The following is a 72,089-nucleotide window of genomic DNA, read 5'->3' on the forward strand; positions in this document are numbered from 1 at the left end:
CAAAATATACTTTTTGTAACCATTACCTAACCTCTTCAGGAAATCAACATTATTTTAAATGAAATAACACTTGTTGAATGCCTTCTGTGTATCTTTCATGCACTACAATAAAATTTCATAACACTCTTTTTGACCTGTTTGACAGAGGAAGGAAATGAAACCCAGAGAGATGAAATGACTACCCAAGCGTATAGGGGTAATAGTGGTAGAACTGAGATTTTAAACTAACCTTGCTTTTCCTAAGTTCATTTTTTACTTTACTATACCACATTTAGCTGTAAGGAAAAATAAAAGAGAGAAATAGCATCAGCACTGGAAACTGAAAAGAAGAGAAAAATAGATTAGGTTCCAGAAGGCAAAATGCTAGCCAGAACTTCCATTTGGCAAAGCCCCTGTGGAAAACAAGCAAAAGGAGCAGCACTAAAAAAAAAAAAAAAAAAACCAACAGCAGGAATCCAGGTGGGAAAGGGAGGCAAATGTGGAACAGAACATGTACCACCCTCAAGAATTCAGTGTGAGCCTTTAAGAGTGAGGCTTACAGGAGTAGGGAGAAAGAATTCTGTGTGAAATTGTATTTACAGAGAATGTGGTTTGTGAACTAGACTCCAAGGATTGGATAATTTTAGTAGGTGAAGAAAGGAGGAGAGGAAATTTGAGATGGGTCCCAGGAATCTACATTTTTAACAAACTCTTCCCAGTACTTCTAGATGATGCTAAAATTTGAGAACTGTTTAGTCAGATACTTGGCAAGTATATCACGGTAATAAATAACTACATCTAATTTAATGGAAGAAAGATTATTAAAAGGGAAAGCTCATTAATTTTAGCTGTAAGATCAAATATTAACAATTTCAGAGGTGTACCTACTTGATATGGTTTGACTGTATCCCTGCCCAAATCTCATCTTGAATTGTTCCCATAATCCCCACATGTCATGGGAGGGACCCAGAGGGAGGTAATTGAATCATGGAGACGGTTACCCCCATGCTGTTATTCTCATGGCAGTGAAGTTCTCACGAAATCTGATAGTATTATAAGGGGCTTTTCCCCCTTTTTCTGGGCATTTCTCCTTGCTGCCACCATGTGAAGAAGAACGTGTTTGCTTCCCGTTCCGCCATGATTGTAAGTTTTTTGAGGCCGCCCCAGTCATGCTGAACTATGAGTTGATTAAACCTCTTTTCTGTATAAATTACCCATTCTCAGGTATGTCTTTATTAGCAGCATGAGAACAGACTAATACTCTTATATACAAAAAAAGTACACTTTAGGTAGAACTGGGATTTTGATATAAGTACTTTCAACTGGCACTGATGTCAGCAAGATGGCAGAATAGGAGTTTCCGTTTATCCCCTCACGAAAACATCAATTTGGAAAACCATTCAAGGTCAGGTGTGGTGGCTCACGCCTGTAATCCCAGCACTTCAGGAGGCTGAGGCAGGAGATAACTTGAGGTCAGGAGTTTCAGACCAGCCTGGCCAACATGGTGAAACCCCATCTCCACTAAAAATACAAAACTTAGCCAGGCATGGTGGTGCCTACCTGTAATCCCAGCTACTCTGGAGGCTGAAGCAGGAGAATCACTTGAAACTGGGAGGTGGAATTTGCAGTGAGCTGAGATTGTGCCACTGCACTCCAACCTAAGTGACAGAGCAAGACTCCATCTCAAAAAAAAAAAAAAAGAAAGAAAAAGAAAAACCATTCAAAATACATACACCTACTATGTACTCACAAAAATTAAAAATTAAAAAAGAAAAACCATCCATGCACAAAAATATCTTCAAAAGAGCTAAGAAATACAGGAGAGAGTTTATAGCACTTGGATGGAGCAGAGAAATAAGGAAAGATGTATTGACGAGGATAGAAAAAACTGTTTCACATTACCCATGTCACCCCTCCCACAAACCCACACAGCACAGCTTGGAGAAAGTCCCCCTTCTTTTAGGGGAAAAAGAGTAAAGTGAGCGCTTGATTTTGCCACAGATCCCTTCACTAGGACTACCCCAATGCTATGATTTCAAATAAAAGCATAAGATTACACTACAAGGAACTAAGCCCAAAGATAGCAGAAGAAAGGAAGTAAAGATCACAACAGAAATAAATGAAATAGAGACTAGAAAAACAATACAAAAGAACAATGAAACTAAGTTTTTTTTTTAAAGATAAACAAAATTGACCAATATATGAACAATTATATGCCAGCAACTTGGTTAACCTAAAAGAAATGCATATATTCTTACAAACATACAACCTGCCAAGACTGAATCATGAAGGAATAGAAAATGTAAACAGACTAATATTAAGTGAGGAGATTAAATAAGTAATCAAAAACCTCCCAGCAAAGAAAAGTCCAGGACCCAGTGGTTTCACTGGTGAATTCTACCGAACATTTAAAAATGAATTAACACCAATATTTCTCAAACTGCTCCAAAAATTGGAGAAGGAGGAACATTTCTAAACTCATTTTATAAGGCCAGCATTATGTTGATACCAAGGGCAAACAAGAACACTATAAGAAAAATGAAATATTACAGGCCAATATTCCTGATAACAGAAATGCAAAAATCCTCAAGAAAATGCTAACAAATTGATTTCAATCACACATATACCATGATCAAGTGGGATTTATCCCTGGGATGCAAAGATAGTTCTCCATAAGCATTTATTACATTTGCCAATAAATGTGATAAAATTTTAATGAAATGAAGGAGCAATTTATATGATCATCTCAACAGAGGCAGAAAAAGCAGGTTTTTGAAAATAAAATCTAACATCATTTCATGATAAGAAACACTTAAAAATTAGGTATAGAAGGAACGTACCTCAACATAATAAAGGCCATATATGACAAGCCCACAGATAACATCATGCATAATGGTGAAAACCTACAAGCTTCTTCTCTAAGATCAGAAACAAGATATGGATGCCCACTCTCACCACATCTGTCCAATATAGCACTGGAAGTCCTTGACAGAGCAATAAGTCAGGAGACAGAAATAAAAGTCATTTAACTAAGAAAAGAAAAAGTAGAACTGTCTCTGTTTGCAGATGACATGTGTTAAAGCAAAATAGCCCGAAGCCGTTAGCCTAGAATTGTTTCTGTACCTGGCACCTTTATACAAGCAATCCAAAATTTAACTTAGAGGCATTCCTTGTAACTGACTAATTTTGAATCAAGTTTCAGCCAATAAATAGCCAAGTAGCTGATTGGTTATATAATTTAGAGTCTCCAGTTAAACCATATCCAAGTAAGATATATACCTAGCTATGGTCAATCAAATGGTTTCTTTGTTTTCATGTTCAACCAATAAAAGCTCACTGCTTACACTTCAAGAGCAAGGCCCATGACCTCCTTTCAGTTTTGGTGCTTCCCATTTCATGAACTGTTCTTTGCCAAATAAATATTATTAAATTTTGTTATGTCTCAAGTTTTTCTTTTTTTTATTTTTTGAGATGGTCACTCTGTTGCCCAGGCTGGAGTGCAATGGTACAATCTTGGCTCACTGCAACCTCCTGAGTAGCTGGGAATACACACATGCATCACCATGCCCAGCTAATTTTTGTACTTTTACTAGAGATGAGGGAGGTTTCATCAGGTTGCCCAGACTGGTCTCTAACTCTTGACCTCAAGTGATCCACCTGCCTCAACTTCCCAAAGTACTGGGATTACAGGCATGAGACAGCACACCTGGCCTCAAGTTTTTCTTTTAATGCATAATTTTACATATAGAAAACCCTAAAGACTGTATGAAAACTATTAGAACTAATAAATGAATTCAGTAAAGTTAAAGTTAGGCGAAATTTCTGTACACTGAAAACCATAAAACACCAATAAAAGAAATTGAAGAACACATAAACAAATGGAAAGATATCTTGCGGTTATGAACGAAAAGAATTAATATTTTTTAAATGTCTATATGACCCAAAGTGATCTACAGATTCAATGCAATCCCTATCAAAATTTTAATGACATCTTTCACAGAAATGGAAAATGAGATTGGGCACTTATTGATTGAAGGCTGTAAGGTAACACCTGAAACTGTACAATTTCTAGACAAAAACATAGGAGAAAAGCTTCTTGACCTTGATCTAGGCCATGATTTTTTGGATATGACCCAAAATCACAGGCAACAAAAGCAAAAATAAACAAATGGGATTGCACCAAACTAAAAAGCTCTTCACAGCAAAAGAAACAGTCAACAGACTGAAGAGACGCCTATGGAATAGGAGAAAGTATTTGCAAACTGTTCATATAATCAGAGGTTCATATCCAAAATGATATAAGGAACTCAAACAATAGCAAGAAAACAAATAACCTCATTTTTTAAATGAGTTAAAGGATCTAACAGACATTTCTCAAAAGAAGACATACAAATGGCTAACAGGCATATTTTTTAAAAATGCTCAATGTTACTAGTCAAGGAAGTGCAAATTAAAACCCCAATGAGATATCATCTCATACTTGTTAGAATACCTATTGTAAAAAAGACAAGCGATAAGTATTGACAAAGATGTGGAGAAAAAGGGACTGTTGCACACTGTGAGTGGAAAGGTAAATTGGCACAGCCATTATATAAAACAAAATGAAAGTTTCCCCAAAATTAAAAAAGGGGCTGGGTGTGGTGGCTCAAACTTGTAATCCTAGCACTTTGGAAGGCTGAGGCAGGAAGATTATTTGAGGTCAAGGGTTTGATACCAGCCTGGGCAACATGGCAACACCCTATCTTTAAAAAAAAAAAAAAATTAGGCCGGAAGTGGTGGCTCATGCCTATAATCCCAACACTTTGGGAGGCCGAGGCGGGCAGATCACCTGAGGTCAGGAGTTCGAGACCAGCCTGGCCAACATGATGAAACCTCATCTCTACTAAAAATACAAAAATCAGCTGGGGATAGTGGTGCACACCTGTAATCCCAACCACTCGGGAGGCTGAGACAGAATTACTTGAACCCAGGAGGCAGAGGTTGTAGTGAGCTGAGATTGTGCCACTGCATTCCAGCCTGGGGGACAGAGTGAGACTCCCTCTCAAAATAATAATAATAATAATTTTTAAATAACATTAAAATAAAACGACCGTATAACCTAGCAGTTCTACCTCTGGGTACACATCCACAGGAAATGAAATCAGTATGTTGAAGAGATATCTATACTCCCATATTCATCATAGCATTATTCACAGTAGCCAAGATGTAGGATCAATATAAGTGTCTTTCAATTGATAAATGAAGAAATAAGATGTGTGTGTGTGTATTGTGTATATATAATGTGTATATACAACCTATACATGTTATTATATATAAAATATTATTATAATGTAATATAATAATAAAATATTCATCCCTACAAAAGAAGGAAATTCTGTCATTCACAACAACATAGATGAGCCTGGAGGACACTATGCTAAGTGAAATACACCAGGCACAGGAAGGTAAATATGGTATGATCTCACTCATATGTGGAATCTAAAAATGTCGAACTCCTAGAAGCAGAGAGTGCAATGATGATTGGCAGGGACTAGGAAGATCTTGGTCAAAAGGCACAAAGTTTCAATATGCAAGATGGATAAGTCCTGGGGATTTAATGTGCAGTACTGTGACTGTATTTAATATTACTATATTGTACACTCAAAATTTAGTAGGGTCTTAAATGTTCTCACCTCAAAAAAAAAAAGAAAAAATAACTCTGAGGTGGCAGACACATTAATTTAGCTTGACAGTGGTAATCATTCCACAATGTAAGTGTATATTAAAACACCAAGTTGTGAACCTTAAATATATACAATTTTTTTCGTCATTTGTGCCTCAATAAATATTTTTTTAAAGTACTCTCAACTGCTATTAACAAACATTTAATAATGTTTGTTATTCTACAAAGACTGTATTAAGAGACTGACAAAAATGAATTAGACATTTTGTCTGTTATTAACTATGTCTCCATCTAATAAAGGAACAAGACAGGTATGTCACATTTGGTTTGCAGGGTAATAAGCGCTAAAGATGTTTATGCAAGGTATCTTGTGGAACAATGGAACTGGTGAACAGCTCTGCTTAGTTAGTAAAGGGGAAGGGACAGGATGTAGAAGACAGATACAGGTTATGCCTTTAATGATGAGAAGGTATTTACCAAGCATGTAAAAGGCAAGAATAAACTTCAAACCAACAGAGGGACTTAAAAAATAGGATAATTTTTAGAAAACAAAAACCAACTGTCTTAGTCCTTTTGGACTGCTATAACAAAATACCATAAACTGGGTGGCTTATAAACAAACAAACAAAAATATATTTCTCCCAGTTCTGGAGGCTAGAAAATCTGAGATCCAGGTTCTAGCAGATTCAGTGTCCAGTGAGTGTTCTCTTCCTCATAGATGGCACCTTCTTGCTGTGTCACATGGTCGAAGGCGCTAGCTAGCTCTCTTTGGTCTCTTCTATAAGAGCATAATCCCAATCATGTGGGCTCCACTATCATGATCTAATCACTTCTCAAGGGTCCTGCCTCTTAATTCTATCACCTTGGGGGTTAGGAATTCAACATATTAATTTTGGGCAGACACAAATATTCAAACCATAGCACCAACTTAAACCAACAGAAGGCAAGGAAAGAAAAACAAGTATCAAACAAATGAAATAAATAGAAAATGCAAAGTAAAACAGTAGATTTGAAAGCAAACATATTAGCAATTACATTAAATGTAAATGTACTAAATACTCCAGGTAAGAGTCAAATATCGAGAGCCTCGATTTAAATTATACTATGTGTTGTTTATAAGAGACATCCAAAATATAAGAACAAAAGAGTGGGGAAAATATCTCATTCTAATAGTAACTGAAATAATGTAATAACTTTGTTAAAAGCAAGATAAGTACATTATTGAGGATAAAGAGGATTCCCTTATAACAAAAAATGTTTTAACGTGCTGAAGATTAACATTCTAAATATAAATGTGTTTACCAATAAACACATTACCAATGGCTTTAAAAGAGTAAATACGGCATAATTCTATTTATGTAGAGTTTTAATACAGACAAGATTATATTTTTAGACATACATACTTAGGTTGTAAAACTGTATTTTTAAAAGTAAAAGAGGTATTATTACCCCCCCCCCCCCCCCACACACACACACACACTATAACAACGGTTAGTTCTAGGAGCAAGGAATGGTGATATAGTTAGTAAGGAATAGTCTGGAGTCTTCGACAGGGCCAGTAACACTCTTATCTTTTGGATATGTTTCCATAGATGTTCCCTTTTTATTGTTAATTACACTGTGCACTTATGCTTTGTGCACTTTTCTGTCATTTTTATATTTCACGATTTTTAAGTTTTAAAAAATTAAAGACAGGGAATTCTTCAGTAAGTGTCTGCATACATGCATAACAGCTTAAGAAGGAAAGCTTGTGTTGGAGAAGTAGATCTGGGTGTTGTCTTTTGCAGCAGGTAGCAGCAGAAGCCATGGGAATAAGTAAGACTGTGCATGGAGAACACACTGAGAGGAAGTGAGCTCTCCTGACAGAAGGTTTAGGAACATAAGCAGAAGCAGAAGAGGTGCAATTGCTAAGAAGGAGCAACTCAGAGGGTGCAGAAGAGCAAACTGAATTTTAATGTTTCAGAAACCAAAGGAGTAGAATGTTTCCAGAGGAGAAAATAATCAATATTGACAAATTCACCAGGGAGGTGAAGATAAGAAATGACAAGTAATTATGGACATGGCAATTAAAATGTCAATTAACTTAGTACAAATAGTTTTAGTTTCTATCAAAACCATAATATAGAAATCAATTTATTTTCAGATATTATTGACAGACTTTCACTATCATAAAGAGTCATGAGTTTTATCACATGAGTCATTTTACCTTGGATATAATTAACTGATTATAGTGATTGACATTTTGAAAAACCCAGCCCTTAACTACTTGAGATCCTGGTAAATAAAGTGTTAGTATCCAGCCGTTTAACCACATAATGTGAAAGAGATTGCCAGTTTCCTCTCAATATTCACTGTCCCCAAAGTACTCCAATTGTTTAGTTAGTTTGTCACCCAACCAAAAGAAAACATTTCCTAGCCTCCACAGAAGTCGGGAGAAGTTGAATGACTAAATTCTGGCCACTGATATGTGGAGCAAAGATTGCTAACAATATGACTACATATATTATTGCTAATTATAAGATTATATTGATAGATCAGCCTCCTAAAAATTTTGCTTTGTTCCTATTCCTTCCTTTCCTTTTTATTGACTGAAAGTGGCAACTGGCAACAGCAGCAGTAAGTTACCTTGTAACCATCATGTTGCTAGAACCACCTTACTAGCTTAGGTGTTTGGATTGCTTCATGGAGCAGAGTCCTACCTAGGTGGCACTGTATTTTGAGCTCTTTTTATTAAGCATATTAACCAGTTTCCTAAATATTACATCAAAGTAACCATGTTGTGTGGCATTTCCAGCAAATTGCCTTAAAAGTGAGAGGACTCCTTTTAATCTTCACCCCCTTTCCTCTTTCCTGGAATATGGTTTTTGTAAGCAGAGCCCCACCAATGCAGGTAGAATGCCCCAGGAAGTGACCCTGGGAATTGAAGCCATATTTGGCAGAACAACAAGACAGAAGGAACTTCAGCCTTTGATTCCATGGAACCAGCATGCCTGCCCTGACCAACTTACCTCTGGAATCATTTTTCCTTTTTAAGCCACTACTCGCCATGTTTTGTTACTTTTGACCTAACCTAATCATTACTGTGACATATATGGTATATGAAAATGAATGGAAAGATGGACAAAATGACATAACATTGCTTCCCATGGCTGAGACACACAACAAAACTAATGTTATTAGATCCATTTAATAAGAAAATGAGACATAAGAACAAACATTTGTTAAGATTTCATATTTATCATTTAAACAGAGACTATAATCTTCACAGTAACCCTACAGGGTAGGCAACATCATCGCTATTTTAAAGAAATTGAGACCTAGCAAGGGAGAGCAAGTTGCTTGGAATCACTCAGTGTGTAAATAACAGAATTTGAACTCACAGTTCTCATGAACAAAATCCGTGCTCCATTCTGTGCCTTACCTTATTTCCACAATGAAAAAAGAGGAACAGAAAGCAAATTAACTAGAACAAAAATTGCTTTTGCACAGATACAAATAACTCTGATTCAATCAGAATAAAAGGTTTCCTGACTCACTGTAGACTCACAGGGTCTTGTTTTACTTTTATAACCTCAAGTTACCACACTTTTAAGAAATAAATTATTTTGTAAGTTTATAAAATAGAACCGAATTGTGTAGTTCCCAGAAGAATCTCTTAGAGCAGTCTGTTCCCTGAATCAAGGTGAAAAACAGACCCTGTTATGTGTAACGTATGCTTCTTATTTTCATCCTGTAACAAGTGCTTTTTTCAAATGTTGAAGGTTGGGACTAAAACACAACCACCTGGGCCACTAAAATAGCCCTGCTGCCACTGTTTCTGTTATTTCAGATTCTACTTGGAATTTCTCATTTTTCAGTATTCTTGAAAGATCCTAAATGCTAACTGCTTTTATTACTTAGAAAGGAAAAGACTTGGGAGTGTTCTGTATAAGTTTCACAACTTGTCTGAATATTAAAACAGGGCAATAAATTTATTAATGGCAATAAATTGCATCCTAATCTTTGCAGTGAAGTCATGTAAATTAGCACATGACTGCTTGTGTAATAAAAAGTCATGGCTTTAAATGAGGACTTGGACTTTAAAGACATCTAATAAACTATGCCTATTTTCATTGTCATTTAAATCTGTCCTCCATCATTGTTTTATTCATTCAACACACTTAGAATGAGAAGCAGTACCGTGTAATGGTCAGGAGCACAGACGACATTTCAAATCCTGGCTCCTCTTTCAGTTGGCTCTTTGACCTTGGTCAAATCACTTAGTCTTTCTGACCCTCCATTTTCTCATTTGTAAATCAAGATAATAGTAGTATACTTCCAAGAGCTACTGTGAGCACAAAATGAGTTGATGTGAGGATTACATGTATGCACAGTAAATATATAATAAATATTTGTGAAAAATACATACCTGCATACATATATGCATACAATATACCAAGCTTTAAAGAGTTGGGATATAGCAATGATCTAAAACACACATATTTTGTTCCCATGTAGCATATATTCCAGGCAGACAGAGGCAGACAATAAACAAATAATTAGATAATAGCTCATGTGTGATAAATGTTCTTAGGAAGAATAAAGGAGATAAAAGTAGACAGAGAATGATGGTAGGACACTATTTTTTACAGAATGGTTCAGAAAGGATGCTGTAGAATACAATATTTATGTAAAGATAAGAAAAACATGCGGAAGCCAGCCATGCTGATGAAGAATTGGGCTTCTAGGTAACGGAAAACAAATACAGAGGTCCCAAGGTAGGGGCATGCTTGAAGCATTTGAAGAAGGGCAATAAAGCCAAAGGATCTGGAGAAAAGTAAGCACAATGAAGAATGGGAGGAGAGAAAGAGACAGGAATAGCAGGGTCTTACGGTCATAAAAGGCTTTGTAGCCAATGATAAAGGATTGGCTTTTACCCAAATTCGACTGAAAGGTCTAGCAGGGTTTACAGCCATACCACCCTGAACGTGCCAATCTTATCTGAAAGATCTTGCAGGACTTTGAGCAGAGGATGGATATTATTTAATACAGATTTGTAAAAGTTCCCTCCAGCTGCTCTGTAGGAAATAAATCATAACAGAGGGACAAAGATTGCTAAAAGGAGACCAAAGTGGTATATGCTGTAATATCCAGGTAGATAGACCCTAGAGAAATACTTGCATATATGTACAAAAAGGTATGAACTTAGCTGTTCATTCTGGTATTGTAACAAGGAAAATTTAGAAACAACCCAGTTATCTGTCTATGAGGAAGTAGTTAAATACATTGTGATATACAAAATGTCATATATTATCTATTAATAGCATATTAATAAATCAAATACCATGCCTTCAATAAGGATATTAATTAGGATATTATATAATAAGGATATTAATTAATATTAATTATCTATTTATTAATAGATAATAAATGTCACTTATTATCTGTTAATAGCATATTAATAAATCAAATACCATGCCACCTTCAAGGCAGTGGAGGTGATAAAAAAAAATTGGTGTAATTCTGGATATATTTCCAAAATGTAGCCCACAGAATTTGCCATTGGAGTGGTTGTGGGAAGTCAGATAAATAAAGGAGTAAAGATGACTCCAGGGTTTTCTGTCCTGAGCCAGCAAGGATGTAGTTGCTCTACTGAGTTTGTGAACACTAGGGGAGAAGCAGAGGATTCCTGGGGGAGGGGGAGAGGATGTGGTTCAAGAATTCAGCCTTGGACATGTTAAATTTGACATCAGAGAGTATGGATATAGGAGACGGAAGTTCAGAAGAGCAATCTGGGCAAGAGGTGAATGTTTGAGACCCATGATGTATTCATGGTATTGAAGGCCATGGGTTTGGATAAGATGAACCAGTGCAGTGGTTCTCAAACCCAGCTGTGCACTAGATTTTTGATCAACTAAGTCAGAATCACAGGAGTAGGACCTAGCCATTATATACTTCAAAATCCTTTGGGTTGAGAATCAATGACTTTAGGAAACAGCATAAAAAGAAAAGAAATGGAAAAAATTGAAGAGAAAATGCCCCAAATAGAAAATACTATGGGTTGGAGGGGCACAGTGGCTCAGGCCTGTAATCCCAGCACTTTGGAAGTCCGATGGGGGTGGATTACTCGAGGTCAGGAGTTCAAGACCAGATTGGCCAACGTGATGAAACCCTGTCTCTACTAAAAATACAAAAATTAGCCTGGCATGGTGGCACATGCCTGTAATTCCAGCTACCAGGGAGGCTGAAGCAGAAGAATAGCCTGAAACCAGGAGGCAGAGGTTGCAGTGAGCCAAGATCACATCACTGCAGTCCAGCCTGGGCAACAGAGTAAGTGAGACTTAGTCTCCAAAACACAAAAAAAAAGAAAAAGGAAAATACAATAGGTCAACAAATTTGGACAGTAAATTGTCAATACTAAAGTTGAAGATGCACATACTTTTGGCTCAATAATTTACTTTTAGGTTTATAACCTTAGAGAAATGCTTGCATATATGCACAAAAAGATACAAACTTGGCTCTTCGCTATGGTATTGTAATGGGAAAATTTAGGTACGGTCCAAATATCTGTCTATAAGGAAGTAGCTGAATAAATTGTGGTAACTTAAATACTATACATTATATATTAATAGCATGTAAATGCAATATAATACCATATAGCAATTAAAAATGAATGAATTTGATCTATATATGTCAACATAGATTGATATTGAAATCATAGAATGAAGAAATCTAGCTAAAAAGAAAACATAGATATATTTAATATATTATATAGCTTATATATAAAATATGTAGATTTTTATATATTTAATATATATTTAATTATATTTATATAATTTATATAATTGTATTTACTATATAAATATATTAAATATATAATATTTAATACAGATTTTAAATCTATATATTTTCTGTATTTATAGACATTTTATATTTTACAAATAAAATATATCTTTACATAGGGATATGGCCACTCGGAATTTTTTTCATTTGCTTTACTTGGGTTTTTCAGTTTAGTTTTTTTAGTCAGATTTACTGAGATATAATTTACAAACAGTAAAATTCACATCTTTAATTGTATAGTACAATGAGGTTTAAGAAATGTGTACAGTCATGTAACCATCACCATAAACAAATGTAATAGTTTGATCACTCCAAAAGTTTTCCTCGGGCTTCTGTGTAGTGAATCCCCTTACCCAACTCCACCCTTGAAAACCACTGATCTGATTATTTCTCTATTGTTTTTTTTTTTCCAGCATGTTATATAAATGGAATTATATAGTAGGCAAGATTTTGTGTTTACTTCCTTTTTTAATTTTTATTTCAGTAGCTTTTGGGGTACACATGGTTTTTTTACATGGATGAATTATATGGTGGTGAATTATGAGGTTTTAGTGCACCTGTCACCTGAGTAGTGTATATTGTACCTAATGTGTAGCTTTTTTATTCCTACCCCCACCACTCTCACCCTTCTGAATCCACAAAGTCCATTATATCACTCTATGCCTTTGCATACTCATAGCTTATTTCCCACTTATAAGTGAGAACATACAGTTTTTGGTTTTTCCACTCCTGTGTTACTTCACTTAGGATAATGGCCTCGTGCTTCATCGAAGTTGCTGCAAAAGACATTATCTCATTCCTTTTTATGGTTTGTATTTACTTCTTTTACCTAGTAAATGTCTTTGAGATATATCTGTATTGTCTCAATAATTTATTTCTTTTTATTACTGAGTAGTGTCCACTAAATGCTTGTAGCATAATTTGTTTATCTACTCACCAGTTAATGGACATTTGTGTTCTTTCAAATTTGGGGCCCTTATGAATAAAGCTGCTGTAAACATTCAAGTACCAGTTTCTCTGTGGACATATGTTTTCATTTCTGTTGGGTAAATATTAACTTTATACCAAATAATTTTTTTTTTTTTTTTTTTTTTTTTTTTTTTTTTGCAAAGGATCTGTCTTGTTCCACAGAATTCTTTGGGAATGAAGTAGTCTGACTTCTGACCTGGCAAGCATAGGGCCCAAAAGGAATCTCTGGATACATTATGAAAATAGATTTTAAATACCAAATCGGCATTGTCTTTGGGCTAAATATACAATATCCATGACATATACCTACTACTATTTTCAAGTGTAACTATTTTTTTTTTTTTTTTTTTTTTTTTTTTGAGACCAAGTCTCGCTCTGTCGCCCAGGCTGGAGTGCAGTGGCGCGATCTCCTGTTCATGCCATTCTCCTGCCTCAGCCTCCCAAGTAGCTGGGCCTACAGGCACCCACCACCATGCCCGGCTAATTCTTTTTTTTTTTTTTTTTTTTGTATTTTTAGTAGAGGCGGGGTTTCACTGTGTTAGCCAGGGTGGTCTCAATCTCCTGACCTCGTGATCCGCCCGCCTCAGCCTCCCAAAGTGCTGGGATTACAGGCGTGAGCCACCACGCCCGGCCTCAAGTATAACTATTATACTGAACTAAAAGATACAAATTTATTTCAAAGCATTAATACATTCAGGGCAAATTTGCCATTATGTGTTTCCAAATCAATGGATATGAAAAGCATAACCACTATCATATTCAAGTCTACGAATCTTTTTTACTTTATTAATATTAAAAAAGATAGGGAATAATGCCTAGAGCAGAAATGGGTTGCTTCAGAATCACCCAAGGTACTGGTTCTCAGCCTCCACCCCGACCTACTGAATCAGAATCTAATATAAAACAATTATAATAATAGCTACCTTCTATTGAGCACTTACTACTTCTAGCAAGGTGCTAATTGCTTTACATAATGCCCTTCATTCCATCCCCACAACAACCCAGTGAGTCAGGTGCTATTATTACTCCTGTGATTCAGGTGAGAACACTGATCCCCCTTGACTCAACGTTAAGTAATTTATCCATGGTTGCACAGTTTGTAAAAATCCTTATTTTTATTCATCTATCTCTGCCTTTAAAAAAAAAATCAGTAGTAAAACCTTTACAATGATACAAGACTGTGAGTAGAGCTGAGGAAATTACTTTTTAATCCTTAGATAAGGAATCAATTATGAGTAAAAAAAAATGAGTGAAAAATATCAGCTAAATAATGGAAATGAAAACGAAGAGCAAAATCTTCTTCCAATCTTTGTTTCCAAAGTAAACTGAAAAGTGAGATTAGGAGGATGCAGCTGACATTGGGTCCACAAGCAAAAAGAAGCTATGCAACTGTGTCCAGTGTAAGAGACCACCAATCAATGGGAAACGTGTTTCAACCTGACAACATCGCAGCGGTTATTTCTGTATTCTAACTTATGGAGGTTCCAGGAAAAGGGAGTTGAGAAAGATGGAAGAAGGAGAAGTTGGTCAGGGAAGGGGAAGCAAGAGAGATGAGCTCTCAGGCACCATCTGTTCAGATTCCAGTCCAAAAGATCCTTGGGCATTGATGGAAGAGTCTGCTGCAGCCCCAAGGACTAAGTAAACCAAATTGCCCACAGTACCAAGGCAATCACCTTCTATTCTTTGATAAGCTTACTTCCACCCCCAAACCTGATCTTGCTTAACCAAATCCACTTATTCCAATCACTCATAGTTGCATAAGGAAAGAAGACTCACATTAGACTTTGCTTAATGTAGTTCCTTTGTTATGAGTCATGGCACTAATTAAAACTTAACTAAGAATTTTTAAAATATGAATTCATGTAGTGTGAAGCAAGCCATTTCAAGTGTTATTCTCAGGGATAGTTAATCATTTGCATGTGAAGTCTACAGATGAAACAAATGACTTGAGTCATTTACAGGGAGTAATTCCAACAACAGTGCCTCATCATGATCAAAGTGATACCTGTTTTTAATCGTTAGTATCCCTTGGTAAGGCACTTAAGCATTCTCAATCCTCAGTTTTCTCATCTTAAAAATTAGTCCAGTTAATCTCTAAATAATTCTTTAATTTAAAAATTTATGAAATAACCAAAATATGAACAGTGGTCTTTAGGAACTGGGACAATCGAAAAACATATTTTATATTTTCTACAATTTTAAACTTTTTCTAGTGGACAAATATTACTCTTATAACAGGAAAATCTACCTTTATTTGAATCCATGGTAGTAATTCCATGGCCAGAAAAATATCCCTCAGTCCGGGAATGCATCTTGACATCATTGACTTTTCCTAAAGTTTTGAAAATTCTAAATGTATTTATATGAAAGAAAAAAAAAACTACAAAAACAAAATACTTGGTGCTGGCCTGATACTTCATTTTTTAGTCTATTTCATTGAGGCTTATTTTATCATTAGGATTCTTTGTCCATTTCCAAAGCCTCTTCCTCAGTACAAAAGCCCTCCGTGGACACAGCCTGTGTGACCTATCTGGTTACACTCTCGGCCCTAATCGTCATGCATGTAGGATTGTAGATTTTCAGAAGGTCACATATTACATACAGACAATTCATTGATCTTAAACTTAAGAACTAAAAGCAGTAGGAGTTTTGAGGATAGATTAGCCTGGGTAAAATTCTGATTTTGCCACTTTCTTGCTGTGTGACTTGGATAATCCACTGATTATCTTCATTTAGCTTCCAATTAGCTTCATTTCCACATGCGTAAAATGAGAATGATAATACTGACCTCATAAACTGTTATAAGGAATAAAATGAGATAAAACATATAAAATATTTATACAATGCCTGGGACATACACAATCAGTATTCCCACTACACAATTCTTATGAAATCTTTCAACCTCCCATCAGAAAATAGAAGAGCTAGCTTGGGTTGCACCTATATGATGCCAAACACAGAGGAAAATGAATAAAGTGATATAATTGTCAAAGTTTCTGAACATTTGTGTTACACAGAAAGGATTATTCAATTCTGTTGAGTTGAGACAGGAGGTATTGAGTGTTTTATCTTCTGCAGTAGCAAATGGGATTTATTGACTCCTCTGAGATAATATAAAATCCAAAAATATTTAAGAAATGATAGAATAAACTTAGCTTAACATGTATTTACATAACTTTGGGAAACTGATATACATGCACCTTTCTGCATGTTCTCCATTCACACAGTATACTTAAAAACTATTTTTCTCCTATCCTGCAAGTCAAATAGAGATATTAAAAATATAAATTTTAAATGATAAACATGAGATAATTTTTTAATACTACTGAATTCCTCAGAGATAGGGCACAATACGCCTAAAAGTGCACATGCTATGAACAATATTGATAACTACTGGGAGACTTTAGCTAACACTTAGCAGCTGGTGCGCTGCAAAAATACTCTCACTCTTTAAAAATCTGTTTTTTTCTCTCCAGCAAGAAGAGGAATGCTCATGCACCCAACAGAGGTGGGTTCCAAACCTTTGACTTTCCCCTTCCCCAGTCTTTGACAAATTCTCACTCTCAGCCCTAAGGGAGTGTGTTTGGGCTTGAGAGTTGGGACAGGCTCTGGAGTTGTTGGTAGAGATAAAGAGCGTTGAAACGAAGGCAAGTGAGATAAGAAGGAAAAGATAAACGAAGAAAAAAAATATATCATAGGACAGGTGAAGAAATACCCTCCACGTATCATTTTAAGTTAATTTAAAAAAGGAAAAGGAGAACCCAAAAATTGGTTCTGAGCTGCTTAGTATGATGCAAATTAATCTCATTCATGCCCCCTAATTCACTGGGCACTTCCAAGATTCTCCTGAAAAATTCAATATTTTTATAAGTGTTTATGAATAAGGGGCCTATTAATTTTAAATTTGACAGCATGTAGGAAGAGAAGACTCTGGATAGCAGAATTTAAAATAGAAAGAATCAAAAGCCTAGGTCAGAGTTGTATCCTTCAAGTTTAGACAAAGTTAGCATCCAGCTTTATTTACATTTCAAAGAATACTTGGGACACTTTTTATGATGAATTTACAGGGGTCCCCAACCCCCTGGGCCACAGACTGGTACCAGAGTCTGTGGCCCATTAGCAACCATGCGGCACAGCAAGAGGTGAGTAAGCATTACCTGCTGAATTCCACCTCCTGTCAGGTCAGCAGCAGGCATTAGGTTCTCATAGGAGCACGAACCCTATTGTGAACTGCGTATGCGAGAGATCTAAGTTGCATGCTCCTTATGAGAATCTGATGCCTGACGATCTGAAGTGGAGCTGAAGTGCTGATGTTAGCACTGGGGAGCAGCTGCAAACACAGATCAACATTAGCAGCAAGGTTTGACTGCACAGAGACCATAATAAATCAACTGCTTTCAGGCTCATATCAAAACCCTATCAGTGAGTGGCAAGTGACAAATTAAGCTGCATCTGGTGGCAGGCTTTATAGTGACCAGTGAATTGATGTACTTCAATTGTACAGTTGCATCTAATGGCAGGCTTTAGGTCAGAATCAGACACATTTTAGTCCGCTCATGGCTCGCCCATTGTTTTATGTACCACTTCCATTCGTGCCTCTTTCCCACACTGCACACTTGTCTCAGTCACAGTTTTGGTAAGCCCACAAGCTAACCCTAGCCACAGTGAGTAAAAAACAAACATCACTGGAGAGCTTCTTGGAAAAGGGGGTAAGACCCAATGATGAGACAGCAGAAGACTCTAAGACTGCCAACAAAAAGAAAGTAGCATTTAAAAGAAAATACCAAGACTTAAATTATGGGTTCATTCCAACAGTTGATTCACATTCTGCAACCTGGCTTTGTATATGTGGTGACTGGCTACCCAATGAAGCCATGAAACCCTCGAAACTTCTTCACCACATGGATACCAAGCACCCTGCATTAAAAGACAAAACCTTTGAGTTTTTCAAAAGAAAAATAATGTGAACATGAAGAACAGTAGCAATTATTGAAGGCCACCACTTCATCAAATGTGTCTGCGCTGAGAGCATCAAGATTCTCTCAGTGGCTAACGGCATTGCTAAAGCTGAGAAACCCTTTACTATTGGTGAAGAGTTGATTCTGCCTGCTGCTAAGGACGTTTGTCATTAACTTTTAGGAGAGGCTGCAGTTAAAAAGGTGGCACGTGTTCCTCTTTGGGCGAGCACCATATCTAGATGAATTGATGAAATAGCAGAGGACACTGAGACACCACAGTTAGGATTATTGAGTCACTGTGGTATGCAATCCAAGTTGAGGAGTCTGTCAATGTTGACAACAAGGCAACAATGCTTGTTTTTGTGTGATATATTTTTTTCAGGAGCATGTGCATGAAGATATTGTCATGCGCATCCGTGTAAAGAGACCACCAAGCAGGCTTTGTGTGAGCATTAAAGCTTTTTAATCACCCAGGTGCAGGTGGGCTGAGTCCGAAAAGAGTCAGCAAAGGGAGACAGGGGTGGGGCCATTTTATGGGATTTGGGTAGGTAGTGGAAAATTACAGTCAAAGGGGTTTGTGTTGCTGCTTGGCTGCCTCTTCTCTATTATTGTACACCTTGAAGGCGAGGTTAAGTCCTGTTGTGGGGTTTGAGGGTCAGAATCTAATTTTCAGAGTTTTATTTAATGTCAGGAGCAGATTGGGTAATAAAATACATATTGAGAATAAGATGGCCTTCTGACCTTTTGCCGTCTATGGCTGTAAAGCGTCTCAGGGTTGCTGCCAAACAAGCCATGAACTGGGCTGGGTTTTTATATTTGATGAAAAAGAGCCTAAACACTAACTGATTTGGGAGAGGTCAGATAAAGAAAAAGGAGCATTAACCTTGACTATGCCTTTAGCTCCAGCCACCTCTTTAAGAAGAAATTGTTGGGCAGGTCGGGGAGGGCTAGTTGCGGAATGAAACTGTAAGCTGGTCTGGGTGTAAGGAGGGGAGGTGATGAAGGATTATAGGGTGGGGAAGCAGAGGCTGTGGAAGAATTGGAGCCTGATTCAGACTGCCGGAGAGTGACCTGAGGAGGAGCAGTCTGGGGAGGAGGGGAAGAGGTCAAATGGGTTGGTAGAAAAGGAAGATTGAAAAGACTCAGTGACGCTTTGTGGTTGGGACTGAGGGGACAGGCGAGAGGGAAGGAAGGAGGATTATGGACAAGTCACATTGGGAACAGAGACTAGGGAGAGATCGATGTGTAAAAGAATGCCTAGATGTCAGACATCTCAGAGCAGTTGCCCATTTTATGACAAGAATTATCTAGATCTTGTAGGATGGAGAAATTGAAAGTGCCATTTTCTGACTCTTTGGAACAATTGTCAAGTTTGTGTTGGGGTCAAGTGGCATTGCAGAAGAAAACAAGGCATTTAGGTTTTAGGTCAGGTGTGAGTTGACACAGGCTAAGGGAGAAGAAGGAGGAATGGAGGGTGGAAGGTTGCCCATAGTAAAGGAAGCAAGCCCAGAGAAAAGAGAGGAAAGAGACACAGAGGAGGGGAGTGGTGAGCAACCCTGGGCTGCAATGTGGGTGAGTAGCCAAAATATGCATCCCCACAATTGACTTTCCACCAGGGGAATGTGGGTGAATGACCAAGGCAGGCATCCCTGCGGTGATCAGACACCAATGGAGTGTGGGTGAATAATCAGGCAGGTGTCCCCGCAGTTATTAAACACCAAGGGAAGACTGTCTTCCCGAGTCCGTGACCGGCGAAGAGTTTTGGGTCCACGGATAAAATGGGTCTCCTTGTCTCTACGAGAGAGGAAAAAGAACTGGGATTGGAAGGACAGGGAGATTGAAGGGTAGCAAGAGAGGCTGGAGAAGAGAGTGAAAAGAGCCCACTTACCCAATTTGAAATTGGTGAGATATTCCTTGGGCTGGTTTGTCTGAGGACCAGAGATCATAGGTGGATCTTTCTCATGGAGCAAAGAGTAGGAGGACAGGGGACTGATCTCCCAAGGGAGGTCCCCCAGTCCGAGTCATGGCACCAAATGTCACGCACATCCATGTGAAGAGACCACCAAACAGGCTTTGTGTGAGCAATAGAGTTTTTTAATCACCTGGGTGCAGGCAGGGGCTGAGTCTGAAAAGAGAGTCAGCAAAGGGAGATAGGAGTGGGGCCTTTTTATAGGATTTGGGTAGGTAGTGGAAAATTACAGTCAAAGGGGATTGTTCTCTGGTGGGCAGGTGCGGGGGTCACAAGGTGCTCAGTGCAGGAGCTTCTGAGCCAGGAGAAGGAATTTCACGAGGTAATGTCATCAGTTAAGGCAGGAACTTCTTTTGTGATTCTTCAGTTGCTTCAGGCCATCTGGATCTATACATGCTAGCTTGGGCTCAGAGGCCTGATAGATATGTTGTGTTAACTTTTGTTGCCATCCAACACCACAGCTGCAGAACTATTCAAGTCTTTATATGATTACATATCAGGAAAACTGAATTGGTCATTTTGCATTGATATATGCACGGACGAAGTGGCTGCCATGACTGGATGGCTTTTTAGTTTCACTACCTGGACCAAAGAGGTCGCTTCTAAATGTGAGTCTACGCACTGCATCTTCCCATAGAGAAATTATGGCTAGCCAAAAAATGTCATCTGAACTTAACCATGCTTTGCAGGATGTGATTAAAATTATCCACCACATTAAAGTACATGTCCTTAACTCACATCTGTTCATGCAGCTCTGTGAGGAGATGGATGCAGAGCACAAGCATCTTTTCTTATATACAGAAGTGAGATGGCTTTCTAAAGGTAGATCACTGAACAGAGTTTCTCAGTTATGAGAGCCACTCCAGAGATTTCTTTTAGAAAAACGATCTCCACTGGTAGCACATTTCAGTGACACAGAATGGATCACAAAACTTGCTTACTTGTGTGACACACTAAACCTGCTTAATAAACCCAATCTGCCAGTTCAGGGGAGAACAACCACTGTGTTCAAGTCAGCAGATAAAGGGGCTACATTCAAAGCTAAATTGGAATTATGGGGGCAACGAGTGAACATTGGGATTTTTGACATATTTCAAACATTAGCAGAGATTTTGAAAGAGACTGAGTCAGGGCCTTCTTTCTCCCACCTGGTTCATGATCTCCTATCTCAGCTTTTAAAAGAGTTTGAGCATTACTTCCTAACCACAAAAGACCCCCGAAATGAAAAGGAATGGATCTGCAATCCATTTGTGAATAAGCCAGGTGAACCGACTTTGTCTGTGCTAGAAGACGTTCAACTGCTTGAGATCGCAAATGACTGTGGCCTTAGAAGTATGTTTGAGACTTTAAATCTCCATACGTTCTGGATTAAAGTCAAGATGGAATATCTTGGAATTGCCACAAAATCACTGAAAAGCCTGCTTCCATTTCCAACCACCTATCTTTGTGAAGCAGGGTTTTTTGAGTGACAGCAACCAAAATGAGATTCCAGAGTAGATGGTACATAGCAACACATTTTGGATGTTACTGTCTCCTGACAGTGTCCCATATGCCACCCCCAGATGGGACTATCTAGTTGCAGGACTATAAGCTTAAGGCTCCCATTGATTCTACCTTATGGTGAGTTGTATAATTATTTCATTATACATTACAATGTAATAATCATAGAAATAAAGCTCACAATAAACATAATGCCCTTGAATCATCCCTAAGCCATCCCCCTACCTCATTCATGGAAAAGTTGTCTTCAACGAAACTGGTCCCTGGTGCCAAAAAGGTTGGAGACTGCTGACTTTCTCAAGTCCTTTTAACCACCATCAAATTATCCAGTTGTTGCTAGCAGGGTGTAGGATTTTTTTAAAGTTCCTTTTATTTATTTGATCCAAGCACTACAGTTCTCATCACCTCACTTTTTACAAAGGATGAGGTGCTAGAATCCTATAGTATCTTGGAAGGTAGAGCAGATATTGGATGGGAAATGCTATAATCTACATTTGTGATTAATGGTATCATTAGTCCCAGTCTGCCAATGGAGACCAGCCCAAGTCTTTAACATTAGAGTTAACAGCCTGTAACCTGGGTACTCACTCAGTAAATAACTGCAATAAAACATAAAGGGTAGAAAGAAGAAGAAAAGTATTGATTATAATTGTAAAAGATAAAGAGGCAGACATCTAATCAAATATAGATTACAAACCAAGGAAAAGATCAAATTTAGGGGAAAGGAGGAACATGATCCTCTCTGGACTGAAAGATGAGAATAGCCTCAGATGTGTCAATGTGGGAGCTCACAATGGGTCACTGGGTCACTGTAAATCTGGGTTAACAGAACAGGCCAGATCTTTAGATCCTGGAGCAATGAAAACTTCATGGTTCCCCGCTCCACCCACCTTCAAAAATACCGTATCATATACTACATGAAGAAAAAACCCACGATAATCCAATTTTCCACATAAATATTGTTTTTAATATTTTTCTTATTTTATGATGCTTGTTTTGACATAACTTAGCTTGCCTAATAGACACCTCTTCTATAAGGAGGAGTTGGTCATATGCCCACAGTCAGGAAGCACTGTTAGACCCTCTGATTCTGAGGAAATTGAATACCATATTTTCTCACCGAAAGTGGGAATCTAATTAGAAATCGAAGATGAATTTAAGATTTCAGCACAATTTCTGTGGCACTCACTCCCAAGGCTACTGGACCTTTTTGTTCACTTTTCAAATTGAAAATGAAAGCATGAGATGGTCATGGGGATCTCTTCCTGATAGTTTTACACGGTCATGAATCTAAGAGTACATTTACAAAGGGTCATGGAAGGAGAGGCAAAGAACAAGATATAGAGGAGAAACAAAAAGGGGTTCTAAATATGCTTACCCATACCCTTACCCTCAAGATAGCATTTTGGCCATAAGCTCACAGTTCTCATCCTAGGGCACTCTCTGCCCCTTCACTCTTTCAGAGTTCTTGCCCCGGGGCATAGGCATCCACACCTGAAGTTTATTGCAAATGAGAGTTTTAGTCATCCAGACACATCTTCTAGATCAAATCTGTGGGGCAGAGAATGAGAAAAGTCCCATATTGGAAGTCTGAATTCATATCCCTATAGAATCATTGTTATGCCCCTGGGCTGAGTTTTCTATTATCTCATTGTGTTAAGGATTAAATAAGCATTTGAGAACATAATTTCTATTCAGGAGATTAGTTCCAAAGGAAGCTGTATTCTGAGTTCCAAAATAGTGAAGCTAAGTCACAAAGAAAATTTAAAAATTCTCTTTCAGTGAATATAAACAGCACAATTTTAAATTTGAATAATATATAGGAGAGGAAGGAACCTTAAAATTTTAATATGGCCCTGCCAGCGTTAGGGTGGCAGCAATGTAAATGCAAAGAAGGTGATGATGAGTCATCATAGAGGTAAATGAACACCCCAAGACAGCCAGAGTGTAGGAGGAGAAGGCAGAGGACGACTCAAAGATGACTACAACATTTAGTGTTTGGTGACTATTACCAGAAAGGGAACAGGTAAGTCAGGAGGAAAGGTGTGAGCATATTTTGGGCCACAGTAGATTTAAAAATATCTGGATAGAAAAGTTCAATAGGTGGTCGGACAGGAACTTGGGAGAGAAACCAGACCTTCAGGGTCATCTATGTAAATGTGTGAGTTAAACCTGTATGAGAATGGAAATGTCTAATAAAGAAAATAGAACATTACTAGAAAGGAAGCAATGTTATGCTCCTTAAATGTCATATAATTTTTTCTTATTTTCATCCACACAGGATTAAAGCCTTGCTACTTCTCATTATGTGTGTGGGAGAGGACCGAAGGTAGATAATTCAGTGAAGATGTGTGAATGGGAGGCAGAAAAGACAGCACAAGTGTAGAAAAACATTTCTTTTATCATTTGCCCAGTGACTTGTATGAGAACCTGGATTCTTCCTGAATACAATTATGCGCAGTCTGTTACTGAAAGGAAATTTGCTTCCAGGATCCTTGGAAAATAGGTTAACATGTTTCTGAAGATGTCTCATTCCTGTGTGTGGGCAGAATGTGAGAGGATAACAGAGTGGTCCCAAGGACACTGTGGGAAGAACAGGTAGGCTGAAAGCTATGATTCAGAAGACAACTAAGTCATCAGTCAACTATGGCAGGAAGATGTCACCAAAAAGCCACAGAGGAAGACATAAGTGGACCAGAGTCACCTTCAGTTGGGGAAAAACCCAGGGGGGGAGGAAAAATATGGGGAAAATGTATGGGGGTGTTACAATAGCCATGTTACCTGTTTCACAACTTTGTTGTATCATTTTATGTGAAAACATTCTAGAAAGAAGTTTGAGGAGACTGCTTTAGGGGTTGTTAATCTGATGACCACATGAAGCCTGTCCTAATTTATTTTTAAATGTCTATGTGATGCAGAATAAGTGAAACATTCTATGAGAATAAAAGTAAGTTGATGTTGGAATCTTAGAGAGTTTGATTCCAATTATAGGTCTAATGAAGCTGAGCTGAGTGAAAGTATTCTATCCTTAACTCCCAGTACACCCTGGCCACTTCCTGAAAAAGAGATGAACCGAATAAAAAAATATGAGAAGTATTCATATTTTTATATTCTTTATCTATGATTCTGCTACCCAGGTTCAGTACCAACAGAAAGGCTAAAGTCCTTCTCTACCATTTGGGAATGAATCTGGATCCAATGAGCCCAAGCACTAATCTTCCCATTTGCCTCCCTCTACTCCCTCCCCACACCCATCAACCAATTATGTTTCTTCTCTCCATCTTTCTATAATCAGGCAATCCAGAAAATTAATCCAGAAATTCAGTTGACAGAAAATAGTGGGGAATAAGTAGTGACAGCATACTTTCTGGGAAGCAAAGCTCCATGAAACTAATGTCATTGTGAATATAAAAGAAATACCCTAGTTGACGGAGATCATGGAAATTACACTCTTTCCATCATATTATATATCAAAATATCAAAGAAGCAGATAATACAAGTAGAAGAATACCAAAACAATGGTTGAAAAAAAAATTACACCAAGATTTATTCAAATCTCTCCTCCAACCCCAACCTCCACTGAAATGCTTTTTTCTGAGCCTAATTTGTATGTTAGGAAATTCATTTTTATACGTATAAATCTAACTTTTTCTCCCTTCCAAATGAATAACAAACCACCACCTGTTGAATAATCCAATTTCCTATTAAATGGGATGCCTCCTTTTTCATTTACTTTATTTCACATATATGTTGATCAGGTTCTGAATTCTTCACTCTGTTTTCTGTTTTGCTTTCATTCGACAAACATTAATTGATTTCCTACAATGTGCCTCGTGCTGTTTCAGGTGCCTGGATACATCAGTGAATAAAAAGATCCCTGTCCTCATTCAAGCTTATATTATAGCAGGGCAAGACAAATAATACACAATAAGCATAATAGCTAAGTAATTTACCTGATATGTTAGAAAGTGATCATTGTTATGAAATGAAAAGAAAAAAGATAATGAGAGCAATGGAATGTTGGAGGTGCTGGGGGCTGGGGAAATTGCCATCTGAAATTGAATGGTGAGCCTAGGCCTTATTAGCAAAGACTCGAAGGAGCTGAAAGAATTAACAAAGAAAATACCTGAAAAAAATAGTATTCCAGGAAGAAAACATCAAGAGCAAATTTCTTAATTCTGAGTTATGCATGGTGAGTTTAAGGAATAGCAAGGAGGCCAGAGTAGTTGAAGTTGAGTGACAGGGTAAAGAAAAAGAAAGAAAGGTAATGATAGGTAAAGCAGTTTATGTGGGGTATTGTAGGACATTAAGAGGATTTTGGCTTTATTCTGATGAAACGGGCAATTGCTACAGTGTTTTAAGCTGTAGGAATATATAATCAGACTTACTTTTTCAATGTATCACTGTGGCTAATTATCTGAAAATAATTTTGTATGAGTACCAGGAGATAAGTAGGGAGACCTATTAGAAAAAAATTGAAGTAATCAGGAAAGAGATGTGGTGGTACCTAGCAATCAGCAATGTAGGCAGTGAGAAGTAATTCAGATCCCAGGTGTATTTTGAAAGTAGGGCTACCAGGCTGTCTTAATGGATTGGATGTGGGGTATGAATAAGGAACCATCTGAAATGACTCAAGGTTTCTTGGATTGAGCAACTGGGATGAGCTGATAATCTGTAATTGCTCAGCTGCAATGGAAAAGGCTACTTATACAGCAGGTTTGTGTGTGTGTGTGTTGGGGTGTGTGTGTGTGTGTACATGAGAGAGAGAGAGAGAGAGAGAGAGAGAAAGCAGGAGTTTGTTTAGGACATGTTGAGTTTGAGATGTCTATAAGACATTCAACTGGAATAATTAGCTGACAGTTGAATATATGAGTTGGAGTTGGAGAAAGGAATCTGAGCCAGAGATATAAATGTGGGGGTCGCTGGCAAATAAATATTTAAAGCCATGTGTGAACATAAGATCCCCACAGTATATAACGTAGATACAGTTGAGAAGAGGAATAAGGGCTCAACTGCGGAGCATTCGTACACTAAAAGTATGGGGAAAGGAAAACCCTGCAAAGGAGTGAGTGGCTAGCAGAGCAAAAGAAAATTCTGGAAACCATGTGAAGAAAACTTACCAAAGCAGTAGGAGTGATCATATGGCAAATACTGATGACAGAGTCAAGTAAGATGAAAACAAAGATTGACCACCAAGGTTAGCATCATGAAGTTACCAGTGATCTTGAAGAGAGCAGTTTCCATGCAGTGATGTCAAATACCTGTTGGCATGGTTTTAAGAGAAAAGGGAAGGAATTTGGAGACAATGAGTACAGACAATCCTTTTAAGGAGGTATGTTGCAAAGGGAAGCAAAAAAATTGAATGGTATTTGTTGAGGGAAGTAGAGTCAAGATACTTTTGTGTAAGGTAATTGGAATGATCCAGTAGAAAGTGAAAAAAATGATAATGAAGGAAAAAGAGGAAAGAATTGCTAGAATGCTCTTTGAGTAGACAAGTAGAAATAGCAAATAATGAACAAGTAGAGAAATTGGCTTTGGATAGGAATATGGTTAGTTCATCTGAGGTAACAGGTAGGAAGGCAGAGGGAGGTACCAGTACTTTTAAGTAAGTAGATGTTTTGATGGGCATCTGTACAAGTTTTCTTCTGATTGCTTCCATTTCCTCAGTCAGGAAGAAAGCATGGTCATCAGCTGAGCATAAGAGACATGTTGGAGTTTCAGCAAAATGGAAAAAGTCTGAAATAATCATCCTGAAGGCAAGAGACAGATGGACTAAGGACATAGAGAAGGCTTACCTGACAGCATTAAGGGCCTACTTGAGATTCGTGATCATGAATTTCAAATGAGATCAAGAAACTTGGTTGAGTGTTTTCCTCTAGTCTCCACTTTAGGTGATCAGGTACAGGTTCAGAATAATAGAGAGCTGGACTTTACTAAAAAGTAGTAATAGTTTTGCCAAAAGAATGGTAAAAAGTGAGAGAAAGGCAAAAGAATTAAGGGTGTTTGAAAAGAGAGAAACGGTGAAAAAATAGTGTGACCAATGGAGATGAGAGTTCCAGAGGGGTCAAAATATTGCTGGGATTAGGAAGCTGGAAAGAGTGAGGTGGGAGAAGAGAAGAGATGGTGTTTAGAGTGAGAGACATGAAATTCCGGTTATACACAAGATGCAGTTATTGGTGATGATAAAAGTCATGAGGATTCATACAAGGAGCATCACTGACTGAAGGAGAAGACATCAAAGAACGGAGTAACCAGTTCTTTGTTATTGAAATCATCAACAACTAGTGACAAGAGTTGTGCTAGATTAAATTATACGATTTGAAGTTTAAAGTATAAAGAAATAAGGAGTGTTAACAATGATGAGTCATATAATTTGATTACATGAGACTCAAAATCACTAAGTTTAAAAATTTTTTAATGGTTTTTAACAGATAAATAATAATTACACATATTCACCTAGGTTGATTCCATATCTTGCCTATTGTGAAGAGGGCTGCAATGAAAATGGGAATACAGATGTCTCTTCAATACACTAATTTCCTTTCCTGTGGATAGATTCTCAGGAGTGGGATTGCTGGATCATATGGTAGTTCTAGTTGTATTCGTTTAAAGAAACTCCATACTGTTCCCCATAGTGGTTGTACTACTTTACATTCCCACCAACAGTGTATAAGAATTCTCCTTTCTTCACATTCTCACTAGCATAAAATCAGCAAGTTTTTAAAAGGAAAAGAGGGAGAATGAAAGAAGCCACAGTGAGCAAAGAGGACAAGACCTCTCCAATTCCCAAGCTCAGTGGGAGGAAAAAATAGCCACTACTTCAGATGACTGGGCAATGTCATCAGGGAAGAGTCATATTTTCACTAGAGCTAGGAGAAAGAATCATTTAAAAACTAGGTTGCGGACACAGGAGATTTTACTGATAATGGGCCATAAATTACACTGTGGATGCTGTAGAAGAGTTGCCAGAGTAGAGGAGATGGTGGAGAAGGATACAAGGAGTCTAAGAGTAATTAGAATGAGGAGGATAAGAGATGAGCTGGAAGTCTGTGGTGTTTCATGGTACATAACTATGTATAAAGAGCATAATGAGCTTAATTCTTCATTTGTCCATTCCACCTCATATCCACATTTGCCTTCCACCTGTCAGTTCTCCATTACAGAAAGTGTGATCTTATAAAAATGCAAATCTGACCACATCATTCTGCTGCTTAAACCCCTTCAACGGCTTCTATTGATCTTTAGTATAAAGACCAACATCCTTGGTATAATTCACAAAAACCTGCATAGTCTGGCTACCTCTCCAGCTCAATACATGCATTTGCTTTGTACATCTGGTCATGTTGGCCTTTTTAATGTTTCCAAAGCACCAAACTTTCCCCTCTCACAGCCTTTCTACTTCCTTCTGCCTAAAATACCTTCCTCCCCACACAACCCCCAGGTTTTGTCTACTTAACTCCCACTTGTCTTTCAGATCTCAACTCAAACTATCCCCAAATAGGTCAGGTTCTCTTGTTGACCAGATCACAGAACCCTATTTTCATATACTTACACTGGCTTGTAATTATGTGTCTGTGACTATGACTCATGTATCTCAATCTCACCTAGTTTACTGAATTTACTGAACGGTAAGCTCCATGAAGACAAAAAACACATCTGTTGTTTTTACCATTATATGTCCAGAAACTCACTGAGTACCCGACACTTGGTATCGGGTAATAAACATTACTTGGTAATAATATTTATTAAATGACCTGATCCACAGGATATTGTCCTCATCACCACAATCAGATAAATATCCTTATTGTTTTTTTTTTTTTTTTCATCAATAGAGGTTTTATTACTTGACTCAAGTAAGGAGGCCATGGAGAGTATTCTCTAAAGCAGTGTCTCTCTGATGGAAAGTGACAGGAGGGTTTTCTGAGGCCATGGAGAAGGGAGAGGGTGCATCATGACATGTAGAGGAGGGAGTTTCAGTGGCACACATGCGCTGAGCCATTCTGCCAGCCTAAGCTCCCATGAGATGGTCATGAGCTATAGCTCCTCCTTGAGTGGAGATTTTAGCATGATCATGTCAGAGGCCTTTGAACCAGCGCAACTCCCATCTTGAATAGGGGCTGAGTAAACTGAGGCTGAGACCTACTGGGCTGTATTTCCGGGAGGTTAAGTATTTTAAGTTATAGGAGGTCAGCACAGATACAAGTCACAGAGACCTTGCTGATAAAACAGGTTGTGGTTAAAGAAGCCGGCCAAATCCTACCAAAACCAAGATGGTTTTGACAAGTGACATCTGATTGATGCAAGTGACATCTGGTTGTCCTCAATGCAGATTATACACTAATTATAATACATTAGCATGCTAAAGGACACTCCCAGGATCACCATGACACTTTACAGATGCCATGGCAATGTCAGGAAGTTACCCTATATGGTCTAAAAAGGTGAGGAACCCTCAATTCTGGGAATTGTACCCCTTCCCTGGAAAACTCATGAATAATCCTCCCCTTGTTTACCATATAATCAAGAAATAACTAAGTATCCAGGCTGGACATGGTGGCTCACATCTGTAATCCTAGAACTTTGGGAGGTTGAGGCAGGTGGATCACTTGAGGCCAGGATTTCAAGACCAGCCTAGGCAACATGGCAAAACGCCATCTCCACTAAGACTACAAAAATGTAGCTGGGCATGGTGGCACACTTGTAGTCCCAGCTCTTGGGAGGCTGAGGCAGGAGGATCGCTTGAAGTCAGGAGGTGGAGGTTGCAGTGAGCTGAGATCGTGCCACTGCACTCCAGCCTAGGTGACAGAGTGAGATTATGTCTAAAAAAAAAAAAAAAAAAAAAAAAAGCCAGGGCCATGGCTCGTGCCTGTAATCCCAGCACTTTGAGAGGCTGAGGCAGGTGGATCACTTGAGGTCCGGCGTTTGAGACCAGCCTAGCCAACATTGTGAAACTCCATTTCTACTAAAAATACAAAAATTTAGCTGGGTGTGGTGGTGCATGCCTGTAATCCCAGCTACTCGGGAGGCTGAGGCTGGTGAATTGCTTGAACCCAGGAGGCGGAGTTAGTAGTGAGCCAAGATCATGCCACTGCACTCCAGCCTGGGTGACAGAGTGAGACTCCATCTCAAACAAACAAACAAACAAAGAGCTGGTTTAAAGAAAGAAGGTCACCACATTCTACCCGGGATTTGGGGAAGAACAGGCTGCCCAGCAGGAGGCTGTAAACCAGACTGATTGCTCAAGTTGATGGAATTCCTATAATCCCCGGAGACTCTACCTGTCTGCCTACAGAGATTTGAACTCCCTCAGATAAGCAGCTGGTGCACCCACAGTTCACAAGGAAAACTAGCATTCAGAAGGCAAAACACATTCCCAAGCTTGGAAGTCAGACTCTGACTGCTGAAATGGAGCCCCACAGTGGATCCAGCCCCATTGCCAAGGCAGGGACACGTAAGAATTTAATTCTGGGAAGTCAACATACGCACCTGTCCCTCACAGTGTGGAAATACCCCCTCCTTCAAGACTTCAAGACTTTCATTTTCACCTGAAAAAGTCTCTCACCCACAGAGTCAATTTAAGGTTCTTACATATGAACACTGTCAAATTCATAAACCCTTTCTCCAGGAGGCAATCCAAACAAGTCTTTGTCTAAGTACAAACTTCACAGACTTTATATATATACACATATATATAGACACACATATATATGTGTATATGTGTGTGTGTGTGTGTGTGTGTGTGTGTGTGTGTGTGTGTGTATATATATATATATTTTTTTTTTTTTAGAAACAGGGTCCTGCTCTGTTGCCCAGCCTGGAGTGGCAGGATCATAGCTCACTGTAGTCTTGAATTCCCAGGCCCAAGCGATCCTCTGGCCCCAGTTTCCCGAGCAGCTGGGACCACAAGCACCCACCACCACACCACACCTAGCTAATTTGTTTGCATTCCTTCATAGACATGGGGTCTTGCCATGTTGCCCAGACTGGACTCAAACTCCCGGGCTCAAGTGATCCTCCCACCTCAGCCTCCCAAAGTGCTGGGATTACAGGCGTGAGCCACCATTCCCAGGTCACAGATTTTCTTAAGGAATATGAAGACTGTGCTTCACGGTGCTGCATGTTATATATTCTGTAAAAAGACATGTAAAACATGTATCTAGGCCGGGCATGGTGGCTCATGTCTGCAATCCCAGCATCTCTGGAGGCGGAGGCGGGAAGACCACTCAAGGCCAGGAGTCTGAGACCAGCCCGACCAACATGGTGAAACTCCATCTCTACTAAAAATGTAAACATTAGCTGGGCATGGGCATGGTGGTGCACACCTGTAATCCCAATCACCTGGGAGGCTGTGGAAAGAGAATCACCTGAACTCAGGAGGCAGAGGTTTCAATGAGCCAAGTTCACGCCACTGCACTCCAGCCTGGCACTGCACTCCAGCCTGGGGGACAAAGCAAGATTCCGTCTCAAAAATAATAATAAAAAAAATAGAGTTAATTGTTAAAATTGAAAATGTTCCTGTATTTTCCAAACTACTAACATTTCCATCCAGTGTGCATTCTTTAATTTATGTCATCCATCTCCACGATACCCAGCCTTCTTATGTTGCCCAGGCTGGTCTCAAACTCCTGGGCTCAGGTGATCCCCCTGCCTCCAAAAGCACTGTCTGCCTCCAAAAGCACTGTCTGCGCCCAGCTAAATGAGTTTTTTCATGTTGTCGAAAGCGATTTAAAAAAGTAAAGACTTTATCACATTGTTTAGAGTCAAAGGGTTTTTCTCTAGTGTGAGTCATTTCATGTCTCCTTGGGGAATTGCCACATCCGAAGACCATATCGCACCTTTTACAGTCATATGGCTTTTCTCCACTATGAGTTTGTTCATGTCTTCGAAAACAACTGGGATAATTGAAGGTTTTACCACATTTATTACATTCACAAGGTCTCTCTCCAGTGTGAGCTCTTTCATGTGCTTGAAGGGACGTGGGACATCTAAGACTTGGTCATATTTTTGATGTTTGTAGAGTTTTCCTCCACTGTTAGACCTTTAATGTCTGCAAAGGGAACTGAAACGACTGAGTATCTTCCCACCTTCCTGACATTGGTGGGATTTCTCCAGCGTGTGAGTTCTGATTTCATGTGTCCGAATGAAGTTGTACCACATTGCTTACATTTGTGAGGTTTTTCTCCAGTGTAACATGAGTTTGAAATAAACTGGGATGATCAAAAGGTTTTCCACCGTACTTACATTCATGGCGTTTTTCTCCAGTGTGCATTTGTCCATGTTTTCGAAAGAAAATGGAAATAGTAAAGGCTTTCATGATTTCCCTACATTTGTAGGACCTCTCTCCAGTATGAATTCTTTCATGAATTTGAAATAAATTAGGAGAATTAAGGGCTTTCCTGCACACCCTGCATTCATAAGGTCTCTTTCGAATTGGTGTTACTGTGCGCCTTGGACCACTACTGGGGGAAATGGAGGCTTTCCCACATTGTTTCTGTTTACGGGGCTTCTCTCCCCATTCCCCATCACACTCGTATAGTTTCTGTCTGGCGTGAGTTGTCATGTGCCTGTCCAGGAGTGAATGAGGAAGGAAGACTTTCCCACACACGCAGCATTTGAGTGGTTTTACCCCAGTATGACTTTTCTTTTTCAGGTGACAATCAGGAATCTGGCTGAAGGGTTCACCACGTTGACTCCCTTCTTTATGTCCACAGAATCTCTCACCCAGACTTTGACAGAGGCCAGGTTCCTAAGGGTTTCCAGCATCACATCTCTGTAGAGATTCTTCTGGGAAGGACTCAGCAAAGTCCACTCCCCCTGGGTGAAGTTCATAGTCACATCCTCAAAGGCCACTGAGTCCATTTCCAGCTTCTGGGTGTCCTGGGTCCTCCCTGGGGCTGGAGCAGCTACAGCAGGTTCCACGTGATAGAAGCTGTGGTATCGGGACACCAGGGCCTCCCCAAGGAACTGAAACCCGGACCCAAGTGGGGCCCACGCCTAAATATCCTTATTCTTATCCCATCTATATCACTGCTCCTCCTTCTTATTGATAGGAAAATTGGATGGTAGAAAATCATTAGAAATAAGATTTCAGCTTTCCTTAGACACCAATATTTGTTAGTATCAGAAACTATTACAAATGAATAACAAAAATATTAACACACCAACAGAAAAATAAGCTAAGTATACCACAGATACTTCATTAAAAAAGAAATATAATTGGCCACTAAAAACACAAAAGATTAAATCCAATAGTAATCAAGGAACATGAAAACACAAAGAATACTACTACTGTTGTGATAACAACTACATTTTATTCTTCTATTTTTCTTGAAATTTGTATTTTTAAAAAATAATTGTTAACCACTAGTAAAACTTGAAAGTTTTTACACTGTAGAAATGAACAGAGAAGAAATTTCAGTGTCTAGTAATGCTGGCCCAGTAGCCAACTAAATCTCAATTTAATTTTCAGAATGTAGTCTCATTTCCTTAATTCCCAAGTTCAGGAAGCACTTTACTACCCCCCAAACGCTGATAAAACTTCAAAGTAGCAGGGATCTTTCCAAGATGGTGGATTGGAGGTTTTGTTAGCACATTTCACTTTCTTAGAAAGAGCAAAACAGTGTGTAGAGAGAGATTCACAGTGTGAATTTTTATTCAGAAAGGAACATAGGAGCACAACAGAAAAAAATGAAAGAAACTTCAAATACTTTGAAAGCAGCCCATGCCATTTCTGATCCTAATTCATAGGGAGCCTTGCAGAAATTTGCCAGGTAACTTAAGCGGTGGTCACAGGTTGGGAGAGAATCCCAACTGGGATCGCCAATCTAAAGTGAGGACAAACCCTCATGGACAGAACTGAGAGTCAAGTGGTAATAGGCTCTTGCTGCAGGTGCAGGAGCTGGGGAAATCCTCACTTCGCAGGCCCAGACCAGCCAAGGTGTTGCCTGGGAGCCAGTTTCTGTCCAGAGCAGAGAGTCTTGCAGCCTGGGGCAGTTTTACAAACTGAGCACAAACTGCTTGGGACTCAGATGACTTTTTCAGCTTCCTGCCAGCAATGGGCTGTTGGCGGGAGACCCACCAGGTCAAGGCCTGAAAGCTACCGGAGTCCCACTACTGCCTGCTGGGCTGTGAAGCCTGGGCTCCACTCTCTCTTCATGCAGCCTCTTTTGTGCAGCAGAGGTGATTCCACGCCTCCCTTGGAACACTGCCCCAGCAAACAGGAAACTGCCCTCACACCTCCGTTGGGGCTGCTACTGTGCTCACCATTGGGAAACGTGAACACAGACTCACCTGACCCAGCTTTGCCCGCCTACCCACCTTGGTGGCAGAACATGGGACAGGGACCTCTAGGAGTTCCATGGCCCTCGTGATATGCTGGGACTTCTGAGTACTTCTGGCTAACAAAGGTCAAGCATAAATCCCATGGCCACTGTCACAGCTGTCTCTCTCCTACAAGTGCCACCTACTAGCCAGGAGGTCAACCTGCACAGCTCATTATAACATCTACTGACACAATCACACAAAGCTCAGGAAGAGGAAATCCTTTGTGGAAACTCAGCTACCACCATTGCCCACACCATCCTGGCTACTCAGGAGGCCTTGAGTTCATTCACCTACTTAGTACGTTACTACTATAGCTGGCATTTGAGAAAGCCACCACGCTAAGGCCATTTGTAACAAATGAAATCTCACAGAACCTACACCACTCTCTGACTACCCCAATCAGAGCTGTTGTCTGCACCTGCCATTGATGGACCTAAGAGCAAATGAGCCTAGTGTAGCTTCACCCAGTTTTGCCTAGCTCTGAGAGCAGAGCCCAGGCCATTGTGGAGTCCCACAGTGTGGTCCACGGCCTGAGGCATCAAGAGAGAGCCTTCAGGTGAAAAAAGATCAAACACACACCCTACTGCTACCACTGCAGCTGACTCTTACCTGCCAGTGCCACCTACTGGCCTGGAGGTCAAACTGCACAATACAATACAAAAATCGGCTGACAAGCACGGTGCTTGGGAATGTTGGAAATGAGATAAGTTTCTCAAGACCCTCACCTTCCCATCTCTGCAGGTGGCCAAGACTCTGCTTACCTGTCCAGTACACTGTTACTACAACTAGCATTTCAGAAAACCACCACATTGAGGCTATCTATAAGCAAGGAACTCATACAGAGTATTTGCCACCTGACAGCACCCACAAGCAAAAGAAACTCTCATCAGAGTGAACAGGCAACCTACAGAATGGAAGAAAATTTTTACAATCTACCCATCGGACAAAGGTCTAATATCCAGAATCAACAAGGAACTCAAACAAATTTACAAGAAAAAAACAAACAAACCCCTCAAAAAGTGGGCAAAGGATATGAACAGACACTTCACAAAAGAAGACATTTATGCAGCCAACAAACATATGAAAAAAAACTCAACATCACTAATCGTTAGAGAAATGGAAATCAAAACCACAATGAGATACCACCTCATGCCAGTCAGAATGGCAATTATTAAAAAGTCAAGAAACAATAGATGCTGGTGAGGCTGTAGAGAAATAGAAATGTTTTTACACTGTTGGTGGGAATGTAAATTAGTTCAACCATTGTGGAAGACATTGTGGAGATTCCTCAAGGATGTGGAACCAGAAATATCATTTGACCCAGCAATTCCATTACTGGGTAAATACCCAAAGGAATATAAATCATTCTACTATAAAGACACATGCACACGTATGTTTATTGCAGTGCTCTTTACAATAACGAAGACATGGAACCAACTCAAATCCCATCAGTGATAAACTGGATAAAGAAAATGTGGTGCCGGGCATGGTGGCTCACGCCTGTAAACCCAGCACTTTGGGAGGCCGAGGCAGGCGAATCATGAGGTCAGGAGATGGAGACCATCCTGGATAACATGGTGAAACCCCGTCTCTACTAAAAGTATTTTTTTAAAAATTAGCCAGGTGTGGTGGCGACCCTCTGTTGTCCCAGCTACTTGGGAGGCTGGGGCAGGAGAATGGAGTGAACCCAGGAGGCAGAGCTTGCAGTGAGCCTAGATTGCGCCACTGCACTCTAGCCTGGGTGACACAGCAAGACTCTGTCTTAAAAAAAAAAATTGTGGTACATATACACCATGGAATACTATGCAACCATATAAAGGAATGAGATCATGTCCTTTGCAGGGACATGGATGAACCTGGAAACCATCAGCCTCGGTAAACTAACACAGGAACAGAAAACCAAACACCACATGTTCTCACTCATAAGTGGGAGCTGAACAATGAGAACACATGGACACAGGGAGGGGAATAGCACACACTGGTGCCGGTAGAGGGTTGCGGGGGAAGGGGAGGGAGAGCACTAGGACAAATAGCTATGCATGCAGGGCTTAAAACCTAGATGACGGGCTGATAGGTACAGCAAACCACCATGGCACACATATACCTATGTAATAAACCTGCACGTTCTGCACTTGTATCCTGGAACTTAAAGTAAAATAAATTAATAATAACAATAATAATAAGAGCCATCTACATCACACACACAGCCAACATCATACTGAATGGGGAAAAGCGAAAAGCAGTCCTCCTAAGCACTGGCACAAAACAAAGATGCCCACTTTCACCACTTCTATTCAACATAGTACTGGAAGTTCTAGCCAGAGGAATCAGACAAGAGAAAGAAAGAAAAGACATCCAAACTGGAAAAGAAGTTGAATTATTTCTTTGCTGACAATATAATCTTGAACCTAGAAAACCCTAAAGACTCTTCCAAAAGAATCCTAGGTTTGATAAATGAATCCAGAAAAGTTTCAGGATAAAAAAAATCAACACAGAAAAATAAGTAGCTTTTCTATACAACAATAATGATCAAACTAAGAAACAAATCAATAACTCAATTCCATTTACAATAGCTATAAAAAATCCATTTAACTAAGGGGGTGGAAGATCTACACAAGAACTATAAAACATTGAATTTATAGCTTCATTGTGATTCCTATCAAAATACCATTGTCATTATTCACAGAGTTAGAAAAAACAATCCTAAAGTTCATATTAAAAAAGAGCCCAAATAGCCAAAGCACTCTTAAGCAAAAAGAACAAAGTTGGAGACATCATAGTACTTGACTTCAAATTATACTACAAGGCTACAGTAACCAAAAGAAGCATGTTATTGATATAAAAATAGACGCATAGATCTATACAACAGAATAGAGAACCCATAAATAAAGCCACATACCTACACAAAACTGATCTTCAACAAAATCAACACAAACTTAAAATGAGGGAAGGATACCCTATTCAATAAATAGTTCTGAGAAAACTGGTAGCCATATGCGGAAGAATGAAACTAGATCCCTATCTCTCACTATACACAAAAATTAACTTAAGATGGAATAAAGACTTAAATCTACTACCTGAAACTATAAAAATTCTAGAAGAAAACCTAGAAAACTTCTTTTGGACATTGACTTAGGTCAATGTAACAAAAACAAAAATAGACAAAAGAGACTTTATTAAACTAAAAAGCTGCTGCATAGCAGAAAATAAATAAATAAATAAATAAATAAATAAATAAATAAATAAATAAAAGTATGAACCGAGCAAACGCACAAACTACGGGATGGGAGAAAATATTTGTAAACGATGCAGCCAACAAAGGACTAATATCCAGAAGCTACAGGGAGCTCAAACAACTCAACAACAACAAAAAAGCAAATAGCCAGGCACGGTGGCTCACGCCTGTAATCCCAGCACTTTGGAAGGCTGATGGGGGCGGATCACCTGAGGTCGGGAGTTTGAGACCAGCCTGGCTAACATGGTGAAACCCCATTTCTACTGAAAATACACAAAATTAGCCGGGCATAGTGGCATGCGACTGTAATCCTAGCTACTCAGGAGGCTGGGGCAGGAGAATCGCTTGAACCCGGGAGGCAGAGGTTGCGGTGAGCCCAGATCTCGCCGTTGCACTCCAGCTTGGGCAACAAGAGTGAACCTCCATCTCAAAAAAAAAAAGAAAAAAAAAAGAAAGAAAGAAGGAAAGAAAAGACAAGAAAAGAAAAAAAAGAAAAAGCAAATAAAATAACCCCATTAAAAACTGGGCAAATGATGTGAACCAACATTTTCCAAAGGAAGACCTACAAATGTCCAACAAGCATATGAAAAGATGCACATCACTAATCATCAGAGAAATGCAAATTAAAACCACAATGAGATACCATTTCACACTAGTCGAGATGGTTATTTCTAAAAATCCAAAAAATAATAGACATTAGTGAGGATACAGAGAAAAGGGAACCCTTACATACTATTGGTGAAAATGTAAATTAGTACAACCTCTACGAAAAACAATATGGATATTTCTCCAAGTAACAATAGAACTATCATTCAATCCAGCACTACTGCTACTGGGTATCTACACAAAGGAAATCACTATATCCAAAAGGTATCTGCATTTGTATGTTTATCGCAGCACTGTTCAAAATAGCAAAGATATGGAACTACCCTAAGTGTCCATCAATGGAGACGACTGGTTAAAGAAAATGTGCCATGTATACACCATGGAATACTGCTTAGTCATAAAACAGAATGAAATGATGACTTTTGCAGCAACATGGATGAAACTGGAGGCTATTATCTTAAGTGAAATAACTCAAAAACAGTAAAATACCACATGTTCTGAATTATAAGCGAGAGCTAAATAATGTGTATATGTGGACCTAGACTGTAGAATAATAGACACTGGAGAATAGGGAGGTGGGAGGGATGAGAAATTACTTACAGAGGACAATGTACACTATTCAGGTGATGGTTACACTAAAAGACCGGATTTTACCACTAAGTGAAATATCCATGTAATAAAATCCCACTTGTATTCCTAAATCCATTTTTTAAAAAGTTGAACCTAAACTGAAATTCAGTTAATACCTTTGTTCTTTTTTTCCTTCCCTTGTCCTTTTCCCTGAAATAAGCTGTTACTGAATATGAAAAAAGAAAAAACATAAACAGAATTTTTTTTTTTTTTTGAGACAGTCTCGCTCTGTTGCCAGGCTGGAGCGCAGTGGCACAACATCGGCTCCGCAACCTCCGCCTCGGGCTCAAGTGATTCTCCTGCCTCCGTCTCCCAAGTAGCTGGGACTAAGGCGCAGGCCACCGCGCCCAACTAATTTTTGTATTTTTAGTAGAGACGGGGTTTCGCCATGTTGGCCAGGATGGTCTCCATCTCTTGACCTTGTGATCTGCCCGCGTCAGCCTCCCAAAGTTCTAGGATTACAGGCGTGAGCCACCGTGCCCAGCCATGAACAGAAATTTTTATATTGTGTTCACAACATCTAATAGTAAGTTGGGGTCTCAAGTTGAAGCTGATCCACATAAACATTTGTTCAAACTACAGGCATACCTCAGAGATATTGCAAGTTCACTTGCAGACTACCACAGTAAAGCGAATATCAGAATAAGGTGAAGTACATAATTTTTTTTGGCTTTCCAGAACATACAAAAGTTATGTTTACACTATACTGCAGTCTATTAAGTGTGCAATAGAATTATGTCTAAAAAAGATAGATACCTTAATTAACAAATACTTTAATGCTTAAAAAAAAAAAAAAATGTTGGCCAGGCGCGGTGGCTCAGGCCTGTAACCCCGGCACTTTGGGAGGCCCAGGTGGGCGGATCACGAGGTGAGGATATGGAGACCATCCTGGCTAACATGGCGAAAACTCGTCTCTACTAAAAATACAAAAAAAAATTAGCCAGGCATGGTGGCAGGCACCTGTAGTCCCAGCTACTCAGGAGGCTGAGGCAGGAGAATGGCGTGAACCCTGGAGGCGGAGCTTGCAGTGAGCAGAGATGGCGCCGCTGCACTCCAGCTTGGCGCTTGGGTGACAGAGCTAGACTCCGTCTCAAAAAAAAAAAAAAAAAAAAGCTTAGCAATCATCTGAAATCATCTGAGCCTTCAGTGAGTCAGAATCTTTTTGCTGGTGGAAGGTTTTACATGAATGTGGACAGCTGCTGACTAATCAGTGTGATGGTCATGAAGGTAGTAGTGGCGCTGGCAATTTCTTAAAATAAGACAGCAGTTAAGTTTGTCACATCAGTTGACTCTTCCTTTCACAAAAGATTTCTCTGTAGCATGCAGTGCTGTTTGCTAGTATTTTACCCACAGTAGAACTTCTTTCAAAACTGCAGTCCTTCTAAACCCTACTTCTGTTTTATCAATTAAGTTTCTGTAATATTCTCAATACTTTCTTGTCATTTCAACAATGTTCACAGCCTCTTTACCAGGAATAGATTGTATCTCAAGAAACTGCTTTCTCTGTTCATCCATAAGAAGCAACTCCTCATCCATTCAAGTTTTATCATAAGTATGCAGTAAGTCACTCACATCTTCAGGATCCACTTTAATTCTAGCTTTCTTGCTATTTCTACCACATCTGCAGTTACTTCCACCTCAGAATTCTTGAATCCTTCAATGTTATCCATGAGGGTTGGAATCAACTGCTTCCACACTCCTGTTAATGTTGACATTTTGGCCTTCTGCAACGAATCATGAATGTTCTTAATGGCAAATAGAATGGTAAATTCTTCCCATGAGGAGTTTGATTTAATTTGCCCAGTTACATCAAAAGAATCACTTTCTATGGCAGCTATAGCTTTATAAAATTTATTTCTTAAACTGTAAGACTTGAAAGTTGAAATTACTCCTTCATCCATTGGCTACAGTATTGGCTATGTTAGTAGGCATTAAAAAAAAATTAATATCCTCATACATCTCCATGAGAACTCTTGGGCGACCAGGTGCGTTGTCAATGAGCAGGAATATTTTGAAACGATTTTTTTTTTTTCTGAGCAGTAGTCCAAAAGTGGATTTAAGATATTCAACAAACCATGCTGTAGACAGATGTGTTCTGTTTTCTTCCATTTCTAGAGCACAGGTATATCAGATCTAACATAATTCTTAAGATTCCTAGGATTTTTCAGAATGGTAAATGAGCATTGGCTTCAACTTACAGTCACCAGTTGCATTCACCCCTAACAAGAGAGATAGCCTGTCCTTTGAAGCTTCGAAGCCAGGCATTGACTTCTCCTGTCTAGCTATGAAAGTCCTAGATGGCATCTTTTTTCAGTATAAGGCTGCTTTCTGAATTCTGCCAGAGGTGCAAAGAAGAACTGGTACTATTCCTACTGAAACTATTTCAAATAATTGAAAAGGAGGGACTCCTCCCTAACTCATTCTATGAGGCCAGCATCATCCTGAAACCAAACCCTGGCAGAGATACAAAAAAAAAAAAAAAAAAAAAAAAAAGAAAGGAAAACTTCAAGCCAATACCTTTGATGAATATTGATGCAAAAATTCTCAACGAAATATTGACAAACCAAATCCAGCAGCACATTAAAAAACTTATCTACCACGATCTAGCAGGCTTTATCCCCAGGATGCAAGGTTGGTTCAACATACCAAATCAAACAAGTGTGATTCATCACATAAACAGAACTAAAGACAAAAACCACATGATTATCTCAACAGATGCATAAAAGGCTTTCATTGAAATTCAACACCCCTTCATGTTAAAAACTCTCAATAAACTAAATGTTAAAGGAACATACCTAAAATGGTAAGAGCTGTTTATAACAAACCCACAGCTAACATACTAAATGGGCAAAAGCCAGAAGCATTCCCCTTGAAAACCAGCACAAGACAAGGATGCCCTCTTCACCACTTCTACTCAACATAGTATTGGAAGTCCTAGCCAGAGCAATCAGGCAAGAGAAAGAAATAAAGGACATCAAAATAGAACAAGGAAGTCAAAACTATTTCTGTTTGCAGATGACATGATTCTATATCTAGAAAATCCCATAGTCTCAGCCCAAAAACTCCTTCAGCTGGCAAACAACTTGAGCAAAGTTCCAGGATACAAGTCAATGTACAAAAATCACTAGCATTCCTACACACTAACAACAGGCAAACCAAGAGCCAAATCAGAAAAGCAATACCATTCACAAGTGCCACAAGAAGAAGAAAATACTTAGGAATACAGCTAACCATGAAGGTGAAAGATCTGGCTAGCCATATGCAGAAAATTGAAGCTGGACCCCTTCCTTACATCACATATGAAATTCAACTCAAGATGGATTGAAGACTTAAATGAAAGAACCCAAAACTACAAAAACCCTAGAAGACAACCTAGGCAATACCATCCTGGACATAGGAACTGGAAAAGACTTCATGACAATGATGCCAAAAGCAATCACAACTAAAGCAAAAATTCACAAATGGGATCTAATTAAACAAAAACTTCTGCATAGCAAAAGAAACTATCAACAGAGTAGACAGACAACCTACAGAATGGGAGAAAATATTTTCAAACTATGCATCAGACAGAAGTCTAATATCCAGCATCTATAAGGAACTTAAACAAATTTACAAGAGAAAAACAGACAATCCCATTAAAAAGTAGGCAAAGGACATGAACAGACACTTCTCATAAGAAGAGATACATGAGGCCAACAAACATATGAAACAAAGCTCGATATCATTGATCATTAGAGAAATGCAAATCAAAATCACAATGAAATACCATCTCATGCTAGTCAGAATGGCTATTATTAAATAGTCAAAAAATAACAGATGCTGGTGAGGTTGCAGAAAAAGGGGAACACTTATACACTGTTGGTGGGAGTGTAAATTAGTTCAAACATTTTGGAAAGCATTTGCTCACAGAGCTAAAAGCAGAACTACCATTCGACCTAGCAATACCCAGCAAAATATAAATAATTCTATCATGAAGACACGTGCACATGAATGATCACTGCAGTGCTATTTGCAATAGTAAAGACATGGAATCAGCCTAAATGCCCATCAATGACTGATTGGATAGAGAAAATGTGGTACATCTATACCATGGAATACCATGTAGCCATAGAAAAGAATGAGATCATGTCTTTTGCAGGAACATGTATGAAGCTGGAGGCTACTATCCTTAGCAAACTAATGCAGAAACAGAAAACCAAATACCGCATGTTCTCACTTATAAGTGGGAACTAAATGATACGAACTTATGAACACAAAGAAGGAAACAACAAACACAGGGGTCTACTTGAGGGTAAAGTGTGGGAGGATGAAAGCAGAGCAGGAAATATAACTATTGGGTACTGGACTTAATCCCTAGATGATGAAATAATCTGTAAAACAAGTCCCTGTGACATAAGTTTACCTGTGTAACAAGCTTTCACATGTACCCCTGAACCTAAACTAAAAGTTAAAAAATAAATAAATACACAAAAAATAAAAGAATGCTGTAGTCGGCTTGATCTTCCATCCAGACCACTCACATTTTCTCCATATCAGTAATAGCACTGTTTCATTTTCTTATCATTCATGTGTCTATTGGAGCAGCACTTTTAATTTCTTTCAAGATCTCTTCCTTTGCATTCAAAACTTGGCTGTTTGACACAAGAGGCCTAGCTTTCAGCCCATCTTGGCTTTTGACATGCCTGCGTTACTAAGCTTAATCATTACTGCTTTTGGTTTAAAGTGAGAGAGATGTGATTCTTCCTTTCATTTGAACACTTAGAGGCCATTGTACAATGGTTATTAATTAGCCTAATTTCAATATTGTTGTGTCTCAGGGAATAGGGAGACCCAAGAAGAGAGAGAGAGACCCGTCAGTGGAGCAGTCAAAATACACACAACATTAATCAATTAAGTTTGCTGTCTTACATGGGCACGGTTCATGGCACCCCAAAACAATTACAATAGTAACATCAAAGATCACTGATCACTGATCTCCATAAAAGATATAGTTGGGGAAAAGTTTGAAATAGTACAAGAATTACCAAAATGTAATACAGGGACATGAAGCGAACACATGCTGTTGGGAAAATGGCACCTGTAGACTTGCCTATTGAAGGGTAGCCACAAATCTTCAGTTTGTGAAAAACACAGTATCTATGAAGTACAACAAAGTGAAGTACAGTAAAACAAGGTATGCTCATAGATGAACATTATTACAGCATATAGGGACAAACTAGTCCTATTTTAGACTGTTTTGTCTAATACGCCGGTAACAGTTACTAGTACCTATTGTGTAGGGAAGTTATTCCCAGTGCATATTACAATCCTATAGGTTAAAACCTAGCCCAAGGCTGCAGAATAGATGAGAAAACATGATAGAGAGCAAGATACGTCTTTTCATCCATGTAACCCAAATACATAGCATTGAGCATGACTCAGAGTAGCTAATAAATAATTTTTGATTGAATGAATTAATGAATGAACAAGCAGATGTTCAGCCTATCTTCAATCTTGCCTCTTCTATTATAATAAAAGGATTCATGTGGTATTTCTAATACTTCTTTTCTCCTGATATTTACTGATGCTAAAATATGTAATTCAAAACTTTTAAAATGGTAATCCTATCACTAGGCTCCAGAATTGCCTACATTTATTTAAAGACATATCTAGAAAAGAGTTAATTTTCCTTTTTGTGAATACATTTGGAAAGACGCTATAAAGATTGTGTGTACAGATGATTAGATACCAAGTTGCAGATGCTCGGTCAGAATAAATACTGTTTACACTAGCTTATACTCTATATCATCTTGGAAGTTAGAATTAGCAAAAAGGATCACATCAAGACAGTAGTATAAATTACATTTATGAGCTTATGAAATTGTTATTGGAGGGAAAATAGATTCCCAACGTTTTCTCAAAATAGCTAAGGAAATATGACAAAGTTTTTCCTAAACTTCAAATGTGTTTTTTAAAAGTTTTATAAGCCTGATTTCTTATATTTGGATTCAACCATAACAGAAAAAGAGAGGTCCAAAAGACAGAGAGAGAGAGAGACAGACAGAGTCTAATACAATGAAGCTTTAATAGAGCAATATTTGTTTTAAGGTTTAGTTGTACAAACAGATGTGAAAGCCACCTGTTTGCTCTATAAGTGCTATTTGAAAATTATAACAAAGGAAAGGACAAAGTGCATTTTAGCAGATAATAGAATATAAACAAACATCACACAATAGTTAATAGACTAGCAGGACTAGAATCCCAGGTCCCCGAAGTCCCAGTCCAGTAGTCTGTTCTCCAACTTACTACAATATAGGGTTACAACTTGAGAATAAAAGAATATGCACAAAGTCCACTGTCTTATCTGTGAAGTAGTGTTTACCAACCTTAATAAAATTGGCAAGAAAGTATAGTTCTCAGAATGGCCACAGAGGCTAGATAGAGTGAGCAAGTTACTCATGGAAGATGTAATGAGGGTACTTAAGTTGGCACACCATTGTTTTTGATTATAAACATTAATTCAAGTAAATTTCTGCCTGAAATCTGAAAGAGTAACAGCATCACCCAATGTGTTCACTGTACATGCAATGCATATAACTATTCTATGTGCCCTGAGAGAAAAACTTCTTACGTTGTACCAGTGTGCAGAGCACTCCAAACATGTAAGTTAGATATAGACTATTTCAGGCATAAGATATTAGGAAAGGTCACATTGACATTATTAGAATAGAAATACTGATTCCTCATACACTAGTATTACATAGGTTATAGGAAATAGTCCCCTCATCTACAGTCTGAAAAATTAGGTTAAGCAGTCTCTCCAGATGTCACTAAAAGGCCAGATTAGAAAAAAATTAAAATCAAATAACAGAGTCTTGCTCTGTTGCACAGGCTGGAGTGCAGTGGTGCAATCTCGGGTCACTGCAATCTCTGCCCCCCGCGTTCAAGCAATTCTCTGCTTCAGCCTCCCGAGTAGCTGGGATTACAGGCACACGCCACTACTCCTGGCTAATTTTTGTATTTTTAGTAGAGACAGGGTTTCACCATCTTGGCCAGGCTGGTCTTGAACTCCTGACCTAGTATTCCAACTGCCTCGGCCTCCCAAAGTGCTGGGATTACAGGCGTGAACGACTGCACCAGGCCAAGTCAAATAAATTTAAACTTAAATTACAATACATTTGAAAATACTTGACAGAAGAAAGGAAGCAGGGAAATGTCAACCAGAAAAGTGATAATTATGAAGTTTAAAATTTTGTCATTGTGTCTCTAGCAGTAGAAGCAGCATGCAGTAACAATTTGATCAAGGAGGTGTATAATGTAGAGGGCTTGATCTTCTATCCAGACCACTCACATTTTCTCCATATCAGTAATAGGACTGTTTCATTTTCTTATCATTCATGTGCCCATTGGAGTAGCACTTTTAATTTCTTTCAAGATCTTTTCCTTTACATTCAAAACTTGGCTGTTTGGCACAAGAGGCCTAGCTTTCAACCTATCTACAGGCAGATTTGGTTGGTGTCTAATAAGGCAAACCATGTCACAGGCTATCATAGCAAGTATATTTAAACAATAAATAATTTCCTTCAGTCCAGTTCTATAGTCAACTAACCTTCTGGTCTTAATTTGGTTTCCTTGGTAAGTTTATCTACCAGGGAGACAATGTATCAATAGGCTGATAGAAATGTCTGGTCTGCTGGCAGTTATAATTGTAAAGTAAATTAATAGATTGTTTTTCAGGTGTACGTTAGTCTCCTGCAAGTTTTATTAAGTTGGCTTAACTACCCAAAGTCCTTATCGCCTTCAATGAGTATACTCAAATCATAAGCTGAAAGGGCAGATCTTGGACCTTGGTAACCTCACTTGGAGACAGCCTGGGAGGCCCAACCTGGATCGCTTGTTAGCCTCTAATCAAAATCATTATAATTACCAGCCCTCAGGGAGCCACTGGATCTCAGATCTCACAGTTACCACTTACTCTTGGCATTCCTTAATAACTCAGCAAAGGTCATCAATGTCTCCTACAAAGCTCCTAATAAATCCGGAGATAGTTTTTTCACGTAAACACCTCCATTGTACAATTCTGTCCATAATGGAACTTTTACCTCTAACAATCATTTTTATGAGAAGAATGGTGGAAGCATATAAAGGAGGTGTGCAGGTGAGCATCACAAGAAATTACTATAAAGAAGAAAGGAAGGCAGGGTGCTGTGGCTGACACCTGTAATCGCAACACTTTGGGAGGCTAAGGCAGGCGGATCACTTGAGGCCAGGAGTTTGAGATCAGCCTGGCTAACATGGTGAAACCCTGTCTCTACTAAAAATACAAAAATTAGCCACGGTGGTGTGCACCTGTAATCCTAGCTACTCGGGAGGCTGAAGCAGGAGAATCACTTGAACCTGGGAGGCAGAGGTTGCAGTGAGCCGAGATCATGCCACTGCACTCCAGCTTGGGTGACAGAGTGAGACTATCTCTCAAAAAAAAAAAAAAAAAAAAGAAGAAGAAGAAGGGAAGGATGAAGAATGGAAATGGGATGGGGGGAGGAAGGAATGAAGGAATGGAGGGAGGGAAGAAGTGAAAGAGAGAAGTACAAGTAGTAGTTCAAATTTGAATTCTAGATCTACTACTTACTAGCTGTATGAACTTGGGCAAGTCACTTATACTTTCATTTTCCTTAAAAATAAGTCACATACATCCTTCCATGTTAATAGCCATTCATATTCTTTTCAATGACTGCCTAGTATTCCAGTACAACGTAACTAATGTACCCATTGTCTATTGCTGTGCTTTAGTGCCCCTCATCTGAAAAATGGGGATAATGTAACTTATTTCATATCTGTGAAGTTTGGAGTTAATGTGCAAAAGTACTCAGGACACCGGGCATAGTGGCTCATGCCTATAGTCCCAGGACTTTGGAAGGCCAAGGTGGGAGGATCACCTGAAGTTGGGAGTTCGAGACCACCCTGACCAACATGGAGAAACCCCGTCTCTACTAAAAATGCAAAATTAGCCAGGGGTGGCGGCACATGCCTGTAATCCCAGCTACTAGGGAGGCTGAGGCAGGAGAATTGCTTGAACCCGGAGGCGGAGACTGTGGTGAGCCGAGATGGCACCCTTGCACTCCAGCCTGGGCAACAATAGCAAAACTGTCTCAAAAGAAAAAAAGAAAAAAAAGTACTTAGGGCAATGTTTGGCACATTGTGAATAGTTTTCTATTTTATTTCTAATAACTTTTTCTAATTGATTGTTTTTGCATCTTGCTACCGAAATTGTAGAAGTCCTAAAACCAATTTTTTAAAGTCAGAAAATGAAGCACAATGCCTGTTGATTATGGAGATACTTATTTCCATAAACATAACCAATGAGATTGTTTGTCAAATTTTAATGTGCATAAATGTAATCGACTGGGCATCTTGTTAAAATGCAGATTCTGATTCCAATGGTCTGGGATGGGACTTCAGACTGCATTTCTAACAAGTTCTCAGGTTATGTTCATTGCTGCTTGTCTGCACATCACCCACTGAGTACTCAGGATACAGATGGTTTGATTTAAAGGGAAAAAATACATAGAAGGAAAACAGTAGATATTATCTGTAAAATGAAGTTAATACTTACCTCATAAGATTGGTGTGAAGATAAAGTGAAATATATCTAAAACGTTAGAATAGCCATCAATAGGGAACACCCTACAATAATATTTTATTGTTTTATTGCAGGATTGCACAATATATTACTCATATAATATGTAATATACAGAGGAGCTGTGTATTAGACATTAATTTGTCTAATGATTGTAATACGCACATTACATATTATGTATGACAAAATTTTATTTGTTGGCTTGCTATCTCTTAAAGTTTTACGGTGTCTGTTGCCTTACAGAAATTTTTAATTTTTATACAGTCAAGTATTTCTCTTCTGGGTTCTTTTGTTTTCTTTGGAGCTTAGGAAGCTTTTCCTTGTCCCTAAATAATAAAATATTCTCCCAAATTTTTTCAAATAATTTCATTGTTTTTGTTTTTGTTTTGTTCTGAGATAGGGTCTCACTCTCTCATCCAGGATGGTGTACAGTGGCTGATCACAACTCACTGTATTCTCAAACTCCTGGCTCAAGGGACCTTCCAGCCTCAGCCTTTTGGGTAATGGGACTACTGGCATGTACCACCTCCATACCCAGCTGATTATTTTATTTTTTATTTATTTATTTTTTAAGAGACTTGTGCACACTAGGCTTGAACTTCTGAGCTTAACCGATCCTCCTGCCTCAGCCTCCCAAAGTGCTAGGATTACAGGCATAAGCCACCACACCCAGCCTGTTTTAATCTTAATGGTTATGATGGGAAGGCGGGGGAAGAGTTCAAAATGTTTTTTAAAATACACCTACATAAGACTTTCCCCACTGGTTTTATGGTTTATTCAATATTCTATTATCATTGCTACAAGGAAGGATCAAAGAAACATATTACATAAAATATATGGATAAGCTAAAAAGTACATAGACCAGTAGTCCTAGCCTTTTCCATATCTTTTTTCAACCTATTTTCATATTGACACTCCAGATCAACATTCATAAACCATTTAACTATCAAACATAATTGCAAATTAATATTCTTAATTATTGTACATTGGTTCTGCCCATACGCAATCCACTTGTATAGTGCTAGTTGAGTACTAGAGAAAAAATTATCTTCATTTAGGTCTCTACTTAAAGCACAACTCATTAATAATCAAGATACATTGAAGAATGTATCTTGAAATGTTAATGTTATAGGCAACTAGGAGGATTAATTGAAAGTATTAACCTGCATATACCACTGTGGCCATTCTATCAAACCTCAGCTCCTCCCACCCTTTTCCCTACTTTATTTTTTACCATTCATACTACTATTTGTAAAGTTGTATTATATACTTACTGTATGTCTCACCATGAGAGCTGGGTCTTTTTCCTATTATACTATCCTCTAGCATCTAGAACAACTCAGATGTACCTCATAAGATTGGCTGAATAAATCACTGAATAGTTTCAAAAAGTTAATGTAATCAAGTCAAAACCACAAAGTGCCCAGTATGCTAGAAGTGATGAATCTTTACCACGTCAGCCATTGGATTTAGGCCAGTTAACAAAGTACTAAAGAACAAACTAAATAACATGCGTGTCTGATTGATCTAGGAATTCATACTACTCTAAAAAAATGAAGTATCACTCTAAAATTATAACTATCCAGTTTGTCTATTTTAGGCATTTAGACATAGAAGGTTTAACTTTTCTGCATTCCAGTGCAGTCATTGGGTGTTACAGCAGGTTCCTCATTCCTTGAACTACTGCAACATGTTCTAACATCAATAGTTCCAAAAGTGGACTCCCTGACTGCTGCAAAGGTGAGCAGTTCCCTAGGTACCCCAATACTGTATGTTTAGATGGGAGTAATTTCTGGAGACTCAAGCTTGAAATCACTCCTCCAAACCTTCCAATGATTTTGTAAGCAACTATGTAATTTCAAAACTGCCAATATAAATCTGCATTCCTCTTCAAATAGCTAGAGTGGTTTGTTTCCTGAAAATTTGTATATGATCAAGTTTAAAAATAATATAAACTACATAGAACTATTTCAGACTACGGGGAGGGCAAGCAAGACTAACACACAAAAACATATGTGTACACATGAGGAAAAAGGATCACTAAATACACCAAAATGTTAATGTGCTCATCCCTGTTAATAAAAATACGGTAATTTAAATTTTATTTTTACTTATCTGTTTTCTCTAAACGTTTTTTGAGAATACATCAAAAGCCTTTTTAAAAATTATTTCAAATACACAAAATCTTACAGGATAAAAATATCTAAATGTATCTTGAAATGTTAATGTTAGAGGCAATTAGGAGGATTAATTGAAAGTATTAATCTGCATATGATACCATAATATACACACAAATATGTATCATGGTCCTAACTAGGGAAGCAAGTCCCCGTGGTTGTGACTCCCGAGCAAATATTTGTCTATTCTAGTGGCACAGCTGACTGCTGTCAGAAAAAGGGCAGCTATCTTGGGAACTAAACATATAAGGTGAGAGTAGCCAGTGCTGCAGCTGTTGGCAAGCTTTTTGTTGATAATACCAGAAGTACATCCCTTAGAAGTGGTCATTTTGAAAGGCATAAAATAGAATGGAAGTGCCTTCACCTACCCAATAATTAAATAAAATTTTAGAAAAGACTAAATATGAAACGAGCAAGACTTTCTATAAAATGTCATTAAAAAAACTTTCCACATAGCATTTATCTATTTATGGGTTGTTCTTTATTCTTCCATTTTCTCTACCCACTAGCTTCATGACTTAGTTTCAAACCAGCAATATATGGCACCCAGACAAAGCCAAGTCATACTTCTTTATTCAGACAGAAGTAATCATGAAGTATCACAAGGGATTGGCAATCATCCAAGAAGATGCAGATAAAATAAACCATTCTTAAGCTATGGAAATTCCTATTAAGGAATTTTGTTAGATTAATATGAAAAAATCCTTATATCTATTAACATGGTCATTTTACAAAGATATTTTTCAAATGTCATTTGATATTACTTTTGTTAACATTTTCAGTGACAATTTTGATAAGCTCTAATTTTGGATCTTTTATGGCTACTGCTTTCTGTGACCTAAGAAACCTTTGACTAACTCCCCAAGTCACTAAAATAATCAACCATGTTTTCAGTTAAAAAGCTTCATACTCACATTTTGGTCTATGATCCATCTCAAAGTCATTTTTGTGAGGTAGGGGGTCATGTTCATTTTTTTCTATATGGATATTCAGCTATTCTGGCTCCATTTGTTGAAAAGACTTTCCCTCTCTGTTGAATTGTTTTGCCACCTTTGTCGAAATCAAGTGATCATATAAATGTTGATCTGTTTTCAGGCTCTCTCTTCTATTCCATTGCCATTGGCAATCCTAGTGCTAGTATCACATTGTATTGACTACTAAATATAACTTACCACAATAATCCTCACATTGCTTAACAAAATGTAAGCCTCAATAGGAAAGGATATATAAATTAAGCTGAAATAAATGAATGGGATCAAGATGAGCCTTCCTTAAAAATCCATTTTTAAAAATTATATCATGGCTTTGAAAACACTCCATAATTATTACTGTATCAAGAGCAAAACATATTTACCCACAAATAACTGAGAAACTACATTTTTCATTACCTCCAAATGAAATTATGTATGAAAAATATTTCATTAGTTTTTCTATCAATTTCCCATCAGGTTTTTCTCCATTATTCTAAGTCATTTAATACCACAATCACCAAGCTTAAAAACAATCCTTAAAAATTCATGTGCTGAAACTGGAAGATGGGTACACGTTCTCCCTCATAAAATAAATTATGCTAAATTTATTTTACAATAAATAATGTTAAAAAGTCATGTATCAACCCCAGAAATATTCTTGATAAAGAAAAAAGTAGATTATTTCATTTAAAAAAGAAAGTTTTATAAAGTCTTCTTTAAAGTCTGACTTGCAAAGGAAGATTAAAAGAAAGAAGATTATTACAAAGCAACTCCCAAAATCAATTTTAAAAAATTAATTGTAAGCAAATTGTATATGGCTCTTGGAAACTGCAGGCTGTACGAAATTTATTCAAATTGGCATAGAAAGATCCCCCATCACCACTACTATCTTTTTAAAAAAGCAGATAGCATGAACTGTCAAACCTCCAATTTTTTTATATACAGCTTATGAGCCTGAAAAAGTATTCCATTGAGAGTAACACCAACATTCTTTAAGATTTACAATTTCTTCTTAACCTGAAATTTTGCTTTGAAGCATAATACTCAAGACCTTCCTGAAACAATTCTCTACTACATAAACCAATAACCCCAAACACTTGAAGAAAAATTACTAAAATAAAATTGAGATGTTTATTACTTTTCTACTGACAGCAGTGAAAATCACTGGAAATTATACTTTTGTCCCTTTTAAATGATTTACATTTAAATCATACTTTTTCAAATAACTGGTATAGCAGATAAAATTCAGTTTTAAAATCCTCAAAACACTCAGATATCAAAGATAGAAATACTGATTTTTTTTCCATTAATGATGAGAAGAAATAAGACATCCAATTTCATTAAGATCTGACAATTGCAAATTTTAAGTATTTAAATTACAGATAAGGAGTATCATTTGTGAATTTTCTAGGTTCATATGGTAGTTACACATCCAGAAAACTAACAGTTCTCAGATTCAATGTCAAATAATGGAATTTGGGTAAGCACTCTTAATATCGCTTTCATTTAATATGCACTACATGCACATGATGCAGGTAGGGAAGAAGTTTATGAATCCATGCATTAAAGACAAGACAGGCTGGCACTACCGCCAAACGTGCACTGAGCCAATTAGGATGTCGCTCAAAGTTCTTTATACATAATGATTTCCATGAAAATATGTGCAGAAGCAGAAATGTGTACACATCCCAAAACATCCTCTTCATTTGGTTTCCTGAGCTTTCTTTGCGTTCTGTTTTTCTTTTGCCTAAAAATTAAAAATAGTGTGTTACAAAATTTTAAAAGTCAGTTTTAGACTATATTAAAATAAAATGTGCCTAAGAGGGTATTCTCAAGATGAAAGGCTTTGAAATACATTGTTTCTAAGATTTCTAAAGCATTATGTTTTATAACTTGAGACTTAAACTTTTCCTGGACAATTACATAGTTATTCTTTGCTTAAGAAAGGATCATGTTTGGTTTGCAGTTCTTTCCTATCTGAAGGTGAAATGAATTATTATAATTGTAATAATTTAAAGATTCCATAAAGTCAAACTCATTCATGAGTATTCCAAAACAATATATACACACATATTTGCCCATTTCCGATTCAAATGAATATAAGAAAAATCTTACATTAGCTTCTGCAAATGTGAATAAATGAGTTTAACCTAACAGTTTAAGTGAGTTTAACAGAATATCACTAAAGGATTATGTATCCCTGGTGTCAACAAACTTTATTTATATGACTTAAAACAATGTTCTTCATGACAATTATATAGCTTGGACACAGTACTTCTGCCTTATTCTTTAGCAAATGAAGCCAGAGCTTATAGATGTTATCAGGCTTGACTAAAGTCCCACAGCTAGTACACGTAAATCCTCAACACAGATCAAAGACATATGCTTTACAGCATTGCTTCTCAATGTATATACCAAAGACTTAGAGACCCTGTTAAAATGCAGACTGATTTAGTAAAATGCCTGAGATTCTGTATCTCTAACAAACTCTCAAATGATGCCAGTTCTGGTGTTCAGAAGACATTTCTAAAGCAAGATTTTAGAGTACTACAACACAATTATTTTCCACTGTGCCACTTCAGAAGAGTCAATAAATTAAGACTTCTACATTATACAACTTTTAAAAACTTCCTTAAATAAAAAATAGAGCAATTAAAACAATTACAGTCTCTTTTTGTGATGTATTAGGTACTATAATTATTATTTAACAGTAAGATAAAACTGAGTATTGTGCCTTAGAATAAGAGCAAATAGTCTGCATGCCATATTAAAAATTATAAAATTAATTGCCAACATCAATGTTTTTAGTTAACAAACATGATTTGTAATTTGATATGTGTATCGCATCTCATACAAAGTTTTATTTCCTCAAATAATAAATATAATTTTGTTTTAGGCATAATTTAAAATAAAAGTATGTGCTTCTTTCCTTATTGATCTCGGAGTATACTTAGTAGAATACTGAGAAGGATTAACAAGAAATAAATTTACTGGTTTCTGATATAAACTTTACAATGTAATTAAATGAGTAAACATATAAGGCAGAGTGTTCATACACTTATTAAAATTTAAAATAGTTATCACCATTAATTGAGCACTAATTTATATACTTTACAGATATGATCTCATTTAATCATCAAGAATGTGAAGTAGGTATGATTCCCAGTTTACAGATGAGAAAGAGGTTATAAGAAAGTAAGTAAGTGCCTAAAAGCACCAGCTAATAAGTAACATATATAAGATTTAAATTCAAAGCCTGTATTTTGGTCTGCTTTTGTTAAAAAAAAAAAAACATTTACAAATAGCATGGAAAAATATATACTGTTAAAAATACTTTCCTTCTATACAGTGTACCAATGATATTAAAAAGTACTGACTTAAATCAGATAATTCTGCATTAATAGATATTAATGTAGATGTTGTTGTGATTAGCCTTAACTATTCTTCTACCTTATTTCTATTAAGAAATAGAAAAAGATCTGAAGCTTACTTATTAGCAATTGAATCATAAAGTCATAGTAAAATGTGGACAAAATTCAATATTGTGAAGTTTCTGTGGATTCCCCCATAGCAATGGAATTTATGATTTTACATCATGTTAAGTTATTGATAGTCAAAAACTTAAGACAGACAATGATTCATAATTACATACAAATGTGTAGACAAAAATTTTTTAATCATAAATATACTCGAATAAATGGAAGTCTCCCAAATATTAAACTATATAATTTTATTTTATATTTTAAGAAAGAGATTTGGTACACAATACAAGAAGTTTTACAACTACATATTTTTGGATTACCTCCTATGCAGTTTTTTAATGTGGTATATATTCAATGAATTCATTAGTTAAAAAGTCTCATATAACAAAAACATTTATAGGTCCAAGTTCATTACAGCCATGCCAAGGGAGAATCACTTTTTATTTATTATTTTACAAATAAAAAGATTTTAGCTCAAATACTTTTATGTCATCATAGACTATAGGCAACTGCCTCAGCTATTCAAAAATCTGATCCTGTAGAATCTCGGCATATAGTAGCACTGCATGGGGTAGCCACATCTTTCCTGTTTGTTTCCTTCTGTTCCTTCTCACACCTTGTTCTTTTATCCTATTTTCCCTGAAAACAAAACATAATAAGATCCACTATTCCAACTTATCTATTTCTGAATTCTATAGGTAATTTTTCTTAGAAGTATTACTATTAAGTAACCATCACTGGTCAAGACTTTATATAATTATAAAAGCTAATATTTAACAGTCTTTTAACATATTTTATTTTTAAATTTGCATTTATCTGCAGAAAACGGTATTTTAATATGACAAAATAAGATGAACAAAAATATATTCTTGCAAAGGAAACTGATAGATTGCTACAGATTAAGTATTCCATTCCAACCATGTATTTAAAACTTTATGGATGTGAAATTTTAAGTGGCTATAAAGTTATTTAGGAGCTACCCTGTGCTTGCTGGGGATCTTCAGCCTGTATCCTGGCATTCATCAAAATAATACTATTTAGCACAGTACCACAATTGTTCATTTATTCCTTTCCTAAATCGTATCATGAGTTGCTTAAGAGAAAATAACACGTCTCAATTATATATACATCCCTAGACCTTAACAGAGTGCCTGGAATATCCTTGCAGCTAGATAAATGTTTGATGAATAATTTAAAACATTTCAACAATTCCAATTAAATGAGTCTAAGCTCCTTCAGAACCTAGGAGAATAAAAGTTATTGCATGCATACAAGAAATAAATCTATCTCGATATTGCTTCTGGAATATTAATAAAAGAACAACTTAGAGAAATAAGCCACTAGAAGGTCAACAACTACTTTCCCTAAGAAAACAAAGGCAAACACAACAGAGTTGGTGTTCCACTAACATCAGGTATTCATATGCTGCCACCTTGTGTCCAAAAAATGTGAACTAAGCAATAAAGATTCTAATGTTAAGCTGACAAGCTGTTGTTTTCTAACTATGCTCTCAAAAAAAATCCGGGGATATAGTGTAATTAAAAATCAAACAACAGTGGTCCTTTTACTTACTAATTTGCATACACAAAAAATTCTGTTCACAGATCAATTTTAATGCAAAATTTATACATTTAAAATTTGTCTAAGGGTCCTGGTCCCTAGTAACATTTATCTAACTTAAAATCTGATGCATCACATATTTAGCACATTGTATAGTTATTTTAATATTTTTAACAGAAAAATATTTGATAGGGTTAGTAACATCATATCTAGGTATTCTTGTTAATCAAGCAATTTTGAGAACCACAGGACCCTGTATTAATCTAAAACTTGGAATACAACCTGAGATGCATGAACAGAAAAAAACCTATAGTGGAAAAGAGATTTAGCAGTCTTCTGCAATAATTTTTACATGTAATGCTAAAACTTGGGTCACATGTTTCAATCAATAAGGTATATACACAAAAAATTATTAGCTCACATCTCATATTGTTTAGAATGTATAACATGAAACAGCTTGGTAGAAATGTATCTTTGCTTTGTAAACTTTAAAATTAATAAGGAAAATATACCTACCATGTATTCTCGTCTTTAAGTTAATGGTCCAAAATTTTATTTGCCTAGTAGTGTCTTCTCAGTGTTTCTCAAACTGTGGTACACAGACCAGTTGCATTAGAATCACTTGGGGAACTTATTAAAGAATCCTTCCCCTATATCAGAGTATCTGGGGAGGGGCCAGGTAACACGTATTTTAAAGAATATCCACTGATGTTCACTTTCAGAAACACTGATTTACAGTATGAACTTAAAAGCAATTTAACTGCATTTTACTTATTCAACAAATATTTTATTGTTACTTATGAAAAAAATAATAAAAATCAGAATTTTTCACTAACTTATGCTAGTTTTCCCTCAGTGGAATGCATGCTAGACTAGAAATAAGAAAACCTATTTTGTAGTACAGGCTATTTTTTTTTTAATCCAACAATGTCCATTCTACTTTTAAATTCTGTTATATCAACTCAAATTTTTGCTAAATAGGAAAATATCTATTATTTCAAGTATTAGCATTAAAAGTCTATTTTTGCTTAAAGAAAGAATAATGTTTTAAATTTTATTTTAATACAGTACAACCTGAGGTCTTGACACTAAGAATCTGGAAGGCTAAAGCAGTGGGGTAATTCTTTATTTTTGTTTTACAGTCTCAGTTGAACTAATTCTTATAGAATACAAAACAAGAAGCAAAAGCAAAAGAATAAAAATGTATAAGCTTCCAAAAATTTTACCTCTACTCATGCAAAAGAAAAAAAAAATACATTTTACGTTTTAGGAGAATCTAAACCTCATTTAAGTATCTACAAATAAAATACTTACCTTTTCTACTAGTGGTATTAATTGCTGGTGTTCTGCTAAAGTCTTTAACAATTCCATAATGAAAGGCAGATAATTATGCTTCCTTCTAATATTCTCAATCTGAAAATAAAACAACATCAATCCACACTAACTACATTTATGCTAATTTTGGTATTTTATTCTTTGCATCCAACTCAAAATAGAAATGGTATAAAATATCCACTCTCATAAGAAAATAATTTTAGAAATAATGAGACTCCATTCCCACTGAGAATAAAGATTAACACAATAAAACACGTGGAGGGAGTTTCTTGGGCAGGGCTTCCTGCCCCTGACTTAGCAAATAATAGAGGCCTTTAAAAGTCCAATCTAAGATTACTTATGAAAATGTCATTTATAAAAACAACTAAAGGTCTACATGCTAAATTAACATTTGCTACTTCACCTTTGCAAATAATCAGGCAAAGTCTAATGAGATCAACTTTATTTTATGATCAAGCACAATCTTTCCTTCAGATTATTTTTTTTTTTAAAGGAGGTACACTGCAGGAAAAAATTTATACTTCAGTGGAAAACTATGGACTGTCTAGATAACATCCTCTCAAGTTATGTGATTCTAGGCTCTCACTGCCACTGAGCTGTTATATATTCTGCCTGGTAGAAGTATAATTGATTGCCCTTCTTCCATAGAAAGTTTCCATCTCTTATAAATTTATTTCAACTTCATATAAATTTGAGCTTCTCTGACTTCTTCTTTAACTAGAGTTCCTTCAGTTAATTAACTAAATTAAAGCTTAACACGTTTGTTTTATAGCAGTATGAGAATCATTTGATCTTTTTTTAAACAAAGCATTCCCAAATAATAAAGCAGGAAACTTTATGGAAGTTATGGAAACTCTGTGTTGTATTTTGGGCGGATATTAAAAGTTAATTACATAATAACTACATAAGTATATATAAAGATGGGTAATTTACTTTTTTAATATCATGTGAAATGGAAAATAATTGATAAAGCTATTATTTCTTCCTTTCCTATCTCCACAAAGTTGGCCCTCCCTCTTTCCTGCCTGGAATACCCTAGAGCCTGCCTGCCTGCCCTTACCACTTTCACCTGAAGAAATTCTACTAGTTTAACCCATTCATTTCATTTAACTATCATCTGCTGTCTGATAAGTATGATGCAAAGTATCTGTTGTCTGTTAAGTATGATGCAAAACACTTTACTGACACTGTGGGGAGCAACAAAAAGGACAGTTCTTGCCTTACACTGAGGTTCAAATGAAAAACAATCCTTTTACTACCATAACACATGACAAATGACATATACATTCCACATCCAAAGTTAAGACAAAATTCAAACTTTCCTCCACTCTTTCCGCTTTTCTGAAAAAAAGGTTACCAGACGGATTGCAAGTGAAAGACAACACATTATTAAAAATAACTGCCTTTATATTTGATTCTGAATTACATAAATGCTTGTCATGATTAAATAAAATTAAATCAGAATTTTTAACTCTAAAAAATCTGAACGCAAAATCAACAGGAAAAAGTTTTAAGTGAATTTAAAATACAGTGATTTGATTATATATTCAAAATAGGATATACCCTAAGGAACAAGAAAAACTTAAGAAAAAACTGTTCACTTGTTGTTATACTATTGGCTATTATTCTGAACCTTTTTATATAGATGCACATACATATATACACAAATATGTTATATACATACTACATGTATATGGCATAAAACAAATAAGTAATTACATTAATTTTGTTATGAACCCAACATTTTCAACTTAATAGAAGAAATGCAAATTATTAACTTCCTTATGCACAAAGCCCTTTAATCCTAAATTTGAGTATTAATATGAATACATGATGTATTTTCTCTTCAAAAATAAAATACGAAACAAACAAAAGTGTATTTGCAGTGCTACAAAGGCCTAGAAACAATGATCAATCAGGAGCACTGAGCCCGAGTGCCCAGATAGTGGTTTCTAAACACTATTTTGCACCAAAGGAACAAACGGCTTATTTATAAAATGGCTGATTCCAAGTTTAAGCAAGAAATGTACAAGAAAAGTCTAAGCCAGGCATGGTAGCTCACACCTGTAATCCGAACACTCTGGGAGGCCACAGTAGGCAGATCACTTGAGGTCAGGAGTTCGAAACCAGCCTGGACAACATGGTGAAACCCTGTCTCTACTAAAAATACAAAAATTAGCTGGGTGTGGAGGCAGGCACCTGTAATCCAGCTATTTGGGAGGCTGAGGCAGGAGAACTGCTTTAACCCAGGAGGCAGAGGTTGCAGTGAGTCAAGATAGTGCCCTGCACTCCAGCCTGAGCAACAGAGCAAGACTCTGTCTCAAAAAAAAAAAAAAAAGGGGGGGGGGTCTGAAACATTTTATCACAGAAAGCAAGGAAGCTGGCTGGGCATAGTGGCTCACCCCTGTAATTCCACCACTTTGGGAAGCCAAGGCAGGAGGATCATTTGAGGTCAGGAGTTTGAGACCAGCCTGGCTAACATAGTGAAATCCCGTCTCTACTAAAAATACAAAAATTAGCCAGGCGTGGTGGCACAGGCCTGTAATCCCAGCAACTCGGGAGGTTGAGGCAGCAGAATAGCTTGAACCCGGGAGGCAGAGGTTGCAGTCAGCCAAATTCGCCTTGCTACACTCCAGCTTGGGCAACAAAGTGAGACTCCATCTCAAAAAAAAAAAGAAAGCAAGGAAGCTATCAGAAACTAAGGGGGTTATGTCAAAAGGACTTAGGAGACAGCCTGAAGTGGCTCCCATTGGCCACAAATAGGATAATTTGAGCATCAATAAGAATGACAACGGGCTGAGTGCAGCGGCTCATGCCTATAATCCCAGCACTTTGGGAAGCCAAGGCAGGTGGATCACTTGAGGTCAGGAGTTCGAGATCAGCCTGGACAACATGATGAAACCCATCTCTACTAAAAATACAAAAATTAGCCAGGCATGCAGGCAGGTGCCTATAATCCCAGCTTCTTGGGAGGCTGAGAGGGGAATTGCTTGAACTCAGGAGGAGGAGGCTGCACTAAGCCCACATCATGCCCTGTACTCCAGCCTGGGCAACACAGCAAGACTCCGTCTCTAGGAAAAAAATGTCTGAAACATCTTATACTAGAAAGCAAAGAAGCTGGCTGGGCATAGTGGCTCACATCTGTAATCCCAGCACTTTGGGAAGCCAAGGTGGGAGATTCATTTGAGGCCAGGAGATCGAGACCAGCCTGGACAACATGGTGAGACTCTATCTCTACTAAAAATACAAAAACTAGCTGAGTGTGCTGGCGTGGGCCCATAATCCTACCTACTCGGGAGGCTGAGGCAGGAGAATTGCTTGAACTGGGAGGCAGAGGTTGCAGTGAGCCAAGATTGCCTCACTGCACTCCAGCTTGGGCGACAAAGTGAGACTTCATCTCAAAAAAAACAAAAACAAAACCAAAAAAACAAAGAAGCTATCCAGAAACTAATCAATAAGAATAATAACAGGCTTGGTGCAGTGGCTCATGCCTGTAATCCAAGCACTTTGGGAGGCTGAGGCGGGCAGATCACTTGAGGTCAGGAGTTCAAGATCAGCCTGGCCAACATAGCAAAACCCTGTCTCTACTAAAAATACAAAAATTAGCGTAGCCAGGCATGGTGGTGCACACCTGTAATCCCAGCTACTTCGGAGGCTGTGGCAGGAGAATTGCTTGAACCTGGGAGGTGGAGGTTGCAGTGAGCCAAGATTGCACCACTGCATTCCAGCCCTGGCGACAGAGCGAGACTCCGTACAAAAAAAAAAAAAGAATAATAACTACAGTGAACTGAAACATCAAATAGGTTAAAATTCTGTTCCTAGTAATATTTTACGAAAATAAAAATGAAAGACATCTCACTACTTATCTTTGTAGGGTATCAGAGAATCAACATATTATTTGAAATCTGGTAAATGATAGGAGGGAAAGCCATCAGATATTCAATGTACCTTCATCTTGAAATATACTGCTCTATATTAAAACATTAAAGGAACACATTTTTAAAAACATACCTTGTATCTTTTTAATTTCTGTACTTCTTCTTCAATAAGCATCTGATTTTTGGCAACTTCTGACTGAATAGCACTTAACATACTATTACCTTGATCTGTATCCATGGGTTCCTCCTTGGGGGAAGGAAAAGAAATAGCACACCCTAATAATTGAGGCTTACATTCAGAATACTTTAAAATAATAAACACAGTATGACTATTTTCGAATTTCTACTCTTCATATTGATAGCAGCATGCCAGCCTAACAGCAGCATTAAAGGATAAAAGCTCCAAAATCGTACCTTCCATATTTGTTTTAATAATATGAATTTTCATCTAAAAACAACTTACACTGTAATATACTATATTGCCATATTCTAATACACTGTAAAATAAATTTTCTTAAATATACTCTTAAGAAAATGTGATCAAAGGATGGTAAATAAACTTTTGTCTACTAAATCTCTTCTCCAATGACATTTACTAAGGAAAGATAACCATAGACTAGTAAAGACTACATGTGACTCTAAATGTACTCAGTTAACTCTTTGAGAATTAACTTGCTTAATTATATAATGAAATCACAGAAAATAGTTAAAATAGTTCATTCCTAACACTTATTTAGCATTTACCATTTGTTAGTCATTAAGTGATTCACATATAATACCTCATTTACTCCTCATGACAGTCTTATAAAGTAAATACTACTTATTATCTTTATGCTATATGAAGAAAGTGAGGCACAAGGAAATATACTCAAATTCCTATATCCACTAAGTGCAAAGTGAGGAACCGAATGAATCTAGGCAGCCTGATTCCAGAGTGTGTATTCGCTTAACCACCATTCAGACCACTTCATTCTATATATATATTTAAAGTAAATACTATTCCTGAGAGAATAACCAAGCTAGAACTTTGTACTTAGAAACATGGCCACGAACCTCTGCAAGTTGTCTTTGTAACTCTGCTATCTTCTGTTCATATATCATTTTTCTGTCAGACACAATGGCCATTAAATTAAATCGAATTTCACCTTCACTGTACCTAGAAGAAAATTATTTGTTTATAATGTAATAAAGAATTGTACAACTATTACCATTAAGATAATCCATTGTGATTCCCCTCTTGATTTTCTAGTATAAACAAAAATCTATCAATTGGCTAACAATAAAAATGGACACTTTTAGAAAGCTTTCAGGTCAGGCACATAGGTGTGCATCTGTGGTCCCAGCTACTTGGGAGGCTCAGAAACGGGGAGGATCCTTTGAGTTTAGAAGTTGGAGGCTGCAGTGAGCTACGATAGAGCACTATACTCCAGCCTGGGGAACAGAACAAGACCCTGTCACTTAAAAAAAAAAAAAAAAAAAAAAAAGCTTTCATATAGGAAAGACAACTATAGCAATATAGCAAAAAAAAAAAAAAAAAAAAATTAGTTAAATTTCATCAATCACAAATGTTTTTCAAATGTTCTAAAATAATGTTAGTATCACTTAAAACATGTGAAATAAAAAATACTTTAATCAGTTTCCCTATCTTTATAAGAAATATGGCAACTCATTAACTTAAGAGCTCAGAAAAACACAAATGACTACTCCACATTTGTTAAATTAATTAGACTGGCATCTTGATTGGAATTAACTATGCTCCTTTATATAATTTTTTCCAAGTCATGATGAACTTTCTATTTTTAATTTACATATTTTACATTTTATCTTATCATATGTAAATAAATATAACATATTTTATTAATATAATGTATAATTATATCGTATAGTAAAACTTCCGAATGTTTGATTTTTACTACTCTGATATCAATGAAGCATCTCATAACATAAGCTTGTTCATGGTAGTAACTGACATTAAAAGCATTATTTGTAACACTATGTAAATGGCATTAAGATGAAAATATATAGAAAATGTAAGCCCATTTTGCATTAGTTTATCTCTAAGAGTTTCTCATACACAGCTCTATTCACTGAAAAGAATATAACTATAGTGCTTTGAACTATGTAAAAATGTTTTTAAAACACTGATTGTGGGACTTTATGTCCCTATTCCTGCCATTAAGTACAACTAAAAACCCTGGACATAATATGTTTTTTAAAAACAGCAAGCAAGCAAGAACATTCTGAAAGACAGAAAAAGGCAGACAAGGTGGGGAACTCAGGAACCAAGAATGATACAACAGTGAATTCCCTGAGGTTTTTTCCTGCCTCATATATCCCAGACTTGGAGCTGAAGAAACCAGCAACCCAGAAATACCAACAGACACAGACAAAAAAACCCCAACAAAAGTCTGCTCTCTCTAGCCAAAGAGAAAAGGTGCAGCCTCAGAAGGTAGAAAACTTTAAGATAATAATCATTCTACTATAGCCAAATATGACTGAAAAATCTGTGACCTCACCCCTACTCAAAACCAGTAAAAGTCGAATAGAGAGCCTGGACTTCCAACCTTGTTTCCAACCTTTAACAAGACTCCTAGGTTGGTATTAAAAAAGGCTGGGTAGGGAATGGGGACTTTTATCCCCACCATGTGGTAATGACAACACCCATTTGTGGTATCAGAGGACACAGAATAGGAAGCTACAACTGCCACTACCATCCAGTGGCAAAGTAGCCTCTTCCACTTCAGTATGAGTGGAAAGCAATAGCAAGGCACTTCTACCCCTCTCAGGCAGAGTGGTATCAAAAGAAACCTTGCTGGGGGCTAGAACTCCTATCTCTGCCCAGCAATAACAAGAAGCCTTTTTCCATTTCAGTTGTCACTGAAGGCCTAGTAGGGAAGCTGGACTTCTACTCCCATCTGGCAGTAATGAGGTGGCACCCACAATTTACCCTGGCAGAGCCATGTCCATAAAAACCAGCTCACACAGAAATTTTAAATAAGATCCAAAGTCGAGGGGGGCGCACAAGATGGATGAATAGAACAACTCCAGCCTCCAGCTCCCAGCATGAGCGACACAGAAGACGGGTGATTTCTGCATTTTCAAGTGAGGTACCGGGTTCATCTCACTGGGGCGTGTCAGAGAGTAGATGCTGGTCAGCGGGTGCAGCCTGACCAGTGAGAGCTGAAGCAGGGCGAGGCATCGCCTCATCTGGGAAGCACAAGGGGGAAGGGAATTCCTTTTCCTAGCCAAGGGAAACTGAGACACACAACACCTGGAAAATCAGGTAACTTCCACCCTAATACTGTGCTTTACCAAGGGTCTTAGCAAACGGCACACCAGGAGATTACATTCCACACCTGGCCCGGAGGGTCCCACGCCCACGGAGACTTCCTCATAGCTAGCACAGCAGTCTGAGATCTAACTGCAAGGTGGCAGTGAGGCTGGGGGAGGGGCGCCTGCCATTTCGGAGGCTTAAGTAGGTAAACAAAGCCTCTCGGAAGCTTGAATTGGGTGCCCACCACAGCTCAAGGAGGCCTGTCTGCCTCTGTAGACTCCACCTCCGGGGACAGGACATAGGTAAACAAAAAGCAGCAGAAACTTCTGCAGATGTAAATGTCCCTGTCTGACAGCTTTGAAGAGAGCAGTGGTTCTCCCAGCATGGAGGGTGAGATCTGAGAACGGACAGACTGCCTGTTCAAGTGGGTCCCTGACCCCTGAGTAGCCTAACTCGGAGACATCCCCCACTAGGTGCAGACTGACACCTCACACTTCACATGGCTGGGTACATCTCTGAGACGAAGCTTCCAAAGCAAGAATCAGACAGCAACACTCGCTGTTCAGCAATACTCTATCTTCTGCAGCCTCTGCTGCTGATACCCAGGCAAACAGGGTCTGGAGTGGACCTCAGGCAAACTCCAACAGACCTGCAGCTGAGGGTCCTCACTGTTAGAAGGAAAACTAACAAACAGAAAGGACACTCACACCAAAACCCCATCAGTACTTCACCATCATCAAAGACCAAAGGCAGATAAAACCACAAAGATGGGGAAAAAGCAGGGCAGAAAAGCTGGAAATTCAAAAAATCAGAGCACATCTCCCCCTCCAAAGGAACGCAGCTCATCGCCAGCAATGGAACAAAGATGGACGGAGAATGACTTTGACGAGTTGAAAGAAGGCTTCAGTCGATCAAACTTCTCAAAGCTAAAGGAGGAACTATGTACCCAGCGCAAAGAAACTAAAAACCTTGAAAAAAGAATGGATGAATGGATAACTAGAATAATCAATGCAGAGAAGACCATAAAAGAACTGATAGAGATGAAAACCATGACACAAGAACTACGTGACAAATGCACAAGCTTCAGTAACCAACTCAATCAACTGTAAGAAAGAGTATCAGTGATTGAAGATCACATGAATGAAAAGAAGCGAGAAGAGAAGTGTAGAGAAAAAAGAGTAAAAAGAAATGAACAAAGCCTTCAAGCAATATAGGATTATGTGAAAAGACCAAATCTACATCTGACTGGTATGCCTGAAAGTGACGGGGACAATGGAATCAAGTTGGAAAACACTTTGCAGGATATCATCCAGGAGAACTTCCCCAACCTAGTAAGGCAGGTCAACATTCAAATTCAGGAAATACAGAGAATGCCACAAAGATACTCCTCGAGAAGAGCAACTCCAAGACACATAATTATCAGATTCACCAAAGTTGAAATGAAGGAAAAAATGTTAAGGGCAGCCAGGGAGAAAGGTCGGGTTACACACAAAGGGAAGCCCATCAGACTAACAGCAGATCTCTCGGCAGAAACTCTCCAAGCCGGAAGAGTGGGGGCCGATATTCAACATTCTTAAAGAAAAGAATTTTCAACCCAGAATTTCATATCCAGCCAAACTAAGTTTCATAAGTGAAGGAGAAATACAATCCTTTACAGACAAGCAAATGCTTAGAGATTTTGTCACCATCAGGCCTGCCCTACAAGAGATCCTGAAGGAAGCACTAAACATGGAAAGGAACAAAGGGTCCCAGCCATTGCAAAAACATGTCAAAAGGTAAAGTCCATCGATGCTAGGAAGAAACTGCATCAACTAGCGAGCAAAATAACCAGCTAATATCATAATGACAGGATCAAGTTCACACATAACAATATTAACCTTAAATGTAAATGGACTAAATGGTCCAATTAAAAGACACAGACTGGCAAATTGGAAAAAGAGTCAAGACACATCAGTGTGCTGTATTCAGGAGATCCATCTTACATGCAGAGACACACATAGCCTCAAAATAAAGGGATGGAGGAAGATCTACCAAGCAAATTAAAAACAAAAAAAAGCAGGGGTTGCAATCCTACTCTCTGATAACACAGACTTTTAAACCATCAAAGATCAAAAGAGACAAAGAAGGCCATTATATAATGGTAAAGGGATCAATTCATCAGGAAGAGCTAACTATCCTAAATATATATGCACCCAATACAGGAGCACCCAGATTCATAAAGCAAGTCCTTAGAGACTTACAAAGAGACTTAGACTCCCATACAATAATAATGGGAGATTTTAACACCTCACTGTCAACATTAGACAGATCAACGAGGCAGAAAGTTAACAAGGATATCCAGGAATTGAACTCAACTCTGCACCAAGCGGACCTAATAGACATCTACAGAACTCTCCACCCCAAATCAACAGAATATACATTCTTCTTAGCACCACATCACACTTATTCCAAAATTGACCACATAGTTGGAAGTAAAGCACTCCTCAGAAAATGTTAAACAACAGAAATTATAACACACTGTCTCTCAGACCACAGTGCAATCAAACTAGAACTCAGGACTAAGAAACTCAATCAAAACCGCTCAACTACATGGAAACTGAACAACCTGCTCCTGAATGACTACTGGGTACATAACGAAATGAAGGCAGAAATAAAGATGTTCTTTGAAACCAATGAGAACAAAGATACAACATACCAGAATCTCTGGGACACATTTAAAACAGTGTGTAGAGGGAAATTTATAGCACTAAATGCCCACAAGAGAAAGCAGGAAAGATCTAAAATTGACACCTTAACATCACAATTAAAGGAACTAGAGAAGCAAGAGCAAACACATTCAAAAGCAGAAGGCAAGAAATAACTAAGATCAGAGCAGAACTGAAGGAGAGACAGACACAAAAAACCCTCCAAAAAAATTAATGAATCCAGGAGCTGGTTTTCTGAAAAGATCAACAAAATTGATAGACCGCTAGCAAGACTAATAAAGAAGAAAAGAGAGAAGACGCAATAAAAAACGATAAGGGGAAATCACCACCAACCCCACAGAAATACAAACTACCATCAGAGAATACTATAAACACCTCTAAGCAAATAAACTAGAAAACCTAGAAGAAATGGATAATTTCCGGGACACTTACACTCTCCCAAGACTAAACCAGGAAGAACTTGAATCCCTGAATAGACCAATAGCAGGCTCTGAAATTGAAGCAATAATCAATAGGCTACCAACCAAAAAAAGTCCAGGACCAGATTGATTCACAGCCAAATTCTACCGAGGTACAAGGAGGAGCTGGTACCATTCCTTCTGAAACTATTCCAATCAATAGAAAAAGAGGGAATCCTCCCTAACTCATTTTATGAGGCCAACATCATCCTGATACCAAAGCCTGGCAGAGATACAACAACAAAAAAGAGAATTTTAGACCAATATCCCTGATGAACAGCGACACAAAAATACTCAATAAAATACTGGCAAACCGAATCCAGCAGAACATCAAAAAGCTTATCCACCATGATCCAGCGGGCTTCATCCCTGGGATGCAAGGCTGGTTCAACATACGCAAATCAATAAACATAATCCAGCACATAAACAGAACCAAAGACAAAAAACACATGATTATCTCAATAGATGCAGAAAAGGCCTCTGACAAAATTCAACAGCCCTTCATGCTAAAAATTCTCAACAAATTCGTTATTGATGGAACGTATCTCAAAATAATAAGAGCTATTGATGACAGACACACAGCCAATATCATACTGAATGGCCAAAAACTGGAAGCATTCCCTTTGAAAACTGGCACAAGACAGGGATGCCCTCTCTCACCACTCTTAATATAGTGTTGGAAGTTCTAGCTAGGGCAATCAGGCAAGAGAAAGAAATAAAGGGTATTCAGTTAGGAAAAGAAGAAGTCAAATTGTTCCTGTTTGCAGATGATATGATTGTATATTTAGAAAACCCCATCATCTCAGTCCAAAATCTCCTTAAGCTGATAAGCAACTTCAGCAAAGTCTCAGGATACAAAATCAATGTGCAAAAATCACAAGCATTCTTATACACCAGTAACAGACAAACAGAGAGCCAAATCATGAATGAACTCCCATTCACAATAGCTTCAAAGAGAATAAAATACCTAGGAATCCAACTTACAAGGGATGTAAATGACCTCTTCAAGGAGAACTACAAACCACTGCTCAGTGAAATCAAAGAGGACACAAACAAATGGAAGAACATACCATGGTCATGGATAGGAAGAATCAATATTGTGAAAATGGCCATGCTGCCCAAGGTAATTTACAGATTCAATGCCATCCCCATTAAGCCACCAATGACTTTCTTCACAGAATTGGAAAAAACTGCTTTAAAGTTCATATGAAACCAAAAAAGACCCCACATTGCCAAGACAATCCTAAGCCAAAAGAACAATGCTGGAGGCATCACGCTACCTGACTTCAAACTATACTACAAGGCTATTGTAACCAAAACAGCATGGTAGTGGTACCAAAACAGAGATAGGGACCAATGGAACAGAACAGAGCCCTCAGACATAATACCACACATCTACAGCCATCTGATCTTTGACAGACCTAACAAAAACAAGAAATGGGGAAAGGATTCCCCAATTAATAAATGGTGCTGGGAAAACTGGCTAGCCATAAGTAGAAAGCTGAAACTGGATACCTTCCTTACTCCTTATACGAAAACTAATTCAAGATGGATTAGAGACTTAAATGTTAGACCTAAAACCATAAAAACCCTAGAAGAAAACCTAGGTAATACCATTCAGCACATAAGCATGGACAAGGACTTCATGTCTAAAACACCAAAAGCAATGGCAACAAAAGCCAAAATTGACAAATGGGATCTAATTAAACTAAGGGGCTTCTGCACAGCAAAAGAAACTACCATCAGAGTGAACAGGCAACCTGCAGAATGGGAGAAAATTTTTGCAATCTACTCATCTGACAAAGGGCTAATATCCAGAACCTACAAAGAATTCAAATAAATTTACAAGAAAAAAAAAAAATCCCATCAAAAAGTGGGCAAAGGATATGAACAGACACTTCTCAAAAGACATTCATACAGCCAATAGACACATGAAAAAAGGCTCATCATCACTGGACATCAGAGAAATGCAAATCAAAACCACAATGAGATACCATCTCACACCAGTTAGAATGGCAATCATTAAAAAAATCAGGAAACAACAGGTGCTGGAGAGGCTGTGGAGAAATAAGAACACTTTTACACTGTTGGTGGGACTGTAAACTAGTTCAACCATTGTGGAAAACAGTGTGGCGATTCCTCAAGGATCTAGAACTAGAAATACCATTTGACCCAGTCATCCCATTACTGGGTATGTACCCAAAGGATTATAAATCATGCTGCTATAAAGACACATGCACACGTATGTTTATTGCGCCACTATTCACAATAGCAAAGACGTGGAATCAACCCAAATGTCCATCAGTGACAGACTGGATTAAGAAAATGTGGCACATATACACCATGGAATACTATGCAGCCATAAAAAAGGATGAGTTCGTGTCCTTTGTAGGGACATGGATGCAGCTGGAAACCATCATTCTCAGCAAACTATGGCAAGAACAGAAAACCAAACATCGCATGTTCTCACTCATAGGTGGGAACTGAACAATGAGATCACTTGGACACAGGAAGGGGAATATCACACACCGGGCCTATTGTGGGGATGGGGTAGTGGGGAGGGATAGCATTAGGAGATATACCTAATGTAAATGACGAATTAATGGGTGCAGCACACCAACATGGCACATGTATACATATCTAACAAACCTGCATGTTGTGCATATGTACCCTAGAATTTAAAGTATGAAAAAAAAAAAGATCCAAAGTCTTACTTTTATAGATATAGAGAAAATTATAATAAAATTTATATGGGAAGGCAGAGGAACTATAATAGTTAAAACAATTTTCTAGAGAAGAATACAATGAAAGGCATCTGTCTACCTGATTTCAAGACTTATAGTTACAGTAATCTACACAATGCAGTACTTGCAGAGGAACAGATAAATGGAACAATGGACAGAACAGTGAGCCCAGAAATAGACCCACACAAATATGCTCCATTTTTGCAAAGGTGCAGGAGGAATTCAGTGGAGGAAGG

General features: G+C 37.8%; 1 protein-coding gene and 1 pseudogene across 2 annotated transcripts in view; both read right to left on the reverse strand.

The window, feature by feature from the left end:
* Positions 1-32,476: 32,476 nt before the first annotated feature.
* On the reverse strand, positions 32,477-33,743 carry LOC111536887 (annotated as a pseudogene). Its single transcript, XR_004228878.1, has one exon. The product of XR_004228878.1 is annotated as a zinc finger protein 101 pseudogene (transcript).
* Positions 33,744-52,110: 18,367 nt separating this feature from the next.
* UCHL5 (ubiquitin C-terminal hydrolase L5) overlaps positions 52,111-72,089 on the reverse strand; it is a 51,696-nt gene continuing 31,717 nt past the window's right edge. The window contains exons 9-12 of the mRNA XM_023203386.3: positions 63,726-63,828; positions 62,806-62,919; positions 58,774-58,872; positions 52,111-54,164 (exon numbers count right to left, since the gene is read on the reverse strand). Of these exons, the coding sequence (XP_023059154.1) occupies positions 54,120-54,164; positions 58,774-58,872; positions 62,806-62,919; positions 63,726-63,828 (361 nt within the window). The 3' untranslated portion in view covers positions 52,111-54,119. The remainder of the gene's footprint in view (positions 54,165-58,773; positions 58,873-62,805; positions 62,920-63,725; positions 63,829-72,089) is intronic.

This window comes from Piliocolobus tephrosceles, chromosome 1 (assembly GCF_002776525.5).
Source record: "Piliocolobus tephrosceles isolate RC106 chromosome 1, ASM277652v3, whole genome shotgun sequence".
In the NCBI taxonomy this organism is placed as follows: Eukaryota; Metazoa; Chordata; class Mammalia; order Primates; family Cercopithecidae; genus Piliocolobus; species Piliocolobus tephrosceles.